This window comes from Parasteatoda tepidariorum, chromosome 5 (genome assembly GCF_982258835.1).
Source record: "Parasteatoda tepidariorum strain Cologne lab strain chromosome 5, Ptep-v5.0, whole genome shotgun sequence".
Classification (NCBI taxonomy): domain Eukaryota; kingdom Metazoa; phylum Arthropoda; class Arachnida; order Araneae; family Theridiidae; genus Parasteatoda; species Parasteatoda tepidariorum.
The window spans coordinates 15,869,677-15,941,765 of record NC_141759.1 but is presented as its reverse complement, the minus strand read 5'-3'; the positions used below and the strand labels follow the sequence as shown (position 1 = coordinate 15,941,765).

General features: G+C 32.0%; 4 protein-coding genes across 4 annotated transcripts; 1 reads left to right on the top strand and 3 right to left on the bottom strand.

Moving 5' to 3' along the window:
- Positions 1-44,443: 44,443 nt before the first annotated feature.
- On the bottom strand, positions 44,444-44,971 carry LOC147808602 (uncharacterized). Its single transcript, XM_087162634.1, has one exon. It carries the CDS (start codon positions 44,969-44,971, stop codon positions 44,444-44,446), a length of 528 nt encoding a protein of 175 aa, XP_087018760.1.
- A 21-nt stretch (positions 44,972-44,992) lies between these two features.
- Positions 44,993-45,817, bottom strand: LOC147808601 (uncharacterized). The gene has a single exon (XM_087162633.1). The coding sequence runs from the start codon at positions 45,815-45,817 to the stop codon at positions 44,993-44,995; it is 825 nt and encodes a 274-aa protein (XP_087018759.1).
- Positions 45,818-45,899: 82 nt separating this feature from the next.
- LOC147808600 (uncharacterized) lies at positions 45,900-50,160 on the bottom strand. Its single transcript, XM_087162632.1, has 3 exons — positions 49,812-50,160; positions 46,743-47,941; positions 45,900-46,691 (listed from the first exon to the last, which is right to left on the bottom strand). The coding sequence occupies exons 1-3, from the start codon at positions 50,158-50,160 to the stop codon at positions 45,900-45,902; spliced, it is 2,340 nt and encodes a 779-aa protein (XP_087018758.1).
- Positions 50,161-54,092: 3,932 nt separating this feature from the next.
- On the top strand, positions 54,093-64,072 carry LOC147808599 (uncharacterized). The gene is made up of 4 exons (XM_087162631.1): positions 54,093-54,192; positions 55,222-55,313; positions 56,265-56,870; positions 60,029-64,072. The coding sequence occupies exons 1-4, from the start codon at positions 54,093-54,095 to the stop codon at positions 64,070-64,072; spliced, it is 4,842 nt and encodes a 1,613-aa protein (XP_087018757.1).
- The last annotated feature ends 8,017 nt before the right edge of the window (positions 64,073-72,089 follow it).

Sequence of the window (72,089 nt, the reverse complement as noted above, 5' to 3'; positions counted from 1 at the left end):
TCTTAAAAATTGATAAGGGGTGCTGAGATTAGAAATTTTTTTTTCAAGTGGTAACACTACTGAAAATAAACGGACCACTCTGAGTAACTTTTGATCTAATGATCGGGTTTTCACGTTCTGGGACTCAATCTTAAAGATTCAAAAAAGGTAATTACAGATATGCTATTAATCATAATATTTAAGTTAAGTCAGACAATATTTAAGTTGCGAAATTAGATATAAAAACGTACTTTCTATAAATAATCATATATATTTTTCGACGAATTCGGATTTCTGACACCCAAAATATAGGGGATAGCCGCTATGTAGGAAATAAGGTCAAAATAACTTGATCAAGAGGGATCCAAAGTTTGAACTCCTTAATGTTAATTTTACTTTTTGCATATTTTGCCGTATCTCGAGAAATTTCTAAGCAAATTGAAACTTTTTTTGCACACAATTATGAAATTCGTTCATACAAAGATAATTCAATGTAAATATAAATATTTAGTAAATATTTATTTTTTAAAAATTATTTTATTCGATAATAGTCGAAAGAATTTTGAATTGAAAGGTACGTAGTTTTATACAAAATTTCAAAGAATGTAATTTTCCATGATAGAATACAAAATTTAAGTGAAATCGGTCGAATAGTTTCTAAGAAGTTGAATTGCAAATAAAAAAACTTCTTTAAAATTCTTTTATTGGGGTACTACTTTAGGGATTTTGTTCACATTTTGTAATTTCTTATGCAAAATTATACTTTTAAAAATGATGTAAAAAATAGTGTTCCTTATAATTTGAAAATTGCCTACTGTACATAAGAAATCCTAACCTTTACATAGATATTTAGATTGTTCATAACTATAAAATATCTCAATTTTAAGGAAATACGGCATACCTTAGGAATATTTTCGAAATAATTTTCATAAGAATCAAAATTACTCAAGTATAACACGAAAAATCGATAGTGATAAATTTTTGTGAAATTATTTCCTTAAAATAAGCGATCAGATGTTTAGTCAAGGGACATGATTTTCCATAGAAAATAAATTTCCCGTTAGTTGTAAGAGATCTAAACGTTTTGCATTTATTTATAAAGAAACTTATATCTAAAGAAATTGATAAAAAAAATTTAGTCGTTAACACGTTGAGTGCCACGCTAATTTTACATGGCTTGCCCGTCTGCCTGTACGGTAAATAACTACAGCCTAAATTTGCAAATATTAGACAGATTTTGCTAGGCTTTAAATGGTTTAGCAAAACTTATCTGTTCATTCGTTGTTGTAGAGCTGGGCATCTGAGGCCTAAATGGCCCTTTTCCCATTCATCCTGAAATTTCCCTTAAAGGATATACGTAGGAAAAATTGAATGGTGAAACGAGATAATATAAGGAAAGGAATCTTCGAGAGGTGAGATGTAGTCGGCTTGATGGTGCTCATGACTTACCTGTCTTTCTTTCTTTATTTAAACAAAACTGGGTGCCTAGGCTGCGCAGCGACCCCTACCCCATTCATCATGAAAATTATATACAGTGAATAAAACATTTTGAATTATGTAACAATGTGGTAACATTATAATAAAGTAATCATGATTAGAAGTATGTACCAACTTGATTGGAGATTGACATTAATTGCCATTGAAAAATGAATACAGCCATGATTAGATGGATATACATGAAATACGAGCTTAATCTGTGATATTTACATTAATTGCAGTAGAAATTTGAAATTGAGCATTAAAAATTGATGATAGCATATATACACAAAATCGTGATTCAAAAACATGAAATACATGCTTAATCTGTGATATTTACATTAATTACAGTAGAAATTTGGAATTGAGCATTAAAAATTGATGATAGCATATATACACAAAATCGTGATTCAAAAACATGAAATACATGCTTAATCTGTGATATTTACATTAATTACAGTAGAAATTTGGAATTGAGCATTAAAAATTGATGATAGCATATATACAGCTGGAGTTGCACGAGGGCCTCTCCTGGGGGGACGGATGCTGCATCCCGTGTAGTTGGCAGTGTGTGCCTCCCCACAGTTCCAGCACTTGGGTGGTGTATTTATGTCCTTGTGGCTCTCAAAAGAGCGATGGTCTGCGGCACATTTAAGATATCTTGGTAGTGAGTTGCAAATTCGCTGCGTGTGACCGTAATTTTGGCAGTTGTAGCATTGGATTGGGCTTCTCCCGCAGCGGAACCTTTCAATTTTCCCCGGAAGGTCACAAAAATTGGTAACTGAGAAGATTTGTTGATTTTGATCTGTTTCGATTAGTATTGTGAGAAAAAGTGGGAGGAGCCTCTAGGCCTCGCCCACTTTTCTCTTGAACTGTATAACTTTTTGTGTTTTAATGCCTGTCTAGGCCAATTCAAGGGAGATATGATCTGCATTGGTGCCAGCTGGAAGTCCACGGCCTAGAGCTTTAATGTGCTTGATTGGTAGTTCTGTTTCTGAAGTTGTGGGTGGAGCTGCAGTTGCATTATAATCCTCCTTGGGGTGGGCTAAGTCATGATCTACATTGGTTTCAGATAGTTGTAAGGAAGTGGCGACATCTAGCAGTGATGGAGGGCTGCTATTTGTAGTCATGGAGAAATTTTCTTCAGATTTCTCAGTGACTTCCGCTGATGTAGTCGGTATTTCGGTCCTTTTTGGAACAGGCATGAGAGACTGCTCCAAATTATTAAGTTTCTCAAGTAGTTCTTTATTTTTCCTTTCATCTTCTTTAATTCTCCTTCCCATGTCTGCTATCTTTTTTGCCATTTTGGTTTCAAAATCTGAGCATTCCTCATCCGTAATTGAACCACGTGCAGGTCTTTCGGTCAACCGCTTTCCACCACGACCGTGGTCAGGGGTGAAAGCGAGACGGAAAAGAGGAAAGGCTGGTAGTAAAACCATTTCAGTAATAGCTAGTTTTGGGGTGGAGTTTACTTATTCTTTTTTTAAATTTTTCAACAATATCTACTTTATCTTTGAAAAGAAGCAGTTTTATATATATGCCAGAATTATAAAAGAAATCTTGATAGTTACAGATATTTCATTTTTTTCGAAAAAAATGCTGGAATGAAATGTTTTACGTACCAGGTTTTTCTCTTTTCCGTCTTGCTATATAAGGGCTTTCACTCATGACCGCGGTGGTGATACGTAGCCATTGTTGCGTGATTGCAAATATTAACTTCAGCAGTGATGTTAACGTAAATTTAAAGCTACAATATCGGGCAGATTCGTTTAACTTAACTTGCATCTACTTATACTCTTAAGTTAATTCAGAATTAGAAAAACATACATAATTGCAAGAGTATGAAATAGGTAGTACTCACTCAAAAGACATCAATGAAAATCTGAAAAAATCAGCAGCATGCACGCGTAATCGTCGCATCCCCTATTTCGACCTTAAGTATCGTAAAGTGGTGAATGATATAAACCTACGAAATATTTAGAAATAGTGATGGATAAAAATCTACTAAATTGAATTTATTAAACTAAGAATCACAATTGATAAACTACCATTTTAAAATATATATTTGCCGTACGGAGTTGGCATCTCTGCATTCAACCTGTTAAATTGTCAATTAGCAATGTCCTTTCGAATATATCGTTTTCATTTTTTTTTATTTATGAAAAAGTTACAGAAAGTAATTTTATCATCAGTATAACAGCATTTTAAATACATAAATTTAAAATTTTACCACTATATATTTTAAGGAAAATTAATTATAATTTTTTTGTTTTGATAACTTTCTAATTGTACATTCTTATCTCAAAATAATACTAGAACACCTTTCAAATTAATATGATTGGTAGTTATGTTCCGAGTTCGGTAGAAAGTGCTTTTTAAATGATATAACTTAATCGATTTACCTACCAGACAACATTCACTCTTTTCCAGAATGAATTTTCCAAGTGGTAGTAAAACAAATACCGAAAAACTATCTTCCTCAAAAATATATCTATATTTTAATCAGGTTGAAATTCGCCATCGTAACTGTGGAAACTAATAATTGGTGCACCGGAGTACCTGGCCAAAAAGGCCACCTCCGTAATTTATATGATTGCAAACTGAATCAAAGGCCGTTGATATTAAAATTATTTGGGTAAGTAAACTTAATGTTAGTAGTTAAATAATAATGTGGCAAAGAAGATAGAACAGGGATAACACAGACAGATGATAACAGAAACAAATAAATAAAATTTTTTTTTTAATTATTCATAATAAATCATTATTTATTTTTTATTTATAATTATTGACAAATAAGCAGTTAGTGATTAGCATTGTTAGTAGTTGTATTAGTAAATTGAATCAGATCGCTATCGTAAGGACTGATATGCATTTATATATTTGGTGTAATTATTTATATGTAGTGTTGGTCATACTGATTTAAAATTATTATTATAATTCAAAAAGTTCAGTGAAATAACATGAGGCACTCTAAATACGAAAATAAAATCTTCCGGGAAAACCGGAAGAGTTGGCACCTATGGACTTATTAGCTTCGAAAAAATTTATGTTTAATCTAAAAAAGTACGTTTTTTTGTGTCTTTGATTCCGAAACTTAAAATATCTTCTGCCACTTATGGCATATTCGATTCCACCTCCTCAAACCATTAAGATTTAGTTCTAAAACAAGATCATTAACGTAAGGGCGGCAGAATTAAACCAAGCTAGACAAGGTTCGCATGGATCTTAAAATATTTCTAAAGGTGGTAGTAAATTTAAGTAAAAGCTAATTAATAGCAGGTTCTCATTTTAAGATGCCGTTTTTTACAAATTCTAATACTTACATTTTAGCGTTAAAACTCTTTGTAGTGGTAACGATGCAAGAAAAGTTTTATAATTGAGTTCAATCGTTTTAAATCCTTACATGTAGCCAGTTTGGTAACACCAGAAAGTCGTTCAAGGGATTATGTGATATGCCGCTTTGTTACAGTTGATCCTCTATAGTCAAACATTGGAAAAAGTTTGAGCAATATGCTTCTTATTTTCAAGAGCTTCTTCGAGTGATGTGCTCGAGCTTTTAATATGATCTACCAAAAGGTCAGCTGACCACCTAAATTTTTTGAAAAAAATACATAATTGTTGGGAAAAGGGAAGCTATTACTGAATGTGTTTTAAAGTCATACTTTGTAATGCACACGAGCCTGCATATGTATGTGTAACAGTAAATAAAATGAAATATTGGACGAGTATAGACGCCTCCTTAATCCTCCTTAATGGCCCGATCCACCAAACACTCTGTAGCGTGAAGGTAGCGGATTCAACTCCCATCATAATCCTTGAATGTGTGTTTGTGATGCCATTTTCCTGCTTGTGCTACCAGTTCTTCAACTTGCTTTTGACTTAACACACAAGCCTACACACGCATGGATAACAAACAATAAATAAATCTATAAATGGATGATCATGCAATCTCTTTCTAAGTATCGAAAACGTTTAAAAAATCATTTATCTATAGGGTGCTAATATTTTCGTTGTTTCCTCAAAATTACATTTTTAACATTTTTTGATTCACTCATTAGTGTGTCGAATTTGCTATCATCTTCATCAGTAAAGTATCACCTTATATGCCTTTTCTATGCCACTTGCTTTAACTATCAAAATGACCCTCATTTTAATGCTAAAACGGCAAGATTTTCAGTTGAAAGAAGAAAAAAATCAGAACGGTCATACAATGACCACTATTCTAATGGCTCATTATGACAAAAATTTTCTGTCCCGCAAATGGCGCAACAATTTTTTTAGCTCTTTTTCAAGTTATGTTCATTGTTCCTTTCGGGAACGACAAAATTACGAAAAAGCTTTTACTCCGACCGCATACTGCAAGAATATACGTACTAAAGTGTGTGTATACATACTAAAAAATTAGTATACGAACTAAGCAGAGACATAACAGGGTAGTATCATATTGAGCCGCGAGATGCCGCTAGAGTCAGAAAGTATCGTTTTATTTATGATACCGTGGGCCGTTAAAGGGAAAATCGCGTAATCACGTGTATTTGTTCACGTTTCTTTTGAGGATAAATATTTAACACATATTGAGCTTTCTTCATTTTTCCAAAAGCCCATATGTCTATTTTCTTAAACTCTTTGAGCAAAATTTTAACTAAACATGTTTTCCTCCTTATTTATTCTTTTGTATTAATTCAGGTCAAAATAAATGAGAAATATTATATTTAGCATTTTAATAATGGTTATGAAATACAGCATGAAACACCGATGTCTCTTTCTGCCTTACAGATAATCTTCTAAACACAGTTTTCTTCAAACAATAATTTTTCAAATTTGCACTTATTTTCCGTTATTCAGATTTAAGAGGAACAGTTATTTTTAATTTTTTTTAATTTACAAAATCAATAATTGATACATTTTAAAATAAAAATTAACGAAAACAAAATTCAAGCAACTTTTTTTATTTATTTATTTTTTTTTTACACATATAATTCCAATAATCTAACACATATTTTAGTAATTATTAGCCTGTTTTTTACAATTAAATAATGCCAAAATACATTCTTGATTGTAGTAAGAGGAGTCGGAGAAATATATATATAAAAGGGACACTGGTAACCCATTTGTGTCAAAGGGTTAAATAAATATTTTGAGCTATATTATTTTAGTCAAAAATATATTTATTTCTTTAAGGCTGTTTTTCGAAGGCTCCGTCTTAATATGAAATTAAGCTCTATTGTAAATAATATGACCTTCTTATAATTGCTGTGAGTTTGCAACTGTAAATCATAACTGTTCAGTCAAGGTAAGCCTATCGAAGGTCAGCGCTGCCTACGCTTATTTTGAAAATGGCGCAAAACGTCAAGTAAAGTCATAGTTTGTGAAAATGAAAAGCGTTTTTGGTCTAATTTTTTATATTTAAAAAATCAATCCAATGCTGCATTACCTAGGCTCAAAAAAAGTTTGGGAAAACTGAGAATAAGGCAGTGATTTTGATAATATTTAACTACTAATTCATGGTATAACATATATATTTAACATTATCAACTGTGAGACTGACTATTATTTGCATTTAAACTCGACGTAGTAGAAATTTTAAAAAAATATGCTGATTCATTAAGAACGACATTATTTTGTTTAAGGTAAATAATTATATTTACCAAGTGGCTTATTATGAATTCACAATAAACTCTTCTTCTTATTGCTACAAAATGTTAATGAAAAATCAAAACAGCTGGGTAGCTATTTATAGCACTCTCTGAGAAATTTAATTACTTTAACTTAAGATTTTCGGTATTATAAGTAACATCAGATTAACAATTGACTGCTTATAATAACTTTAACGACACAATAAACAACTGCGATACGATTTGCTGTTGAATAAAGATCAGCTTAAATTAATCCTCCATTTACTTCCGTTATGTACTACTTTACTTAAAAAATAACTATTATTGATAGATTATATTTTCTTACTTTTATTCATAAAAAAACTATTTATCCATTTCCTGTTGACGTTGCACTGCAGACGATGCACAGGGCGTAAAAAAATAAAGTGAAGGTGGTGTTTCGTTTCAGCCTCTGAACCGTTTAGAAGTAGTGGTGGCTAAAACTCTCATAAATCAAGTTTACTAAATAAAGAATCAAACATTAAAACATAACAAGTTACGACCCATAGAAATTATTTATCCGAATTCCGGAACAATTTTGCATCTTTGGAATATTACCTAAAAATGATTTAATACCTTTTAAGCTGAATGCTTATTACCAGTTATTATATTGCAGCAATTTCTTTATATAAATTAGTTTTTTACCTAAAGGTTTATTTGATGACTCGTTCTGCTTCTATCTAGAAAAGATCCCACGGATCTTTCAATCTATTAAAAGTTATATCCCGCTCATATTTATCGCTGTGAAATATTAAGATAATGGTACTGATTCATGCATTTTCACTCGAAAAAGAATTGTTAGTGGTGCACACGAAATTACTGAAATATCAATTTTTGTCTCATTTGTACCTTTTTCATAACATTTTTATAACAAAAGAGAATCTTGTTGATGCTGTTATATCCTCAATAACGACACTGTTCTTAACCCTTTGACGGTCAGGGAAATGAGCAGTTTTCGTTTCATTAATTCGCGCAGTATTACGAGCAAACAGTAGTCGAAAGTGGCAGCTATTTTTCACCGCTGTTCTACCGAAAATGTCACCCTTCTCTGGCGATGCCATCACCTCCTACATCAAAAAGCCTCCACACGGTCTTTTGTAAGTAGTCCGCGCAGACTGCTTAAAAAGTGAACCAGTTGTGCGCATGAACCCAAAACCTCTTATAAAAGTAATTGAGAGAAATTTATCATATATATTTGAGAATTGAATCTGTAGTGGTTGATAAGTGAATAAGGCAAACCAATAATATTCATAAGTAAAACAAATTTTTAGTCATATATTTGGTACCGCTTTCTTATTTTGATTAAATTTTGTATTAAATGACTCGTTCGGAAAGTGGATATCCTTCACAGTGGTCTGATCGGACTACCTATAAAAAACCGTGTGGAGGCTTTCAGTTATAGGAGGCGTTGGCGATGCCAACTGCTCCGCTTTCTGGAATTGCATACCTGCCAACTTTCACTCGGTCCGAGAATGGATTTTCAGAGTGGTTGTAAAACAATAAACGAAAAACAATCTGACTCAAAAATATATTTATATTTTGATCCCGTTGAAATTCGCTTGCGCAAGGATTATTATGCTTTCATATATTTATTGTAATTATTTATATGTAGTGGTGGTCAAACTCATTTATAATTATCATTATGATTTAAAAAGTTAATTGAAATAACCTGAGTATTGCTACCACTTTAAATATGAAAATAAAATCTTCCGGAAGGGTTGGCAGGTATGGAATTGTTATAATTTCGTTGAAGATGGACAGTTACGCTTACTTTCTAATAGAGTAACCAGTAGACTGTTGCTTTAACGTTGCGTTTTATATCATACTTATAGTTTTTGATATTTAGTGGTGAAAAAATTACTTAAAAGGAAAAATACTAAACTGAATGTAACTTGACTTTCGCTATCACTAGGAAATACTATTTTACAAAGCGGAGCAAGTTGGCTTCTCTGGATGCGGTATATATCTTTCCTCACGCTTTTAAAAATTTCTTAAAGTATTCGTAGTACATAAATAACAGTTTTTACGTACTTTTCGTTTTTAACATAGTCAATGCAGAATAATTATGGCGAACGAGCTCAGCTCGTCAGCGCGCATTGTGGAAAAATTTCATTACCCGAGTAGTGCTCGTTACTAACCATTACGGTAGAAATCTTGCTCCCGAGCGGAACTCGTTTGCGCGCATTATGAGCCACGATTCGATTGCGGGCTGAACACGTTCATAACCGTCAAAGGGTTAAAGGTAGAAATATTTTTAAATTAATGTTTAAATCTTGGTTCTGGTTATTAACGGATTACTACTTTCTTCTTATGGTTTTGTGTTAAACTAAGTGATAACTAAAACAAGAAACTATCGACCACAATTATCGCGAATTTTGTGAACAATTTTATCATTTAAGCTTCAGTTCTGTAGACTCATGTTTTATAGAGTTTGTGTTTTGATAAAATTTGACCAAGTTTCGTTTAACGTTACTTGAGTCACGGCGGCTCAGTGGGTAGAGCAGGTTCTAATCTCAACGGTGGCAGGTTGATACGAATTCCCCTCCCGACCTTAGTGCTGACGTAAGATATCGGTGACGGATCATGCGTTAGAATTTCCTTTGCCCTCTGGCTAACCGTGGGATGATATCGTGGTCTCCTTTTTTTCGGGTATTTTGATAATTTTTTTATGTATCAGGAAAAATGTCGTTAAGTTGGCTATATAAGAAAAAGTTTAACAACTTTTAAAATATTTAAGTTATTTGTTCTAAAGCCCATATTATACTTCACGGCAAGATTATATATGGTTCAAAATTATCGCGTTGCTTAAACTATGACTTTTTTTTATTTTCCTTGGCAGTTAAGAATGTAAGTTCATATCCTTAAAACAGGTCTGTAGATTTTCTTAACTTGCAACGTTCATTTTTTTAAAATAGCCACTAGACTTCCGCCAAATTTTAAGCGTTTAGTTCTAGCTAATATCTAAAATAAAAATTAAATAAAATTTTTCAAATTAATGCATAAAACTATTAAATTAGCGGACATTAGCATTTGCATTTTTTCTACTTAATGAAAATTTAAAAGTTTAAATTTTCTTTCTTTCTAATACATGATATAACATATATAATATTTAACATTATCAATTGTGAGACTGGGACTATTATTTGCATTTAAACTCGACGTTGTGGAAAATTTTGTGGCAATTTAAAAAAAAAATGTGCTTGTTCATTAAGAACGACCATTTTCTTTAAGGTAAATAATTATATTTACTAAGTGGCTTATCATAAACTCACAATAAACTCTTCCTCTTATTGCTACAAAATGTTAATGAAAAATCAAAACAGCTGGGTAGCTATTTATAACACTCTCTGAGAAATTTAATTACTTTAAATTAAGAGTTTCGGTATAATAAGTAACATCAGATTAACATTTTACTGCTCATAATACCTTTAACGACAGAATCAACAACTTCGAAAAGGTTTGTTTTTGATCAAAGATCCGTTTAAATTAATCCTTTATTTACTTCCGTTATGTACTACTTTACTTAAAAAATAACTATTATTGATAGATTTTATTTTCTTACATTTCTTCATAAAAAACACTATTTATCCATTTCCTGTTGACGTTGCATTGCAGACGATGCATAGTGTGTAAAAAAATAAACGGACCACGCTCACTGAATAAATTTTGATCTACTGATCGGATGTTCAACGGGTGTTTCGTTTCAGCCTTTGAACTCTTTAGAAATTGTGGTGGCCAAAACTCCCATAAATCAAATTTACTAAATAAAGAATCAAACATTAAAACCTATCAAGTTACGACCCATAGAAATTATTTATCCGAACTCCGGAGCAATTTTGCATCTCTGGAATGTTACCTAAAAATGATTTAATACTTTTTTAGCTGAATGCTTAATACCAGTTAATAAGTTGCAGCAATTTTTTTAAATAAATTAGTTTCATAAAGGAATTTGGAGTCGTTCTGCCCCTATCTAAAAAAGATCCCACGGATCTTGCAACCTAATAAAAGTGATATCCCGCTCATTTTTATCACAGTGAAAAAATAAGATTATGGTACTGATTCCTGCATTTCCATTCGAAAAAGAATTGTTAGTGGTGCACGCTAAATTATTGAAATATCAATTTTTATCTGAATTTTACCACCACATCTTTACATTTTTATAACGCAAGAGAACTTCGTTGATGCTGCTTCTTATGGATTTGTGTAAAACAAAGGGATGGCCAAGGAACTAAAGGGAAAACAAGAAACTATCCACCACAATTATCACGAATTTTGTGAACAATTTTATCATTTAAGCTTCAATTCTGCAGGCTAACATTTTATAGAATTAGTGTTTTGATAAAATTTGACGAAGTTTTGCTTAATGTTACTTAAGTCACCGCGGCTCAGTGGGTAGAGCACTCGCCCGCAACGGAGACAAGACTGGTTCGAATCTCAGCGGTGGATACGAATTCTGCTCCCTGTTTTTCCGACCACAGTGCTGACGTAAAATATTAATGGTAAACGGATCGTGTGTTAGAATTTCCGTGCACTCGGGCTAACCGTGGGTTTCCTTCACCTGCAACGTGAATGTGGGTTAGTTTTGTCAGAAAGTCTTCCACGAAGGCTAGTTTGTTGCAATAATGCTTCATCCACTTTGTTTCTCTGTTTTCTCGTTAGAGTTATGAATTACAAGAAAATGGAATTGAATATAGGAAGACGTTATCTCAGAATAGGGCCAGCTGTTTGACATTGGTTATAAAATAAAACTGGTTAATTACTGTGACTATAGATGATCCATAAATAAACTACATAGAAAACAGATAAGTAAAAATCTGAGTGGAAGAAGTAGGAAAGTGTATTTATTAAATAGGGGAAATAACATAAATGGTCGAATCAATATGATTATGTGAAATATGTAACTCAATTGCCTTTCACTTTTGTTTTTGGTTATCGGATTAGTTTTGAGTATGCTTGAGTGATTTTCAAATTTGGAAGTCATAAATAAAATAAGGTCTTTATAATATATTATTACAAGCAGCATTGTTTAATTGAAATTAAACAATAACTAACCCTATTATTGATATCAAAAACATAGATTAATTGCTAATAAGCAATAACTACTAACACTAGTTGCCAATTAATAATATCTAACACTGTTATTATCATAAACAACAATGTTTTATTGCTATAAATCTGCTAATCTACTAGTAACACTATCATTATATACACCAGGGATTTCCAACTTACATGAGGCCGGGGGCCACAATTAAAAACACAAATCAAAGGGGGGGGTGCAACTTTATTAAAATTTTATGCAGGACTCTTTTATGTTTGAAGGAACATTAAATATTACTGTCAGATTATTACCAAGTTGTACAAAGCAAAAGTATTGAATTACAAATTAAAATAAGAAGTAGATTTTAAAAAATATTTAATTGTTTATTAAAAAATTCAGGCTACAATAACTTTAATGTGCACCCATGTATTAAACAATTAATGTGCAACAGATATCTAAATGTTAAGATATAAAACTTTAAATAGGTTGGTATTAATACTTACATAGTAGCACACAAAATATTCAATGACAAAATTGAGGTTTGTCTGCTGCAACCACTAGAGATTAGATATTTAAATTTAAATTTAAAATTTACCAATTTGTGTGTAAATATTTTCGTCCAAAATGAGTGGTTTCAAAAAGTTAAATCGGAGAATTTCTTCGAGAAAATTTCTGATACACACATGCTAAATTACAAAAAAAATTATAATTCACAAAATACAAAAAGAAATAAAAAAAAAAGAGCAACATACACGATTATTTTTCTATTTGAATAAATATTTTCTTGGATGCAAAACCTGAGAAATTTTTTTTGCACCGTTGGTATGATAAATTTCACATAAACGATGAAATTAGGTTTTTATTAACGAGAAAAGTATTTTAAACCCATATAGATTTTTTACGAAAATTGTCCGCAAAAAATGGCAACTAATATATTATAGTTCGCGGGCCACAAAAAAAGGCTTCGAGGGCCTGGATGCGGCCCTCGGGCCTCCACTTGGAAACCACTGATATACACCATTGTTCAATTGCTGTTAAACAATAGTATGTATGGCATTGTTTCTATTGTATCTATTACCATGTATGGCATTGTTTATCTGCAATTAAACAATAACTTCCCTAAGTTTATCTATCGTCAATAACTTCCAAATATTAAAATTATAAACAGAGCTGTACAATCGTTATTAAGCAATAACTACCAATACTATTAATCTGCGCAGCATTGTTTAGTAGTAATTATTTAAATAATAACTACTAACACCATTATTAAAAATAACTTTGTTCAATTGTAATCCAAAATGAAAAACATATTAATATTACTATATTACCTGTTCGCACACGCTCAACTACCCCGTTGATTGCTTAGCAATAATTGTTGTTCCCAACAAAACAGTACAAATTATTCAACTAAGCATTACTAAACGTACTAAAAAGAGCACAAGTCCAAATATTTCCTTTTTGATACTACTGAGATTTATTATTCTATATAAATCATTTTTTGAAATCTAACTATTGTAATTAAAAGTATATTGATGTAATAAATTTGGTGTGTTCACCACAACTGGTATTTAATATTTTTGCTTACTTTGCAGACGGATATAGTTTAAATACAATGTTTGCACTCATCACTTTGTGCTGGAAGTTAAAAGTTAAGTTCTAAATTATTAAACGAATCGCTTTAACCGTAATTGATATCGGCACATTAATGTAATTTGCAGCAAAAATAATAATAGTAAAATGTTTAATAACATCAGAGGCCGATTTAAATAACTTTAAATTAAAATCCAACGTATAATTACTTTATTCTAATAATAATAGCAATCCTCTTAAACTCATAATTTGGAAAACAAACAAAATTAAAAACCTACTAATAACAGTACAGGTTGCAGTACACCTTTCAGTTAGGGATACAAAAATATTTATATGTAAACAATGCCTTTAATGACAGTCAAACCAATATGAAAATTAATAGGGGAAAACTGGATCCTACTATGTGCCAATAAAAATGCACCGTCAACAATGGAAAACTGCGTCGGCAACATAAGATTTTTACATATAGTTAGATATATGTAATTCTATAGTTTTTTTAAATTCTGTAATACATTGTTTAGTTTATCTGAAAATATTGTTTGCCTTTGCTGGAAAGCGTTCAAAAAAGCATTTCGGTGCTCAATTTAATAAGAATAATTAATACAATTTCGATATTTTAAAGTATGAGCTCTTAAAAATAAAAATAAAAGGTTTCTTTCTCGAATCAAAGATAATAAATCAGATACTTATTAATGAAGATAATTATTAATATTTGGAATAATTTATGTTTACCGATTTTAAATTATGAACTCTTAAAGATATGTGAAGACAATAGAAATTTTACAACTTGAATTACAACCAGATACTTACTATTATTATGAGGTTACTTAAGGTTTTCCATATGTCTAGTCATAAAATTTAACTGAATTTCACAGATCTTCTGTATTAAAATAATCATGGATTTCATGATGTCTTTCTAAGCGAGAAATAAATAGATAAAATCCATAATTATGTTATAAAAATCCATTACTCCCCCATTCATGATTATTTTCTGCATTAAGTTCCTTAATGGTATTGAGTATATTTTTCAAAGTAGAGCCGGAGTGTAGAACCATTTATTCAGTAATATTTTTTTGGTGCAATTAGAATATTTTTTTTATTCTATGATTTATAGGGAACGAAGTTCGTAAATTATTTTTCATTATTCAATTCTTGAACATAACAAACAATTGTGAAAACAATTGTGACAATGCAGAGTATAAACTAAGGGCTTATTATTAATTTTTTTTTTCCTCGAGAGCCAAATCTATAAATATATACGGGCCACACATTTCTGAACACAATTCCGGAACATAATTTTCGTTACTAAAGACGGAAATGCATAAAAATTTAGTATAAATCAATGTCTAAGAAAATTCTTCAGTAAGAAAAACAATTGAAAAAATGTGATGCATCAACTGAGGATATAATATTAAATTTTTTCCTTAAGAGCCAAATCTGTAAATAAAAGCGGGCCAAACATTTGAAAGGCAAAAATAACTAAAATAATAAATAAAATGAGAAGGAAGGATACAACAGTTAATCTTAGAGCAGTTAATTAAAGTTTATGACTTAAATATAGTTGTAAGAGCTGTGATGGCTCAGGCGATAGAGCACTTGCCTCTGAAAGAGATGGACCCTAGTTGCAATGGCTGATCGATTCTAATTCTGAACCTGCCTCAAACCGATGAGAATTGACGTAAAATATCCTCAGCGATTGACTGATCATGAGTTAGAGTACCTTAGCCATCAGTCTAATCCACAGTTTAGTTACTGGAACAGTCAACTAACATTGGATTGCAAGATATTAATTTCACTTTTTGCGTATTTCACTGCATTTGTAAACCGTTATAAAAATGTTTTTCCCAACATAATTTCATACAAAATATTTCTTTTTATATTTACACATTATTTTAATATTGAATTTAATATTTGCCAAAAAATACTTTAAATGGTATGGTATACATATTTTCAAATAATTTTAAATCATAACATTCAATTTAAATTTGCAGAGAATGGGCATTTTTATTATTATCTGACATAGGCATGATAGACTAAGCATACCACGGTGCAAAAAAAATCCAAATTGATGCACGCTTTTTGGATTTAATAAAGTATATCAATAATTATCTTGATGTAGGTAATAAATTAGTTAAAATTACTATTACTGTAATTAAGAGGATTTAAAGTTTTGATTTTAATGGTTTGTGTAATAATGTTTTTGTTTTAGCATATACATGACATATTATATGACATGATATATTTTCTCTTTGGCAATTTTATACAAGATAGAGATTTTACGAATAGTGTTTCTCGACATAATGTGAAATCTTGCAAGTGTGAAGCAATTATTATCATACTCGATCGAGGTTTGCCAATCAAACAGTTGACATTTTATTTTCAGCTTATCTTACCAGCATATTGTTTTGCTGATAATTTATTTACATATAGCCTTTTTTAGTAATATTGATGCTGAGAGTAGAGATAATAAAATACTATTACAATATATTTAGTTTCAAGACTGGTAGCTTTTAAATTTTTTTTTCTTCAGATATTTGAACAGTAACAGCGTTTCTACGGGAGACAAAAAAAAGAAAGAGTAGCAAATAATAAATCTCAAAATATTTTATTAAAAGATATTTATATTAGCAGCTTTTACAGTATTTTTCCACGCTTAACCCCTTGGGGACGGGTGATTCAGAAAAGCATTCGTACAAAATCAGAATCAAGTTGCAATTAAATAAAAAACGGTAACTTAAATATAGTCGTTACTAATTTGACAGACTTACTTTGCTTTTATTTTAATTATTGTTAGTTTAATCATATATATAATCAATGTTAATTCAAAGTATAACTAAATAGTTTTATTTTGAACAAAGTAGTGGTGAATTAAATAAATCAAAAAATTATAACTCCGCCCACAAATAAACTGCTAAAGAAATACTTTGATTACCAGTTTTATCTTCTTACCCTGATTGATACGGTTTTTTGCTGTCACGTATTTGTGACAGTCGGCGCGAAAGGGTTAATATTGAGAGCAAAATGCTTTAATGTAAATGTATTATGTGGTGTACCTGCTTTGCGGCACTTGCCTCTTCAGCGAAAGTATGTGCCTATAGGCAATGGAAGTATGATTTCGAGAAATGAAAGTAAACAATAAAATGAATAATATATACAAAAGAGGGGAATCCTATTAATAAATAACGTAACAGCAGGTACGATGACGAGAAGCCCGAATAATAGGCATACAGATAATTTCATTATTGAAAATGAAAGTAAAGAGAACTTGAACTAGTGTTTCTTACGTAGTGCCTTACCGCGAAGCGGACAATTGACACCCTCATATGAGCTTGAGCCCGTGGGCGCCTATAATGTTGACAATGGAGAAAAAGAAAGGGTTGTTTTTATTTTAAATATAAACAATTTCAAATGTAAATCATAGTGGCAGTTATGACTCAATAACTTAAGAGATAATAAATAATTTAGAATGAATTTAGTTTCTGCTACTTTTTACAATAATATTTTATTTTATAACCGCCGTTGAACAGCTGTTCCAATTTTTGAGTTAACGACTGTTAGTTTTCTTTTTCGTAGCCTCGTAATTTTGAACCCATTCCAGAAGACAAGGGAGCTCTTGGATCAAGTAGTGAGAGAAGTTTGCCTTTGTTGAGGACTTTTTGATGAAACTAACCATCACCTCCCACATCAGAAACCGTCTCCACACTGGATATTAAAAGTAGTCTGCGCAAATTATTTAAAAAGTGAACCAGGTGGGCTCATGAACCCAAATTCAATTTTCACAGTACTTGAGAGAAATTTATGATATATATTTGAGAATTGAATTTGTAGTGGTTGATAAGTAAATGAGACAAATCAATCAAGTTCATAAATTAAAAATTTTTTAGACCTATATCTTCTACCACTTCCTTATTTTAAAGATTTCGTATTAAATGGTTTTTTCTTATTCCCCTTGGGGACGGGTGAATCAGAAAAGCATTCGTACAAAATCAGAATCAAGTTGTAATTAAATAAAAAACGGTAACTTAAATGTAGTCGTTTCTAATTTCACAGACCTTACTTTAATTATTGTTGGCTTAATCATATATATAATCAATGCTTGCTTGCTTTATTTAAACAACTGGGAGCCTAGGCCACGCGGCGGCCCCTAACCCATTCATCTTAAAAATATTATTACAGTGAATATAACATTTTGATTCATGTAACTGTGTGGTAGCATAAAAATAACCATGATAAGAAATTTGTACAACTTGATCGATTATATAATCAATGTTAATTCAAAGTATAACTAAATAGTTTTATTTTGAACAAAGTAATGGTGAATTAAATAATTCAAATAATTATAACTCCGCCCAGAAATAAACTGCTAAAGAACTACTTTGATTACCAGTTTTATCTTTTTACCCTGATTGATACGGTTTTATGCTGTCACATATTTGTGACAGTCGGCGTGAAAGGGTTAATCTGGTTTGCCTTCATAGTGGTCTGATCGAATTACCTATAAACAACAGTGTGGAGGCTTTAGCTATAAGAGGCGTTGAACTAACCCGCATATGCGTTACACAGAGAGGAACACCACGTGACCCTAATACAATTCTTTCATGGACTCTAAACCATGGCTGAAAGCCCTTACATAGCAAGACGGAAAGTGCAAAAATTGGAACGAAAGACGTTTCATTTCAGCATTTTTTTTCTAGAAAAATAAAATATCTGTAACTATCAGGATTTCTTTTATAATTTTAGTCTATATATAAAACTACTTATTTTCATAGGATAAACCCTAAAATACCTAAGAAACAAAACAAAACTTGAGATTCTACATTAGTAGTAGTCTTCTAATCTAATCTTTAGTCTTCTTAGAAGCGGCACTAATTGGTGCTGTCTCTCCTATTGTGCTATCTAAGGCTCCTATACTATCAGAGCTAACCTATCAAGCAATATAGGAGCAAACAAGTTCTCAAGTTAACGTTATTTAAGTATTCGTTATGTTATTACAGAGATGCCAACTGCACCGGACCATCACCTCCTACATCAAGAAGCCTCCACACGGTTTTTTATAAGTAGTCCGCGCAGACTGTTTAAAAAGCGAACCAGTTGTGCGCCTGAATCCAAAACCTTTTATAAAAGTAATTGAGAGAAATTTATCTCATATATTTGAGAATTGAATCTGTAGTGCTTGACAAGTGAATAAGGCAAACCAATAATATTCATATTTGAAAAATATTTAGTCATATATTTGCGACCACTTTTTTATTTTAACTATATTCTGTATTAAATAACTCATTCGGTAATTAGATTTCCTTCCTAGTGGTCTGATCGGACTACGTATAAAAAAAACCGTGTGGAGGCTTTCAGTTATAGGAGACGTTGGTCGGACTCGCCAAAATAATTTAAAAAACGGTAAATAACTACGAAGTAAATTTTGCAAATAGTTGACAATATTTGCTAGCTTTTAGAAATGTAAAGCATGTAATAAGTACTCTAGTCCTAGTGTTTAGATTTTATTGGGCACCTGGGCCGCGAAGCGGCCCCTATCCTATTCATCTGGAATTTTAGAACAGTTTTGGTTGAGCAATGAGGTAAGCAGGCAATGGAGTTGCTTTTATGAATGTTTCAAGCTCTTTGCTTGAATAACTAAAAAGGAATCAAAAATAAATTGAGCAGCTTGCTCTAAACTGTGTTTGTTTGATTTTGGAGTTGTTCAGAATTGTATCAGCATGAGTAAACGTTATTTTCAGAAAGGTTGATGAAATTATTTGTTTTGATAGTTATGGTATGAGGCGTCGGAGGTGAAATGTGCAGCTATTGGTCTGTAGTTTTTATCTTTGATATAATTTTCAAATTTAAAGATTTCATTAAAAATTGCTGTTTTACATTCTATGGCTTTATCGAAAAAATCTGCGTTTAGCTTGTATATATGCTGTGATAGAGTTGATATTTTGAGGTCTGCATGCATATTGGTATTCCGGATGAACCATCTTGCACAGGTTATTTTTCTAAGGATCTTGTTTTGGCATTGGTTTAATTTCTTCAGTAGATGTTGAGGTATCGTTGTCCAGGCAGGTGAGGCATAGGTAAGTATTGGGCGGATCATTGCTGTATATAGTAGCTTCTTTAGTTCAAGTGACATATTCTGATTATATATTATTGGTTGTATTGTAAATTATTGTATTGTTGTACTCAAAAAGTGGTGAATTATATAAGCCTACGCATTGTTTAGAAATAGTGGTGGATTAAAATCTACTAAATCGAACTTATTAATCCAAGAATTACATTTAATAAACTACCACTTGAAAATATTTATTCGCTGTGCTTATGTTTGCTCTTTGCTCCAACAATAAATGATATGTCTGCCTGTCTAATTCAGGGGCTCTAGTGCTATCTATCCTCTCCTACTTGACGAAGGTTTATAAGCCTATTATGTGCACACAAGCCTGAAAATGTATGTAATTGCAATAAATAAAAACTAACCAACCTAGGATAAACCCCTTCTATGTCAAAAGTCTCAGTCGCCAGTCAGCACAACACAGATGAAGAAGTCGGGTGCCCGTTGACGCGGGCAGGTACTTCAACAAAATCCTTATCAAGCCAAGGATAAAGTAAATATTGTTCAATAGTTTTAAACAGAATTAGTTAGTTCCTCCCGAAAACTAGTTATAACTGAAATGGTTTTAGTACCAGCCTTTCCTCTTTTCCGTCTCGCTTTCACCCCTGCCCTAACTCATGATCTGTCTACCACTGAGGATATTTCACGTCAGCACTGTGGTCGGTGCAAGCCGGATGCGCATTCGTATAGACCAGCCCTCCCTAGGATTCAAACCCATTTCACCTCATTGAAAGGCGAACGCTCTATCCACTGAGCTGCTGTTTTACATTAATAGTCGCTTGTGGCATCCTTGGAGAAATATTAGAAGCTATCAAAACGCGCATTCGTTAGGAAGAACTTTACCAAGTTCTGGAGTGAAGACCGCTATATTTGTCATTATATTTCCCACTTATTTTCATTTTTTAAAAATTTTGATTATCACTTATTTGATGTTTAACCCATGAAGCGACAATCTCGGGTAACTCAATTATTTCGTTTTTGAAAATTATCTAAAAAATCAAGGTATTCTTGTTTTTCTCTTGTATTAATAGTCTACTACGCTTTTTACAAAATACTGCATAGAATGGTTGACAATTAAAAACTATAGATTCCAGATTTTTTGGTCGATTTAAAAGCATTGCCAGGAAAGAGGTAGAACAAAATGGCGTTTTATTTGAACTTTTGAATCATTTGCATGCAGTGGTGTGGAAAATAACTTTAAATCAAAGAATCAAACACTAAATCGTAAACTTAGCTACCACTATATGAAATTTACTTAAAAAGCGTAGAAAGTGGGCACCCGGCAAGCGGTAATAAACAAAAAAAGTAAAAAGAAAAAAAAAAACGAAATAAGGAAATTCTTATAACTGACAAGGGGTGCTGAGTTTTGAAAATAATTTTTTTCACGTGGAAATAGCTTAAGGAAATAGTTTCATTAAAAATTATCACTTTATATTTTTCCTCTTATACTTGAGAAATTTTGATTCTTATAAAAATTATTTTAAAAATATTCCTAAGCTATGTCGTATTTTCTTAAAATTGACATTTATTATAGTTATGAACAATCTAAATATCAATATAATATCTATGCAAAGGATAGATTTCTTATTTGCAGTATACAACTTTCAATTTATAATAATACTGAAAATAAACGGATCTCCCTGAGTAACTTTTGCTCTAATGGTCGGATCTTCACGCTCTAGGATTCAATCATAAGGGTTAAAAAAGGTGATTTCAAATATGCTGATTAGTTATAATATTTAAGTTAAGTCAGACAATATTTAAGATACGAAAATAGACATAAAAACATGCTTTCTATGAATAATCATATCTATTTTTCGACGAATTCGTATTTCTGGCACTCACAATATAGTGGGTACCCGCAATGTAGGAAATATGGTCAAAATTGGTTAGTCACCAAAGTTTGGACTCCTTAATGTTAATTTTACATTTTGCATATTTCGCCGTAATTCGAGAAATTTTTAATCCAATTGAAATTTTTTTGCACACAACTATAAAATTCGTTTATACAGAGATAATTCCATGCAAAAATAAACTTTTAGAAAATATTATTTTTTTTAAATTATTTTTTTTCCGATAATAGTCGAAAAATTGTAGGATTGTAAGGTACACAGTTTCATATAAAATTTCAAATTATGCAATTTTCTATGACAAAATACAAAATTTGAGAGAAATCGGTCGATTAGTTCCGAAGAAGTTGAATTGTAACTAAAAAACATCTTGAAAATTCGTTTTTTTTCGGTACAACTTCAGGGATTTTGCTCACATTTTGCAATTTATCATGTAAAATTATACTTTTAAAAATGATGTAAAAAATTTTATACCTTATAAATTGAAAGTTGTATAATGTACATAAGAAATCTATCCCTTACATAGATATTATATAGATATTTAGATTGTTCATAACTATAATAAATGTCAATTTTAAGAAAACACGACATAGCTTAAGAATATTTTTGAAATAATTTTTATAAGAATCAAAATTTCTCCAGTATAAGAGGAAAAATCTAAAGTGATAATTTTGAATGAAACTATTTCCTTAAAATAAGCTATCAGGTATTTAGTCACGGAGTATGATTTTCCATAGAAAATCAATTTCCCGTTAGTTGCTGGAAATTTAATCTTTTTGCATTTATTTCTTAAGAAACTTATATCTCAAGAATAGCTAAAGAAATTGATAAAATAAAATATAGTCATTATCACGTAGAGTGATATGCTAATTTTCAATGGCTTGCCCGTCTGGCCAAGCGGTAACTAACTACATACCAAATTTTTCAAATATTAGACTGATCTTGCTAGTTTCTTAAAAGGCTTAGCATGACATATCTGGTTACCATTTTAAAATATATATTTGCAGTCCGAAGTTGGCATCTCTGCATTCAACGTGCTAAATTGTCAATTAGCAATGTCCTTTCGAATATATCGTTTTCCTTTTTTTATTTATGAAAAAGTTTCATGAAATAATTATTTCATCGTTATAATAATCTTAGTATAACAGCATATTAAATATATAATTTAAAATTTTACCACTATATATTTTAAGGAAAATTAATCATTATCTTCTTGTATTTACCTTGCAATGTATTTCTTTTCAATTTTCAAAATGATATCAAATCACCTTTCAAATAAATATGATTGGTGGTTACGTTCCTAAATAGATAGAAAGGGTTTTTTAAATTATATAACTTGATCGACTTATTATTATCTTCGAAAAAATTTAGGTTTAATCAAAAAAAGTACGTTTTTTGTGACTGTGATTCCGAAACTTAAAACATCTTCTGCCACTTATTGAGATAAGCATATTCGATTCCAACTCCTCAAGCCATAAAGATTTTGTACTAGAACAAGATCATTAGTGTAAGGACGGCAGTATTAAACCAAACTAAACAAGGTTCGCATGGATCTTAAAATATATCTAAAGGTAGTAGAAATTTAAGTAAAAGCTAATTAATAGCAAGTTCTTATTTTAAGATGTCGTTTTTTACAAATTCTAATATTTACATTTTAGCGTTAAGACTCTTTGTAGTGGCAACGATGTAACAAAAGTTTTATATTTGAGTTCAATCATTTTAAATCCTTACATGTAGCGAGTTTGGCAACACTAGAAAGTCGTTCAAAGGGTTATGTAATATGCCACTTTGTTACAGTTGATCCTCTATAGTCAAACATTGGAAACATTTTGAGCAATATGCTTCTTTTTTTTTTCAAGAGCTTCTTCGAGTGATGTGCTCGAGCATTTAATATTAGCAACCAAGAGGTCAGCTGACCAGCTAAATTTTTTTTTTAAAAATACATGATTGTTGGAAAAAGGGAAGCTTCCCGGACCAGGTCAACGCCTCCTAACTGTCTTATAGGAAGTCTAATCAGACCACTATGAAGGCAAACCACATTTTCGAGAGTGCAATTTAAAAAAAATTCATTAAAAATAAACTAGCGGTAGCAAATATATGTCTAAAAATTTGTTTAATTCACTTGTCAACCACCACAGATTCAATTCTCAAATATATATGATAAATTTCTTTCAAATACGCTTAAAATAGAATTTGGGTTTATGCGCGCAACTGGTTTGCTTTTTAAATGATCTGCGCAGACTATTTATGAATTCCTGTATGGAGATTTTCTGACGTAGGAGATGACGGCTGGGGTGACCACATTGATTAGACTGCGAAGGGATAAAGGGTGCGTGATATCGGTCTTCGTTAAACAGTTTTACCACAAGTGCTTCACTTGACACGAAGGTCGTCGGGTTATCAAAGAAAGAGAGTCATCTCCTTTGCCGAGGATCAAAATTGTGATGGTATGTTCTCTTCAAGAATGCTTCCTAGACCGTCGCCAATAGCTCCAATGTGAGGTAAATAAACGACTACTATTACTGAATGTGTTTTAAAGTCATACTTTGTAATGCACACGAGCCTGCATATGTATGTGTAACAGTAAATAAAATGAAATATTGGACGAGTATAGACGCCTCCTTAATGGCCCAATCCGCCAAACACTCTGTAGCGTGAAGGTAGCGGATTCAACTCCCATCATAATCCTTGAATGTATGTCTGTGATGCCACTTTCTTGCTTGTGCTACCAGTTCTTCAACTTGCTTTTGTATTAACACACAAGCCTACACACGCATGGATAACAAACAATAATTAAATCTATAAATGGAGGATCATGCAATCTCTTTTTAAGTGTCGAAAACGTTTAAAAAATCAATTATCCATAGGGTGCTAATATTTTCTTTGTTTCCTCAAAATTACGTTTTTAACATTTTTTGATTCACTCATTTGTGTGTCGAATTTGCTATCATCTTTATCAGTAAAGTATCACCTTATATGCCTTTTTTATGCCATTTGCTTTCCAACAACCAAAATGACCCTCATTTTAACACTAAAGAGGCAAGATTCTCAGTTGAAAGAGGAAAAAAATCAGAACGGTCATACAACGACCACAATTCTAATGGCTCATTTTGACAAAAATGTTCCGTCCTGTAAATGGTTAATACGCACTTTAAGATGCACCGATTTTTTTTATCTCTCTTTTCAAGTTCTGTCCATTGTTTCTTTCGGGAACGACAAAATTATGAAAAAGCGTTTACTCCCACCGCATACTGCAAGAATTAACGTACTAAAGTGTGTGCATACATACTGAAAAATTAGTATACGAACTAAACGTAGACGTAACAGGGTATCATCATATTGAGTAGCGAAATGTCGCTAGAGTCAGAAAGTATCGTTTTATTTATGATACTGTGGACAGTAAAAGGGAAAATCTCGTAATCACGTGTAATTGTTCACGTTTCTTTTGAGGATAAATATTTAACACATATTGAGCTTTCTTCATTTTTCCAAAAGCCCATATGTCTATTTTCTTAAACTCTTTGAGCAAAATTTTAACTAAGCATGTTTTCCTCCTTATTTATTCTTTTGTATTAATTTAGGTCAAAATAAGTGAGAAATATTATATTTAGCATTTTAATAATGGTTATGAAATACAGCATGAAACACCAATGTTTCTTTCTGCCTTACAGATAATTTTCTAAACACAGTTTTCTTCAAACAATAATTTTTCAATTTTGCACTTATTTTCCTTTATTCAGATCTAAGAGGATTATTGATTTTGAAATTTTTTTAATTTACAAAATCACGTTACAAAATCAAAATTTACAAATGCACACGAGCCTACATATGTATGTGTAACAGTAAATAAAATAAAATATTGGACGAGTATAGATTCCTCTCTAATCGTCCTTAATGACCCGATCCACGAAACACTCTGTAGCGTGAAGGTAGTGGATTCAGATCCCATCATAATCCTTGAATGCATGTTTGCGATATTATTTTCCTGTTTGTGCCACCAGTTCTACAACTTGCTTTTGTATTAACACGTAAGCTTACACATGTATGGATAATAAACAATAAATAAATTTATAAATGGACGAGAATGTAATCTTTTTCCAAGTATCAAAAACGTTTAAAAAATCCCTTAATCAGTAAATATTTTCGTTGTTTCCTTAAAATTACATTTTTAATATTCCTTGATTCACTCATTTGTGTATGGAATTTTCCTATCATCTTTATCAGTAAAGTATCACCTTATATGTCTTTCCTACCTCATTTGCTTTCCAGCTACTAAAATGATCCTCATTTCAACGCTAAAAAAGCAATATTCCAAGTTGAAGGGAAAAAATCAAAGCTGTCATACAATGACCACAATTCTTATGGCTCATTATGACTAAAATTTTATGTCCCTTAAAATGGTTAGCTTTAAGGTGCATTTCCGATTTTTTTAGCTCTCTTTTCAAGTTATGTCCATTGTTCCTTTTAGGAACGACGATATTATGAAAAATTATATATGCGTTTACTCCGACCTGCATTCTGCAGGATTATACGTAATTAAAGAGTGTATATAGGTACTAAAAGAGGATAAATATTGAGCTTTAGAGGATAAATAATGAGCACATACTGAGCTTTGTTCATTTTGCGCAAAAGCCCTTATGTCCATTTTCTTAACCTCTTTATGCAAAATTTTAACTTTACATGTTTTTAATAAATGAGAAAAAATAAATGAGAAATATTATATTTATCACATTAATAATGGTTATGAAATACAGGATGAAACACCGATGTCTCTTTCTGCCTTACAGATAATCTTCTAAACACAGTTTTCTTCAAACAATAATTTTTCAATTTTGCACTTATTTTCCGTTATTCAGATCTAAGAGGAACAGTTATTTTGAAATTTTTTTGATTTACAAAATCAATAACTGATACATTTTAAAATAAAAATGAAAAAAAAAAAAAAAATTCGAGCAACTTTTTTTTCTTTGTAATTTAGTACAAATATAATTCCAATAATCTAACACATGTATTAGTAATTATTAGACTGTTTTTTTTTATAATTAAATAATACCAAAATATATTCTTGATTGTAATTAGTCAGAAAAAAAAGGGACACCGGTAACCAATTTGTGTCAAAGGATTAAATAAACATTTTGACCTACATTATATTTGTCAAAAATATATAGTTATTTCCTTAAGGCTGTTTCTCGAATGCTCCGTCGTAATATGAAATTAAGCTTTTTTGCAAATAGTATGACATTTTTATAACTGTTGTGAGTTTGCAACTGTTAATCATGACTGTTCAGTCAAGGTAAGCCTGTCAAGGTAAGCCTATCAAGGTAAGCACTGTCAAAGCTTATTTTGAAAATGGCGCAAAGCGTCAAGTAAACTCATAGCTTTGTGAAAATGAAAAGTGTTTATGGTCTAATTTTTTATATTTAAAAGCTCAATCCAATGCTGCTTTACCTGGGCTCATACAAATTTTGCAAAAACTGAGAATAAGGCAGTGATTTTGATAATTAATCATGCAGGCGGTTTTTTTTCACAAAATCTGTGAGTCAAGGGGTTAAAACATTACAAGTTATAACCGATAGAAATTATTTATCCGAATTCCGGAGCAATTTTTCTTCTCTGGAAAATTACCTAAAAATGACTAAATACTTTTTAAGCAGAGTGCTTATTACCAGTTAATTTATAGGAGCAATTTCAACAAATAAATAAGTTTCACTTAATACTATTATTGTGGAATACAGATGACTTTTTTTCTAGAAAGGATCCTATGGATCCTGCAATCTAATGTATGTGGTGGAGAATAAGATTATGATACTGATTTAAGCATTTTCATTCAAAAAGGAATAGTTAGTGGTTGGGAACGAAATCATTGAAATTTCAGTTTTTGTCTCAATTCTACTACCACATCTTTAAAATTTTATATCACAAGAGAACCTTGTTGATGCTTTAAATGACGACAATGTTCCTAGTGGTAGAAAAATTTAAAAATGAATGCATAAATCTTGGTTCTGGGCATTAACGGATTACTACTTTCTTCTTATGACTTAATAAAAAACAATTACCGTGAAAAACTCTTAGTGAACACAATTATCGGGAATTTTGTGAACAATTTTATCACTAAAGCTTCAATTCTGCTGGATCACATTTTATGGAAATTATGTTTTCATAAAATTTGACCATGTTTTATTTAATGTTACTTGAGTCACAGTGGATTGAGCACACGCAAGCAATGAGGCAAGCCAGGTTCGAATCTCAGCGGTGGCTGGTTGATACGAATTCTGTTCCCTGTCTTCCCGATCACAGTGCTGACGTAAAATATTCTCAGTGGTAAACGGATCGTGTGTTAGAATATCCTTGCCCTCTGGTTAATCGTGGGAGGATATCGTGGTTTTCCTTTCTTTATCTAGGGGTTATCGTGGTCTCCTTTTTGTCTGCGATTTTGATAATTTTTTTATCTAGGTGGAAAAATGTAGTCAAATTAAAATAAAACAATTCTGAGATTTTGTTACCTCTTTTTTCAAAGGAATGCATTAAACTATTAAATTAGCAGGCTCTTCATTCACATTTCATCTAATTAACGAAAATTTAAAGATTTAAATTTTCTTTCTTTCTAATTCATGATATAACTATATAGTGATTTAATAATATAAATTGTGAGACTGTGACTATTATTTGCATTTAAACTCGACGTAATGGAAAATTTTGTGGCAATTAAAAAAAAGAATGCTGGTTCATTAAGAACGACATAATTTTGTTTAAGGTAAATAATTATATTTACTACGTGGCTTATCATAAACTCACAATGAACTCTTCCTCTTACTGCTGCAAAACGTCAACAGATTTTCCAACTGCTCCGGACACGCCGAAATAATTTAAAAAACGGTAAATAACCACAAAGTAAATTTTGCATATATTTGATTATTTTTGCTTTTTTTAAAAAGGTATAGCATGACATAATTACTATAAAGTGATGAATGATACAAAGCTTACGAATTATTTAGAAATAGTTGTGGATTAAAGTCTACTAAATTGAATTTATTAAACCAAGAATCACAATTGATAAACTAACAACTTTAAAATATATATTTGCTGTCCGGAGCAAGTTGGCATCTCTGTGTCTATGAAAAATCAGAACAGCTGAGTAGCTATTTATAACACACTCTGAGAAATTTAATTTCTTTAAATTAAGAGTTTTGGTATAATAAGTAACATCAGATTAACATTTTACTGCAAAAAAAGTTAACGACAGAATAAACAACTTCGAAAAGGTTTGTTTATGATCAAAGATCCGTTTATATTAATCCTTTATTTACTTCCGTTATGTACCACTTTACTTAAAAAATAACTATTATTGATAGATTTTAATTTCTTATATTTATTCATAGAAAACACTATCCATATTCTGTTGACGTTGCATAGCAGACAATGCACACAGCGTGTAAAAATATTAACGGACCACGCACCCTGAATATATGTTGATCTAATGAACGGTTTTTTTAACCCTTACGCGCCGACTGTCACAGATACGTGTCAGCATAAAACCGTATCAATCAGGGTAAAAAGATAAAACTGGTAATCAAAGTATTTCTTTAGCATTTTATTTGTGGACGGAGTTATAATTGTTTGATTTATTTAATTCACCATAACTTTGTTCAAAATAAAACTATTTAGTTATACTTTGAATTAGCACTGATTACATATATGATTAAACTAACAATAATTAAAATAAAAGCATAGTAAGTCTGTTAAATTAGCAACGACTACATTTAAGTTACCGTTTTTTATTTAATTACAACTTGATTCTGATTTTGTACGAATGCTGTTCTGAATCACCCGTCCCCAAGGGGTTAAGGCATACCTGCCAACTCTTCCGGATTTTCCGGAAGATTTTATTTTTATATTTAAAGTGGTAACAATACTCAGGATATTCCAATTAACTTTTTAAATTATAATGATAATTATAAACGAGTTTGACCACCACTACATATAAATAATTACAATAAATATATGAGAGTATAATAATCCTTGCCCAAGCGAATTTCAACGGGATCAAAACAGAGATGCCGACTTGCTCCGGACAGCAACTATATATTTTAAAGTGGTAGTTTATCAATTGTGATTCTTGATTTAATAAATTAAATTTAGTAGATTTTGATCCACCACTATTTCTAAATAATTCGTAGGCTTATATAATTCACCTCTTTATAGTACCTATGTCATGCTATACCTTTCAAAAAGTAAGCCTAAATAGTCAAATATTTACTTTGTAGTTATTTATCGTTATTTTAATTATTTTAGCGTGTCCGGAGCAGTTGGCATCTCTGTCAAAATATAAATTCGTTTATTGTTTAACAACCACTCTGAAAATCCATTATCGGAAAGAGTGAAAGTTGGCAGGTATGGGTTAAGGGGTGTTTCGTTTGAGTCTTTGAACTGTTTAGAAGTAGAGGAGGCTAAAACTCCCATAAATCAAATTTACTAAATAAAGAATCAAACATTAAAACATAAAAAGTTACGTCCCATAGAAACTATTTATCCGAATTCCGGAGCAATTTTTCATCTCTGGAATATTACCTAAAAAAGATTTAATACCTTTTAAGCTGAATGCTTATTACCAGTTAATATATTGCAGCAATTTCATTATAAAAATTAGTTGCTCTTTATTTAGCAATAGCACGACAGATGGCGAAGAGGAGGGACCAGCTCAAGCCTTGCTAGAGACAAGACGTGTTTTTCTCTGCTCCGCAATTATGCCGTATCACCGAACTGCCCGCGGCGGAAAAGTTTTCCCTTCCGGCCGCATGCCAGCATCAGACTTATATGAGACATCTTCGATCGTCAAGAGGTTTTTACCGGCCAGATCTATGAACTACGCACTTTACTCAAAGTTTCTTCTAGAACAAACTATTGATATCGTGGAACTTCGTAAGCTGCGAGATTCCATTGGAGAGATTTCTACCTCAACACCAAGTAGATATTACAACGAACTCTTTAACGCAGCGGTGTCCGCAATTCAAACTGTTGAGTCGAGTCAAAAGAAGCCAACTGCCTCAACTACAATGGAGACAACTATTACTGAGACAGCGGAAATCCCTGTGATCCCAGAAAGTAGTGTTACTAATGAAATAGAGACTGAGCCCGTTTCCGAGCACAGTGTTCCGAATAATATCACAACTCCTTCCAGTAAAGATTTGAATATGGATATAGACGAAGAGACATCAGCCTCTGAACCTGAGATCCAAAATAGAAACAACAAAGAGCCACCAGCTAAAAAGAGAAAGAAGAGGAAGAAAAAGTCTGCCGCAGCTACAGAAAATGTTGACCCATCCATGACCCAGAAAAGCTGCACTCCTCCGGAATCTCTTTTCATGCCGGAGCCCACCCCTATTACTGCATCAGAACCTACGGAGGAGACTACCAACAAAGCCACAGAGCTTTCCACTTCAGTAGAAAAAGCTCAGCCAGTTAAAAATGCTAAAGTCCTCATCCGTGGCCTTCCTGATGATTTTAGTACAGATGAAATATCCCTTGAATTAGGGAAGCGGAACATTGAAATCCTGAAAATAGTCCAGTTTAAGAAGAAAGTGGGTGAAGCCTTTAGGCCCCTCCCCCTGTACCTCATCGTTATGCCAATGCTAGCCAATCACGAGATGATCTACCATATTGAGAGCATCAAGCAGATCCCGATCAGCATAGAGAAATACCACGGCCGCCGGCGGCCGCTGCAGTGTTTTCGATGTCAGAGTTTCGGCCATACCCAACGTTCCTGCTCCTCCAGCCCAAGATGCATGAAATGTGCCGAAGGGCACTATTCATTCCAGTGCAGAAAGAGCCGAGACTCCCCAGCTAAATGCTGCAACTGCATGCAAAACCACACCTCAAATTTCACTGGGTGCGAGGCCCGTCCCAGTCGAAAGAGAAAAACGACCAAGGACACGCCTACTTCTACAGCCCACAGACTTGTTAGCCTCATCAGTGAACTTAAAGACTTGCTGAAGCACCAAGACGTACTGCATCTTCTCACAACTTTAATCCAGGGGAATTCCCCATACAACCGATGTACTACTGAATCAACTCATGCCTCACCTCATCATGGACTTATTATCTGATCCTAACTTAGAACTGTATATGACCTCTGGACTAAATGCCAAAACAGTATAGATGAATCGGTTAGAAGCGCTTCGCGCTTAACACCGAGATTCCACTCATATCAATCAATCAATATTTAGCAATACAATTGCACGGAACACGGATATTTAGCAAGATCCCATGTGGATCTTGCAATATAAGAAAAGTGGTACCCCGTTCATTTTTATCATTGTCAACAAATAAGATAATGATACTGACTCATGCATTTTCATTCAAAAAAGAATAGTTAGTGCTTGATAGGAAATTATTGAAATATCAATTTGTTCTCATTTTTATCACCACATCTTTAAATTTTTATAACACAAGAGAACCTTGTTGATGCTATTATTGATCAACTGTTCCTCGTCGAAGAAACATTTATAGACGAATGTATAAATATTGACGGATTACTACTTTCTTCTTAAGACTTAGTGATAACTAAAACAAGAAACTATCTACCACAATTATCGCGAATTTTGTGAACAATTTTATCATTTAAGCTTCATATCTGCAGGCTCACATTTTATAGAAATTATGTTTTGATAAAATTTGACCAAGTTTTGTTTAATGTTATATGAGTAACAATGGCTCAGTGGATTGAGCACTCGCCCGCAAACGAGGCAAGACAGGTTCGAATCTCAATGGTGTCTGGTTGATATGAATTCTGCTCCCTGCCTTCTCGACCACAGTGCTGACGTAAAATATTCTCAGTGGTAAACGGATCATGTGTTAGAAAGTCCTTGCGCTCTGGCTAACCGTGGGAGGATATCGTGGATTTCCTTTTTTTTATCTAGTGGTTATCAAGGTCTCCTTATTTACTGGGATTTTGATAATTTTTTTAACTATGTGGAAAAAAGTCGTCAAGTTGGCTATTTAAAAAAAAAAGGAGTAATAACTTTTAAAACATTTAAGTTATTTGTTCTAAAGTCCATATAATTCTTTACGGAAAGATTATATATAGCTTAAAATCATCGCATTGCTTAAACTATGACTTTTTTGTTATCCTTGGCTACAGAGCTTCGAAAAACACCGTTGAACAGATAAGTCCCAGCAGCTTAGGGAGGTAAGTTCATATCCTTTAAACATATCCTTGTTCATATCCTTTGTCGATTTTCTAAACTTGCCAAGTCCATTTTTTTAAAATAACTATGCCCTTAGCCAATTTCTAAGTGTTTAGTTCGTGCTAATATTTAAAATAAAATAAAACAATTCTGAGATTTTCTTATCTCTTTTTTCAAAGGAATGCATAAAACTATTAAATTAGCAGGCTCTTCATTTACATTTAATCTACGTAACGATACTTTAAAGGTTTAAATTTTCTTTCTTTCTAATTCATGATATAACTCATACCTGCCAACTTTTAATCCCTTCCATTATTATTTTTCCCAGTGGTATTAAAATGGAATTAATACTACAATTTTAAGCAAGGAAATACGTTGTATTTGAGAAAACTTAAGTTGACAACCATGACAGTAACGCATATTAATATATGTGCTTAAATTTTGTAAGAATCGTGGTGATCAATATCATTTTAAAATTAAGATTATAAAAGAAAAAATAGTATATAATTACTACCACTTTAAATATAAAAATAAAATCTTCCGCAAAATCCGGAAAAGTTGGCAGGTATGAAACTATATAGTGATTTAATAACATATATTGTGAGACTGTGACTATTATTGGCATTTTAACTCGACGTAATGGATAATTTTGGGGCAATTAGTACGACGTAATTTTGTTTAAGACAAAAAATTATATTTACCATGTGGCTTATCATGAACTTACAAATTTACTCTTCCTCTCATTTCGACAAAATGTTTACGAAAAATCAGAACAGCTGGGTAACTATTTATTAACGATAGAATGAACAATTTCGATAAGGTTTGTTGTTGAATAAAAGTCCGTTTAAATTAATCCTCCATTTACTTCCGTTATGTACTACTTTACTTAAGAAATAACCATAACTGATTAATTTTATTTTCTAATATTTATTCAAGTAAAAAAGAACTATTTAAGTGTGTAAAAAAATAAACTGACCCCGCACCCTGATTAAATTTTAATTTACTGATCGGATGTTCAACGGGTGTTACGTTTCAGCCTTTGAACTATTTAGAAGTTGTGGGTGCCAAAACTCCCATAAATCAAATTTACTAAATAAAAAATCAAACATTAAAACATAAAAAGTTACGTCCCATGGAAATTATTTATCCGAATTCCGGAGCAATTTTGCATCTCTGGAATATTACCTAAAAATGATTTAATAATTTTTTAGCTGAATGTTTAATACCAGTTAATATATTGCAGCGATTTCTAAAAAAAAATTAGTATCACGCTTAATAGTTTATTTCCTGAGTCTTTACGCTTCTATCTAAAAAGATCCCATGAATCTTGTAATCTAATAAGAGTGATATCCCGCTCATTTTTATCACTGTGAAAAAATAAGATTATGGTACTGATTCATGCATTTCCATTCGAAAAAGAATTGTTAGTGGTGCACACGAAATTATTGAAATATCAATTTTTGTCTGAATTTTACCACCATATCTTTACATTTTTATAACGCAAGAGAACTTTGTTGATACTGTTATATGCTTATTAACGACACTGTTCTTAAAGGTAGAAACATTTTAGAATTAATGTATAAATCTCGGATCTGGACATTAACAGATTACTACTTTCTTCTTATGACATTGTGAGAAATTAAGTGATAACTAATACAAGAAACTATTCACCAAAATTATCGCGAATTTTGTGAACAATTTTATAATTTAAGCTTTATATCTGCAGGCTCACATTTTATAGAAATTATGTTTTGATAAAATTTGACCAAGTTTTGTTTAATGTTGCTTGAGTCACAGTGGATTGAGCTCACGCCCGCAATGAGGCAAGCCAGGTTCGAATCTCAAAGGTCGCTGGTTGATACGAATTCTGATCCCTGCCCTTCCGACCATAGTGCTGATGTAAAATATTCTCAGTGGTAAACGGATCATTAGCTGGAATTTCTCTGCGCTCTGGCTAACCGTGGGAGGATATCGTGGATTTCCTTTTTTTTATCTAGTGGTTATCGTGGTCTCATTTTTTTTCTGGGATTTTGATAATTTTTTTATCTATTAGGAAATATGTCGTCAAGTTGGCCATTTAAAAAAAAGTTTTATAACTTTTGAAATATTTAAGTTATTTTTTCTAAAGCCCATATAATTCTTTAAGAAAGGATTATATATTGTTTAACATCATCGCATTGCTTAAACTGTGACTTTTTTGTTTTTCTTGGCTACAGATCTTCGAAAAACACCGTTGAACAGATAAGTCCCAGCAGCATAAGGAGGTAAGTTCATATCCTTAAACAGCTTTGTCGATTTTCTTAACTTGTTAATTCTATTTTTTTGAAATAGCTATGCCATGTGTTTAGTTCGCTCTAATATCTGAAATAAATATAGAACATTTTGAGATTTTGTTACCTTTTTTTTCAAAGGAATACACAAAACTATTAAATTGACAGGCTCTTCATTTGTATTTATTCTACTTAATGAAAATTTAAAAGTTTAAATTTTCTTTCCTTCTAATTCATGATATAACATAGATAATATTTAACATTATCAACTGTGAGACTGTGACGATTATTTGCATTTAAACTCGACGTAGTGGAAATTTAAAAAAAATATGTCGGTTGTTTAAAAAAAAGAAAATTTTGTAATAATTATAATTGTAATAATTATAATTTTGTAATAAGTTAAATAATTATATTTACTACGCGGCTTATCATAAACTCACAATAAACTCTTTCTCTTATTGCTACAAAATTTTAATGAAAAATCACAACAGTTGGGTAGCTATTTATAACACTCTCTGAGAAATTTAATTACTTTAACTTAAGAGTTTCGGTATTTTATTTTCATATTTAAAATGGTAGCAATACTCAGGTTATTCCAATTCACTTTTTTAATTATAATGATAATTATAAATGAGTTTGACTAACACTACATATAAATAATTACAAATTAATAATTAATAAACCTTGCGCAAGCGAAGTTCAACTGGATCAAAATATAAATATATTTTTGAGTCAGATTGTTTTTCGTTTATTGTATTACAACCACTCTGAAAATCCATTCTCGGAAAGAGTGAAAGTTGGCAGGTATGTGATCCATAAATAAGCAACATAGAAATGAGATAGGTGAAGAGTTGAGTGGAGGAATTAGAAAAGCGTTATTTTCTGGTTTATTTATTAAAGAGGAAAAATAACATAAAGTGGTAGCATCAATATGAGTATGTTAAATACGTAACACAACTGTCTTTCCTTTTACTTCAGTTTTTGGTTTTCTGATTAGTTTTGAGTATACTTGAGAGATTTTCGAATTTGGTAGTTATAAATAAAATAAAGACTTAATAATATATTATTATATGCTAATCTATTAGTAACACTATCATTATATGCACAATTGTTCAAATGCTATTAAACAATAATTAACACCATTAATATATAAGCCATTGTTTAACTGCAATTAAACAATAACTTCAAATGTTATTAATAACAGCGCTGTACAATAGTTACTAAGCAATAACTACCAACGCTATTGATTTGCGCAGCATTGTTTAGTAGTAATTTAATAATAACTACTAACATCATTATTAACAATAGCTTTGTTCATACAAAGCAGAAATGAAAAATATATTATAAATACTCTATTATGTACTAGGGGACTAAGCACCCTGTTCGCTCACGCTTATCAACCCCGATGATTTCTTCACAATAATTGTTGTTCCTTGGTTCAAAACAGCTGAAATCATTCAACTAAACATTATTAAACGTACTAAAAAGAACACACGCCACTACATCCCACGTCCAGATATTTCCCTGATGATCATACTATTAAGATCTATTATAGGATATAAATCATTTTTTAAAAATCTAATTATACATATAACATGTATAATTAAAAGTATATTGTTGTAATAAATTTGGTGTGTTCACCACTACTGTAATTTAATATTTTTGCTTCATTAACGGACAAATATATTTCAAACACAATGTTTGCATTAATCACTTTGTGTTTTAAGTTAAAAGTTAAAGTCTAATTCATAAAACGAATCTTTTAAGCGTAATTCATATCGGCACATTAATGTAGTTTGTATATAAAAAAATAATAATTGTAAAATGGTTAATACGATCAGACGCCAATTTAAATAACTTTATCATAAAATGTAACGCAGAATTACGTTATTCTAATAATGAAAATAACAATCCTCTAAAACTCATAATTTAGAAAACAAACAAAATTTAAAACATAATAATAACAGTATAGGTATACGGGAAAACTGGATCCTACCATATGCTAATAAAAATGCACCGTCAACATTAGAAAACTGTGGCACCATCATAAGATTTTTATACATAGTTAATAATTAAAAAAAACTGTGGAATTACATATATCTAACTATTAGGTAAATATATGTAATTCCACAGTTTTTTCTAATTATATAATATATTGTTAAGTTTATCTGAAAATATTGTTTGCGTTTGCTGGAAAGCATTAAAAAAAACATTTTAAAAGCATTTCGGAGCTCAATTTGATAAGAATAATTAATATTTCGGTATTTTGAATTATTCGCTCTTAAAAAGAGCAATAAAAAGTTTCTTTCTCGAATTAAATATAATAATCAGATACTTATTAATATTTACAATAATTTATGTTTGCTGATTTTAAATTATGATCTCTTAAAGATAAGTGAAGTCAAAAATAAACATTTTACAACTTGAATAACAATCAGATACTCACTATTATTGTTACTTAAAGTCTTCCATATGCCTATGCATAAAATTTAACTGACTTTCACAGATCTTCTGTATTAAAATAATCATGAATTTCATATCTTCTTAAGCAAGAAATAAATAGATAAAATCAGTACAATATGATAATTTTCTTCATTAAGTTCCTTTAGGGTATTGAGTATAGAACCATTTATTCAGTAATATTTTTTGGTGCAATTAGCATTTTTTTTAATTCTTTGATTTATAGGGAACGAAGTTCGCAAATTAGTTTTCATTATTCAATTCCTGAAGATAATTTTTTTAGTAAAGATGGAAATGCATCCAAACTTACTATAAAATCAATTTACAAAGAAATTAAGTGAGAAAAACATTTGTGAAAATGCAAAGTATAAACTAAGGGCATATTATTAAATTTTTTTTTCTATAACCTAATCTATAAATACAGAGGGCTACACATTTCTGAACATAATTTTCTTTACTGAAGATGGAAATGCATCCAAATTTACTATAAAATCAATGTTAAGGAAATTCTTAAGTGAGAAAGACAATGGAGAAAATGTGCAGTATAAACTAAGGGTATAATATTGAATTTAATATTCGCCAAAAATACTTTTAATTTTTATGATACACAAATTTTGAAATAATTTTAAACTATTTAATTTTAAATGATAAAATTCAATGAAAATTAGTAGCGAAAGGGCATTTTTGTTATTATCTTACATAAGCCTGATATACTTAACATACTAAGATGCAAAAAAGGACGGAAAAATCCAAATTGATGCACGCGTTTTCGAGTTAATTGAGTATATCAATACACATGCCAACTTTCTCAGCTCTTCTAAAAAATATTTTCTAGGGGTAGATAAGTTTATATGTGATTCTTTATTTTGCAAATTTGTTTTAAAAGTGTCTCTCAAAACCGCTACATGTAAATGATTTAAATGACCAAAAATTTTAAAAGCTTTAACCTACCACTTAGTAAAATATTTAGAAAAAAGCGTTACAGCCCAGCATACTAGACTTTTGCTTTTTTACATAATTATCTTAAAGAAGGAAATAAAATAATCTGCTGAAGTTACAATTAATGTAATTAAGTGAATTTAAAGTATGGTTTGTATAATAACCATACCTGCCAACTTTTACGCGAAATTTGGCGAAAAATGTTATTTCTATATTTAAAGTGGTAGTAAAATATATACTTTCTATATATTCCTTGCATTTATAAACTTAATTATTAAGTTTATAAATGCATTTTGGCCATCACTATCTTAAAAAAATTAAGCATGTATATTTTAAAATGTAATACTGTTGTGGAGGACAGCTTAAGCTTTTGTTTCATCACAGTCTTATGTTTCTGCCTAAAATTGTAATTGAAATTCCAACATACTACCACTGGGGAAAATGTATGCAGGTATGTGATAACGATGTTTTTCTTCTTGCATTTCAATATGCAACCACATAGAACCAATTCAAAATAGAAAAATACATGATGTATAGAGGGCCCAACTTTCAATTCAAGACCATTTCAATAGTGTCACAAAAGCTATCAAGTTATGCTTTATTTTCAACTTTATCATACCAACACATTATATTGCTGACAATTGATTTACATAAATCCCAATTTGTCGTTTTTAAATATTACTAGACTAGATTTATAGTTGTATAAAGTGCCTGCCCGCAAAGCGGGCATCTGACTCTTTCATCGCATAATGTGTGCCCTTGGGCGACTAAGACTTTTGGCTGGAGAGAATGGAGTACGGGGGAAGTCCCCTTGAGACAAGGTAGAATTAAAGATGATGAGAGTTATAATGCACAAAGTTATGTACAGATCTGATAGAGTTTTTCAATTTAATAAGAAATTGTAAAGATAATATATTAAAAAAATATTTAATTTCAAGACTGGTAACATTGAATTCTTTTTCTTTCAATATTTTGTCCGTGACAGGGTTTCCACGGAAGACTAAATTTGCAATAAGTGTTAATTAATAAAACTCAAAATTTAATTAAAGGATATATAAGCATGGATATATAATTCGAAGATCATATAGGCAAATTTTATATTATTTTTTCTGGTTTACTATTAACCTGTTGCACTAGAAGTACTTTTGAAAGTTTTTGATCTAACATGCCCTTAGCCAATTTCTAAGTGTTTCTTTCGCTTTTATATCTGAAATAAATATGAAACATTTTGAGATTTTGTTACCTCTTTTTTCAAAGGAATACATAAAACTATTAAATTAGCAGGCTCCTCATTTGTACTTATTCTACTTAATGAAAATTTAAAGGTTTAAATTTCCTTTCCTTCTTGTTCGTCATATAACTAAATAATGATTTAATATTATCAATTGTGAGACTGGGACTATTATTTGCATTTAAGCACGACGCAGTGGAAAATTTTGTGGCAATTTAAAAAAAATAATGCTGATTCATGAAGAACAACAATTTTCTTTAAGGTAAATAATTATATTTACTAAGTGGCTTATCATAAACTCACAATAAACTCTTCCTCTTATTGCTACAAAATGTTAATGAAAAATCAAAACAGCTGGGTAGCTATATATAACACTCTCTGAGAAATTTAATTACTTTAACTTAAGATTTTCGGTATAATAAGTAACATTAGATTAACATTTGACTGCTCATAATACCTTTAACGACAGAATCAACAACTTCGAAAAGGTTTGTTTTTGAAAAAAATATCAGTTTAAATTAATCCTCCATTTACTTCCGTTATGTACTACTTTACTTAAAAAATAACTATAATGATAGATTTTATTTTCTTGCATTTATTCATAAAAAACACTATTTATCCATTTCCTGTTGACGTTGCATTGCAGACGATGCATAGTGTGTAAAAAAATAAACGGACTACGCTCACTGAATAAATTTAAATTAGAAAATTAGAAAATTAATGAAATTAGGTTTTTATTAACTAGAAAAGTATTTTAAACCCATATAGATTTTTTACGAAAATTGTCTGCAAAAAAATGACAGCTAATATATTTTAGTTCGCGGGCCACAAAAAAAGGCTTCGAGGGCCGGGATGCGGTCCTCGGGCCTCCACTTGGAAACCACTGATATACACCATTGTTCAATTGCTGTTAAACAATAATATGTATGGCATTGTTTCTATAGTATCTATTACTATGTATGGCATTGTTTATCTGCAATTAAACACTAACTTCCCTAAGTTTATCTGTCGTCAAAAACTTCCAAAAATCAAAATTATAAACAGAGCTGTACAATCGTTATTAAGCAATAACAACCAATACTATTGATCTGCGCAACATTGTTTAGTAGTAATTAAATTATAACTACTAAAACCATTATTAACAATAACTTTGTTCAATTGTTATCCAAAATGAAAAACATATTAATATTACTATATTACCTGTTCGCTCATCCTCACCTACCCCGATGATTGCTTCGCAATAATTGTTGTTCCCAACAAAACAGTAGAAATTATTCAACTAAGCATTATTAAACGTACTAAAAAGACAGTACGTACTAAACACAACGTACTAAACACTGGTCCAAATATTTCCTATATGATACTACTGAGATTTATTATTCTATATAAATCATTTTTTGAAATCTAACTATTGTAATTAAAAGTATATCGTAGTAATAAATTTGGTGTTTTCACCACAACTGTAATTTAATATTTTTGCTTACTTTGCGGACGGATATAGTTTAAATACAATGTTTGCACTCATCTCTTTGTGCTTGAAGTTAAAAGTTAAGTTCTAAATTATTAAACGAATCGCTTTAACCGTAATTGATATCGGCGCATTAATGTAATTTGCATCAAAAAATAATAATTGTAAAATGTTTAATAACATCAGAGGCCGATTTAAATAACTTTAAATTAAGATCTAAAGTAAAATTACTTTATTCTAATAATAATAACAATCCTATTAAACTCATAATTTGGAAAACAAACAAAATTAAAAACATATTAATAACAGTACAGGTTGCAGTACACCTTTCAATTAGGGATACAAAAATATTTATAGGTAAACAATGCCTTTAATGACAGCCAAACCAATATGAAAATTAATAGGGGAAAACTGGATACTACTATGTGCCAATAAAAATGCACCGTCAACGATGGAAAACTGCGTCGGCAACATAAGATTTTTACATATAGTTAGATGTATGTAATTTTACAGTTTTTTTTAAATTCTGCAATATATTGTTTAGTTTATCTGAAAATATTGTTTGCCTTTGCTGGAAACCATTCAAAATAGCATTTCGGTGCTCAATTTAATAAGAATAATTAATACAATTTCGATATTTTAAAGTATGAGCTCTTAAAAATAAAAGGTTTCTTTCTCGAATCAAAGATAGTAAATCAGATACTTATTAATGAAGATAATTATTAATATTTGGAATAATTTATGCTTACCGATTTTAAATTATGAACTCTTAAAGATAAGTGAAGACAATAAAAATTTTACAACTTGAATTACAACCAGATACTAACTATTATTATTAGGTTACTTAAGGTTTTCCATATGTCTAGTCATAAAATTTAACTGAATTTCACAGATCTTCTGTATTAAAATAATCATGGATTTCATATCTTTTTAAGCGAGAAATAAATAGATAAAATCCATAAAATATGATTATTTGACGTAAAATATCCTCAGCGATTGACGGATCATGGGTTAGAGTACCTTAGCCATCAGTCTAATCCACAGTTTAGTTACTAGAACAGTCAACTAACATTGGATTGCCAGATATTAATTTCACTTTTTACGTATTTCACTGTATTTGTAAACCGTTATAAAAATGTTTTTCCCAACATAATTTCATACAAAATATTTTTTTTTATATTTACACATTATTTTAATATTGAATTTAATATTTGCCAAAAAATACTTTAAATGGTATGGTATACATATTTTCAAATAATTTTAAATCATAAAATTCAATTTAAATTAGCAGAGAATGGGCATTTTTGTTATTATCTGACATAGGCATGATAGACTAAGCATACCACGGCAAAAAAAAATCCAGATTGATGCACGCTTTTAGGATTTAATAAAGTATATCAATAATTATCTTAAAGAAGGTAATAAATTAATTTGTTAAAATTACAATTAATGTAACTTAGTGGATTTAAAGTTTTGTTTTTGGTGGTTTGTGTAATAATGTTTTTGTTTTAGAATATACATGACATATATTTTCTCTTTGGCAGTTTTATACAAGATAGAGATTTTACGAATAGTGTTTCGCGACATAATCTGAAATCTTACAAGTGTGAAGCAATTATTATCATACTCGATCCAGGTTTGCCGATCAAACAGTTGACATTTTATTTTCAGCTTATCTTACCAGCATATTGTATTGCTGATAATTTATTTACATATAGCCTTTTTTAGTAATATTGATACTGAGTGTAGAGATAATAAAATACTATTACAATATATTTAGTTTCAAGACTGGTAGTTTTAAATTTTTTTCTTCTTCAAATACTTGAACAGTAACAGGGTTTCCACGGGAGACAAAAAAAAAGAAAGAGTAGCAAATAATAAAACTCAAATTATTTTGTTAAAAGATATTTATGTTAGCAGCTTTTATAGTATTTTTCTACGTTTAATATTGAGAGCAAAATGCTTTAATGTAAATGTATTATGTGATGTACCTGCTTTGCGGCACTTGCCTCTTCTGCGAAAGTATTTGCCTATAGGCAATGGAAGAATGATTTCGAGAAATGAAAGTAAACAATAAAATGAATAATCTATACAAAAGAGAGGAATCCTATTAATAAATAACGTAACAGCAGGTACGATGACGAGAAGCCCGAATAAAAAGCATACACAGAGATGCCAACTGCTCCGGACATGCCAAAATAATTAAATAAAACGGCAAATAACTACAAAGTAAATTTTGCAAATATTTGACTATTTTTGCATGCTTTTTTAGGGGTATAGCATGACATAAGTACTATATAAGCGTACGAAATATAAGCCACGGCGAATTATATAAACCTAAGAATTACTTAGAAATGATGGTGGATAAAAATCTACTAACTTGAATTTATTAAACCAAGAATCACAATTGATATTCTACCACTTTAAAATATATATTTGCTGTCCGGAGCAATTCGGCATCTCTGCATATAGATAATTTCATTATTGAAAGTGAAAGGAAAAAGACTAGACTAGACTAGACTAGATATATAGTTGTACAAAGTGCCTGTTCGCAAAGCGGGCATCTGACTTCCTCATCGCATAATGATGCCCTTGGTTGATCATAATGATTTTCTCAACATGTCACCTTCTTTTTCCAAGTTGGATTTGTCATAAATATTTTAGTGCCAATTATACATAGTATACAAATTTTTTCTTCTACAAAGAAGTATGTCAAAGTTGTACATCTCTTGAACACAATATCTCTATATCACTTCCAATTACCAAATTCGATCGAAGTTGACTGTCAAACATTTTACGCTTAACTTTCTACTTATCATACCAGCACATTGAAAATGTTCAATCTAAATGAATTCCTGTTTTCAATAATAATAGTGGAAAATGTTCCACTTACCTTTAGACCGCCAATTTGATAATTCATAAACCTTTATTGGTTTTAATTACAAATAGATGAAGATGAATTTACATGAAATGGTAAATGATGATTATAGAGTGATCAAAACATTGAGTTAGGTATTAGCGCTGCATGGCGCGTCTCTAGTTACATTACTTCTTCTGTTTTTTAAGTTTTTGAGAAAATAAAAAGTTATTACTTCTGTTGCGCCAGCGGCGCCATCTGGGGATAGTTTTCTGGGATGAGTGGGATGAGGGCTCGTTACATCCTCCCACCTTGAGTTTTGGACGACGAATGTCATGACGAAACTCAATTAGTCACTTCAAGTCTATAAAGTTTTCGACATGGTCGTAAGTATGATCCATTCCGAGTTTTTACGCGCACCACTCTTGTTTTTCCATCTTTGCCGGGGTAAAGAGCTTCTATTTTGCCCAAAAGCCAATTGATGCGTTTGTTGTTATCGTCCCCTATGAGAACGATTTCTCCTTCTTTAACTTGAGAGTCTTTCTTTTTACGGGCAAAATCCTTAAGTTGTCCTAAATATTCAATTCGGAAACGTTTTCTTAAGTCCTCTCGAATTTTTTGACGATAGGCAAATTGTTTTTTCATCCTTGTGGCATCAATCAGATCAATATCTGGTACTCCAGATTCTTTAAGTTCGTGCAAAAACATGGCAGGTGTTAATGGTATCAGGTCCTCTAGATCTTCTGAGATGTACGTAAGTGGTCTGGAATTTATGATGCTTTCAACATCACAAATTACTGTGTATAGCTCTTCATAGAGAAGGTTTGCTCTTCCCAGGACTCTTCGTAAAATTGATTTTAGCATTCCAATCATTCTTTCAAAAAATCCACCCCACTAGGGTGCAGAGGGAGGATTGAACTTCCAGTGAATCTTTCTCGAAGCAGTAAACTCTTTTAGTTTTTCGAAGTCTACTGATTTCAGATCTGCAGCTGCTCGAGTTAGATTTGTGCCGTTGTCAGAGAAAACCGTTGCGGGTCTTCCTCGTCGTGCTATAAACCTTCTAAATGCCAACAGAAAGCTATCCCTGGAAAGTGAAGTAACTAATTCAACATGAATGGCTCGGAAAACCGCACAGGTGAATAGCACGATCCAACTCTTGCTTCCATCCTTTAAAAAGAGTGGTCCGCACAAATCCACTCCAATGACCTCGAAAATCAATGCTTCTCGTACACGATCTTCAGGTAGAGGACCACTTAGGACTTCTGTAGGACGAGCGCTGAACCTTTTACAAATGACACATTTTTTAATCACTCGTTGAACAGTTTTTCTGCATCTGAGGATCCAATATTGTTCTCTTAGAACTGACATCACAATTTGAGTTCCGGCATGTTTTAGTTCTTTGTGTTTATCAAGTATAAGGCAGTGAGTGACATTATGGTCAGATGGCAGAACAATAGGATACTTAAATGTTCTCAAATCCTTCCGCGTGGCTATTCTTGTTCTAACTCGTATAAGGCCTTCATCATCCGTTATAGTTTGTAATGAAGTATAGCAAGGCTTGGTTTCTTCTGCTAGGCATCTGCTCTGCACGTACTTCATAATAACCATTTCAGCGTCTTTCATTTCTTCAATAGTCAGCTGTTTTTCGAGGTTTCGTTCATCCGCAGCACTCTTGATGTTTCGATAAAATCTGTAAATCCAAGCAGTTACTCTTATCATTTTTCGATATGATGTTAAAGTATCATATAACGGAATTTGTCCTTTGAATAAATTTGTTGAAGTCACTACCGTTTTTCTTCTTTCAGCGTTGATAATGTCCAAATCTGGATCGACAATATCTTTTGGCCAGAGCTGTGGTGGATCTTTCAGCCGCATCTTTCAGCCCCTCCCACCATTTAGATTGCTTAAGATGCTCTGCAGAACATCCTCGTGAGGGAAGATCAGCTGGATTAAGAGTTCCGGGAACATAATTCCATTCTTCTGGCAAACTGAGAGATCTGATTTCTTGGACTCTGTTGTAAACAAAAGGGGCCCAATTTTCATTCCTTTTTATCCAAAAGAGGGCATTTACTGAATCTGACCAGAAAAATGTTGGAATATTTTCAAGTCTTAAGTCTGATTTAGCTCCATGCGCCAGTTTAGCTCCAATTGTACAGGATAAAAGTTCAAGTCTGGGTATTGTGACGGGTTTTAGAGGAGCTACTCGAGATCGAGCTTTAATGAGCTGACATGATGTCGTGCCTTCGTTTTGGCTTCTCAGGAATATGCATGTAGCATAAGCTACCTTGCTCGCATCACAAAAAATATGTAAACTTAAATTTCTCGAACCTTCAGGATTGTCCAAGAGACACCTCGGAATGGTTATATCTTTCAATTGACTTAGTTGTTTTTGCCATTTTTCAAACGTTTTTCTAATAGAAGATGGTAATTCTGCATCCCAAGTGCATTTTAGCTTCCAGCACTCCTGAAGCACGATCTTCGGTCTTAATGTTACTGGACACGTGTAACCAATGGGGTCGAATACTTTGTGAACTTCAGACAGGATTTTTCTTTTGGTTAAAGTCTCAGAGGCCTGTGGTGTTTCCTTTAAGTCCTAAGTCAATGAATCAGTACTAAATTTCCAAATCAGTCCCAAAACTGGTACTTTTCTTTCTTCTTTAGGGATGGCTACTTCTTGTGAATTTAGGATACTATGCTCCCACCCTCTTAGATCGAATTGAGCTCTCTTCAATATATACTGCGATTCAGTCATAAATTTGTGCAAATGTTCTCTATCTTCAACACTGGTTAAGCAATTATCTGCATAAAATGATTCTTCTAATTTAACTGCAGTATCCAACATTGATTCTGGCGCTTTCTTCAAATGGTACCGTAGAGTGGCTCCCAACAAATATGGACTGCAAGTCAAGCCAAACACCACTCTTCTATGTTGGTAAATTTTGATCTTTGAAAGGTCTCCATTTTCACACCATAGAAATCTTAGGAAAGGTCTATCAGCTTCACTCAGTTGAATTTGTAAGAAAGCTTTTCGAATATCTGCAATGACTCCAATCTTATTTAATCTAAATCTGTTGATCACTGAAGGAATGAGCTCCACAAGATTAGGTCCTTTTTCAAGACAATTATTGATAGAGGGGAAATTTTTTATTTTTGTCGATCCATCAAAAACAGGTCTGATCTTGGTAGTAGAATTTTCTTTTATCACTGCTCGGTAGGGCAAAAAATGTTCATTGGCGGCTGTATCGTCTGGGTAAACCTCTTCGATAATTCCCTCTAGTAGCCATTCTTTAAATACCGCTTCATAATCTTCTAATATTTCTGATTTCTTTAAGGCCTCAACGCAGTTCTTCAATCTTCTTTCAGCAACACTTCTATAATGAGGCAAAGTAGGGTGATTTAAGATCCATGGAAGGCTCACTTCATATCTCCCATCTTCAAGTACCTTTATGTTGCGATTAAAATAACCTTCGGTAGCTTTTGAAATTTCTTCTCTTGATTCTTTTTCACCTGGGTCTAATATTCCTAACGTATCTAGTTTCCAGAGATCCGAAATTTTAGCCTGAGCCACATGAAGGGACAAAACTGTGTTGGTACTGTTACCGTTTTCAGGATCACGAGTTTTACCCATAAGTGTCCAACCTAATCGCGTTTCGAAAGCAACTAAATTTTCTGAAACCGATTTAATAATACCTGTGAAAAGTTTACCGCAAACGTCGGCTCCGATAAGTAAATCAATTTCTTTAGTTTCCGAATTCACCCCTCCTATGTTTTTATAATCGCAAAATTTAATTCCTAACTTATTCGCTTCTTTCATCCACGAGTCGTCTCTTATTTTAGGAATTTCTGTACAAATTTTTTCCTGATCATAAACTTCAAAGTTACAAAAATAATCCCGATTTAAATCGCTCAAAAAAATTCTGTATTTATTATGCTGATTAGTTCTTTGTAATCCACCAAAAAGACTATGATTTAAGTTTTCTTGCCCTATTGGTTTGTAACCTATTTTATTTATTATTTCTTTTAACCCTTTCGCGACGCAAAGCGCGAAAGCGCGCTTACCGCTGAGGCCGGCAGTTTCTCTAGCGTGTGTCTCCCCAGGGCCGGAGGGTTTTTTGATGTTAAGCCTAATTCCATGAAATTACCGAAATATCAGCGCGTTGTTTAATATTGTTCCGTAGAGTATTTAAGTGACATACGCTTTATATATATTTCTATGGATACTTTATTTACTTAAGTTATTTCTTGTTTAAATGTAATATAAATATTAATAAGCTTAAATATTTTGCATAATTTCCTCTATTTCCAGCTCAGTTAAAAATTTTCGACGCTTCGACATTCTAACGGTAAAAAGAAAAAAAATTCAAGCCTACAAGATCTAATTATCCACTAAAAACTAATCCGAAAATCGAAAGTAGCGAGAGATAAAAAAAAACTCCCTTACTTACTGTAAATAAATATCACGTGCTAATTTAAAGAGCCCTCATAAAACATTCCCCCCCTCCACTCCTTCCCCTAAAAACCACGTGAATGTACTTTCATCTTGAGTAGAAGGTCAAATCTACATGTATCTGAAACCATATGGACATACAATGCCATCTTTTGGAAGAAATTTCATTTTTTAAAACGTTCCGAAACGCTGGCACAAATAAGTGACGGTCGGGGGTGAACGAGAAAACTCTCTGACACGCGGGTGTGTCGGCCGGGAAGTGAGCGCGTTTCTTGCTGTCACATATATGTGACAGTCGGCTCGAAAGGGTTAAAAGATACGACTTTTGGGACCCCGTGTCTATCAATCCGCGTATAATTATTTCTTTTTTTCCGTTTATTAAGCGAATTGTTAACGTTTGCATTAATACTTCCGGATTACAAGTTTCATTCGACAAAATCGTACTTTCCACTTTACTATCTGTTTTCTTTTCCGGACACATAAATGTATAATGACGTCTAAAACAAATATCGCATTTTACAAAACTCCTGCATTTTTTAGCCGTATGGCCAAAGCGAAAACAAATAAAGCAACAACCGCTTCTCTTTAAAATATCCCTTTTCTCATTCATTTCTTTCATTTTAAATTCATCACAATCCCATAAATTATGTCTATCGTTACCGCAAGAAATACATTTATTTTTCCTATTACTCGATTCATTCAATAAACCTGACGCCGTTGATGTGCGATTCTTATTTTGTTTATTCGAATTCTCGCCTCCACTGCTACGCTTTGAGGAGGGGAAGGGGGAACATTCTGAAACTCGTGTTATAGACGAACTCAAGGCCGTGGCTTTTTCTCGGCTAATTACTTCTGTTTTTAAAATATCGAGGATCTCTGATATTTTCCACTCATCATCATTGCTATATTTTTTAGTTATTTCTAACACTATATCTGAGGGAAGTAATTTAATAAGTATAGGACAGAGTAAAGCCCCGTAATTTTCCTGATTAATTCCCAAAGATTCTAAATTCCTTATTTCAGTTTGACAAGAATCAAAAAGTTTTCTTAATGAAAAAATATCTGTTGATTTTTCTACTGGGGATAAACTCAATAATTTATTCAAATGAGAGTTAATTATCAACGTTTTCTTGCCAAAGCGTTCTTTTAATGTTTCAATTGCTGATACATAATTATTATTTGTTAAACTGAATCCTTTAATAGCATCTGAAGCCGATCCCACTAAATAGGTTTTCAAGTAATTAAACTTTTCAACATTCGACAAACCAGTGTTTTTATCTATGGCAGATTCGAACTGATCGTAAAATCTTTGCCAGTCTGCAGGATCGCCAGAAAATTTCTCTATAGTTAAAAGAGGCAGTTTCACAGAAGAAGTTTCATTTATTCTTATATTAGTGTTTATCTTCGGTTCAGAAATGTTCGAATTTAACTCAGGAGACACTACCGACAGTTTTTCTATTTTTCTGTTTAATCTGCTTTTACTTCGTACAATATTTGTCAAATATTCATCACACTTTATAATTTCTGTATCGATTTCATTTACATCCGTAATACCCTGCTGAATTTCGAGATCAATTTCTTTCAATTGTTCTTGTTTTAATATTAATTCAGACATTAACTCATCCAATTCATCTATTGTAACCTTATCGTCTCGATAAATGTTTTCGATTTTGGTTAATAACTTAGTTGTTAATGACCTTATCGTAGTACGCTTTTGTTTGGATTTCTCCTTCTTAATTTATAAGGATCTTAACGTTACAGTAATGCTGATAATTGATTAACATAAAACCCATTTGAAGATTATTGAACGATGTTAAAATTATATGAACGATGTTATAATATATATATATATATATATATATATATATATATATATATATATATATATATATATATATATATATATATATATGTAAAATTATGCAGTCGGATCGAGCAGGGAAACAGACACAGGATTTTAATGAAATCAGATGTATTTTATTTAGATCATGTTCTTATGGAAGACCAGCAAAAAGTGATGTAAACTCCATTCAGGATCAGTCTTTCTGGTAGGGAAAATCTTGCAAAAATCCCAAAATGTCTCTATTTAGGGAAATCTTAGAAATTACTATTGGTTAATGAGCTTGCTCGAGTGAATCCCACAGCTTAAAAGGGAAAAAAGATCTTTATTTAAATTTATGCATAGTTGGGCCAAAAAGAGAATTAGAAACAGGATGTAGCTATTAAAAGTGTGAGAAAGCAATTCGATTTGAATAGTTAATTAGTAATAAAAGTAGGAGTTGTTTTATAGCGAAGAAACTAACATAAAAAGATTAATAGAAGCTTTTTATGTTACATCCCCCCTCGCCGAAAAATTTTAACTAATATCTAAAAATTTTAAAAATTATCCCTTTGCAAAACTTTCTCTATGATGACACGATTAAAATAAAAAGAATTAAATTGCAATTTTAACAAGTTATAAAGTAACATGAATTATAAAAAATACACATTAGTACACAATAAATTTTTTTTTTAAAGTGTTTTTGGAAGAAAATTTATTTATTTATTTTTTTTTGAAGTAGCACTACCATCAATTTGAAGTGTTAGATCTTCATTTTCAATAGTTTCTGTGATTCAATTTTTTTCAGTCCCTTGAAAATCACAATAAATAAAGTTATTTCTCCTACAAACACAATTTAAGCAAACTTTTCACTTAGATAAGAAAATCTATAAAAATTTTCTAATAATGCGAATATTAAAAAACAAGAAAATATAAGTGATATGAGATATGAAAAGACAAATTGACACTTTTTTTCAAAAAAATTTCAATTTGAAATTTGTATTCAGAAATTGTACATTATGAAAATAAAATGTAAAAAAAAATTTGACACTGGTAAGTCTGATGTTACTCTTACCTTTTGGGGTTCAATTCTTGTTGTCTCCATATCATATTTATTTTTAGCAAAAATATCTGGAAAATTGTCTAAAATTTTCCTGAAGTTGGGAATTTTTTTCATCATCTTGAATTTGCATAATACCATCAACATGGTATTGACAATGTTGCGCACCATTATCACATTTAGTCTCAAGAACATTTGAAAACTCAAGATTATTTCCAGTTTTGCTAATTAAATCTTTAGTTTAAAGTCTACTTTTTGTTTTATTTTTCTTTAAATTATCTTTGTTTACATTTTTGTTTATTTTCATGTCCAAAATTTTATTTTCCATAACAATTTCATTTTGTTTATTATTTGATTTAACATTCTTTCCTTTATTTCTACTTTCTTTATTTTTATTCTTAGCTTTATTTTCTTTATTAGTATTTTTATTGCAATCATTAACCTGGTTTTCAGGAAAAATGTGTAAAGACAAGTTGTTTTTATAATCCGAAAAAGTGATCAGTTTTCTCTGATTTTGCATTACAACTCGTTTAACACAATCTATCACAAATCTAAACCCATTACATTCCTTTAAACCCAATATGGCATAAGGTAGATAAGTATTTAAAATATAAAATTCCACTGACCTAGCTATATTTCCAATTTTTAAATTTAAAGTACAAGTTTGGTTAAGTTGCAAAATACCTTTTGTTTGCTTTACATTAATAAAGTTTTTCTTTCTTTTTGGACATTAAGTTTTTCAAAAAGCTTAGTTGGAATAATATTTAAAGTACTATCTGCATCAATGTTTAACAGGATAGTTTTATTTGTCACTTTTATAGTTTTCATCTTTATTTTGTACATATCCAGTTACTATTAATTGACAATTTTGTTGTTGGTCACTTTCTTGTTTAGGCTGAGTTTGATTCTCAGCCACAAAAGAATTAGGTTTGTTCATACAATTTTGGCCCCAATGATAAGCATTGGTTATACCCCGCTTATCACAGTATTTACATGGCTTAGGAAGCAACTCCTGGGAAGCCTGGGCGAAATGACTAGTTTGTTGTTTATTTTTATGAAACTTTTCATTTTGAATTCTATGTCTAACTTGGGATTGTTGGTTATAACGTAGACTTGGCAGGGAAAAATTTTGATTTTGTCGAGGATTATAATTTGGATTGCCTGAGTTGTTAAAGAATGGCCGCCTTGGTATCCAGCCTTGATATTGTGGCATATACCCATTAAATTTGGATTCTGGTAATTTTTGTTTTGTTTCAGTTTGGGGTAAGACCGTAGGTACATCATGTATTATTTTGGAAACAATTGTGAGCCATTCAATTGGGTTTTGGGTTCTTTTAAAACCAAAAGTGTTTTAATTTGGGGAGGCAAACCTATAGATAGACCCTCAATTATATGATCATTACTTAAATTTATTTTTCTACCTGACTCTACCTTCTCAGTAAAATATGAATTTAGGTCTTTAGCTTGGCCAGAAAATTTTACATTTTGAAAATCGTTTAAGCCAAGGGGAGGTAAAAAATAATGTTCTTGAAAAATTTCAACAATTTCCTGATATGAATTACAATTAAGGCAGTTATTAATATACAATTTCAAAGCTGAACCTTTAATGAATTTTTGAAAATTTCTAACTTTCCATTCGTCATTTAATTTAGCATCTAAAGTCTGTTTTTCGAAATGTTTGAGCCAGGATGTGAATAGAACACCAATGTCAGGCTCAAAGATTTGTATGTCTGGTTTATCCTGTACATTTTGATCCATACTTAATTTTTGTAAATTATCATTCAATTCATTTACAGAATTTTCTGTATTGCTTTTAGCGTTTTCATCCATGTTAAAATTGTAGTTTTTGCCACTCCGTAAGGGCATTCAAATTATCAAATTTCAATAATTAAATATAACATTTAGAAGGAAAAAAAATTAAATATATGAATAGCACATATTTTGCGCATAATAAAATAAAAATTTCACTTCTACAATTAATATAATATGCACTGTGATATATAATGCAATAAAAAGAGTGATTCTAAAATTATAATCATACTGAATCAAAAGTGAGAAAAAAATATATGATGGTAACACTAAATTTTAATATTATTTAATTTATACAAATAATATGGTAAACCATTGAATAATAATATCAATAAATGGAAATATTATCAAAATATAAATATCAATAGCCATAAATTTATTAATTCAAATTTCGAGATATGAGCGTGAATGATTAGAATGCATTCACGTTTAAAAATTTCACCTGGAGAATACCATTAAAAAATATCAGAGCACGATTTGTCAAATAAGTATAATTGATATAAAATGTGTAAAATATTAATCCCCCCAAAGAAGCCTTCAATAGCACTCATCCATTTTTGTTCACAAGATTTCACCAATAAGCACGATCCACTAAAGTTCACACTCTGTGAACACAGCTCGCTTTGCCCAACATTAAGTGCCACCAAGATGAACTTCTGGAAATGTAGAATCGCTGTCACTTTGAAATCGGCATGAAATCAAAAATATGGAACAGGTCTTTAGAGGTATGGAATTCTCGAAAAGGTGAAGCAAACGAAACATCTTTTTTTTTTCTTAATGTTTTCTCCATAGTCGCTCCATTCCAAGAGTAAACACGACAATTAGTTAAAGGGGGAATAAACCAATTTTCTTCGTTAAGATGAGTCACAGATTAAAGCCGAAAGTGAAACTAGAAATTGTGGCAGATTATGATTTCGATTTCTGGGTAGAAGGGGAAAGTGTCGCCAGCCATGGTCAAGGTTCATCCAAATCCAATTAATTTCGCAGCATTGGCAATAAACTGCTCAGCATTCTCTTCTAGTTTGAAGTTATAACATTTCGCTGTGAAGTCCAATTCCGATCCGTTCGTTAATAGGCCTAAATCTTCCAACATAGTAGAAGTGTGTTCTTTCAGTTAATTTTTTTTTTGTTTATGTTTTGAAGAAGCAGCCCGTTTCATCAGTTTATATAATCCTGCTCGGCTTGTAAAATGATGCAGTCGGACCAAGCAGGGAAACAGACACATGATTTTAATGGAATCAGATGTATTTTATTTAGATCACGTTCTTATGGAAGACCAGCAAAAAGTGATGTTAACTCCATTCAGGATCAGTCTTTCTGGTAGGGAAAATCTTGCAAAAGTCCCAAAATGTCTCTATTTAGGGAAATCTTAGAAATTACTATTGGTTAATGAGCTTGCTCGAGTGATTCCCACGGCTTAAAAGGGAAATAAGAACTTTATTTAAATTTATGCATTAATAGAATAGGGCCAAAAATAGAATTAGAAACAGGATGTAGCTATTAAAAGCGTGAGAAAGCATTTCGATTTGTATAATTAATTAGTAATAAAAGTAGGAGCTGTTTTATAGCGAAGAAACTAACATAAAAAGATTAATAAAAGGCTTACAACGAATATATATATATAATTGTATTAAAATATATTTAATTTCGAGACTGGTATATTTTAATTTTTCTTCTTCTAATATTTGGGCCGTAACGGGATTTCCACGGAAGACTAAATATGCAAAAAGTGTAAATTATTAAAACTCGAAATTTAATTAAAAGATTTATAAGCAAAGATATATAATTAAACGATTATATAAGCAACCTTTATAGTATTTTTCTAGTTTACTACCCTTTGTACTCTCGGAGTACTTTTAAATGCTATTTGATCTAATATCAGCACTCTAGCATTTAAAATGCACACTATAGTAATATTGTTCAAATTCAAAACTAATTAAATAATGTGGTTAGTAGTTATTATGCTATAATATTTCTTAATTTTAAAGCGGTGACTGTTGATGGTGCCTCCGTGGGCACATCGGAGTGCCAGAGGTTAAAAGAGAAAGCAAAATGCTTAAAGGCAAATGTATTCAGCGAGGTATCTGTCTTACCGCACTTGCCTATTAAATTAGCAGCTTTTCATTAGCCTTTCATTTACCTAATAAATATTTAAATTTTCTTTTCTTCTAATTCACGATATAACTAAATATTATCAATTATGAGACTGTGACTATTATTTGCATTGGAAAATTTTGCGGAAATTTTAAAAAAAAAATATGCCGGTTGTTTAAGATAGAGAAAATTTTTTATAAGATAAATAATTATATTTACTACGTGGCTTATCATAAACTCACAATAAACTCTTCCTCTCATTTCGACATAATGGTAATGAAAAATCAGAACAATTGGAAAGCTATTTATAACACTCTCTGAGAGATTTAATTACTTTAACTTAATAGTTTCGGTATAAGCAACATCATATTAACATATAAGTAACATCATATTAACATTTGACTGCTCATAATGCCATTAACGACAGAATAAACAACTTCGATAAGGTTTGCTGGTGAATAAAGGTCCGTTTAAATTAATATACAATTCACTTCCGTTATGTACTACTTTACTTTGAGTGACCGCAGACTTTTACTCATGGAAATAACCACAGCAACAGGAAGGACGAAGGACAGGGAAGATAATATATACAGATATAAACCTGTTCGAATTTATTATAAAAATCAAGGAGCTAATCTGGAACACGGGGCAGAAAATCGGACATATTCAAACAACAGAACAACTGAATAACTGTATACAGACAACCACTGATCAGAAAAGAGAAATTCGCTTGACCTCGAAAAAGAGGAAAAGAAAATCATACCCTAAGAGTCCTAAATGGTGGAAACTGGAACTTGCAATACATAGAAAGCGTTTAAGGTCAAAGCGTAGAAAATATCAAAAAGAAATAGAGCAGACAGCAAGACAGATTAAGAAGATGGAATACAAAAGAGAGAGATAAGTCAATACTAATAAAATAAGAAAACAGAAAAAACAGGCACTGAGAGATCATCTGACCAACATCACGAATCAAGAATGCTTCGAATCAGAATATTTAATAGCAAAGGAAAAATTCCTAGGAGGAGGTTTGCTGAAACCTAAAAAAAGAAATGACGGGAGCTATAGCGGAGACATCTATGAAACGATTGGTGAAATTTTAAACTACCATTTTTCCAGAATTATAGACCATTCACCACCTGAAATAACAAATAAAAATTTGGAACAACCTTTCACAAGTACAGAAATAGCATCGACAATTAACAATATCAAAAACAATAAGGTACCTGGACTCGATGGCGCCCCATCCGAGATTTTCAAGGCGATTTGGGCGCTGCAACCGACCTGGTTTAGAAACGTAATGAACAAATGCATGGAACTGAGCTTCTTCCCCACTGTTTGGAAGAAGGCTAGGATAATTTTAATACCAAAGCCGGGAATCGATCCGCACTCACCGGATGGATACCGCCCAGTTTCTCTACTCTCAACATGGGGAAAGATTCTAGACAAGCTACTGACAAATCAATTATTTTTCTTCTTGGAGTCGAATAACATAATCCATACAGATCATTACGGCTTTTGGACGAAAAGATCGACCACATCAGCTGTAAAAGCTTTGCTGGATATAATAGATCAAGCCTACAAGAGAAAACACTACACATTGGGGTTATCACTAAGACATAAAAGGAGCCTTCGATAGCGTGACTTGGAGTGGTATAATTGCTCAATTAGTAAGAATAAATTGCTCCTTTACATTAGCCAAGATCATTAAAAGCTTTCTAACAGACAGAGTCATAGTTTACCAGTCCAAACATTTGCTAGTGGCGAATGAAATCACAAAGGGAGTGCCACTGGGTTCGAGTCTGGGACCGATCCTGCGGCTAATAATCGCTAACGAGAACCTTGAAAAGGATAGACTTAGGAAGGAATCAGCGCTGGCTTTGAGGATGATTTCTTGGTAACAATTACAGGCACAATACTGGATAGACTGGGCTCTCTCATGACGGAGATCCCGAGCCAATACCAAGAATGGGCAGATAAATATGGTCTCAAATTCATTACGGGAAGATCACAAGCGATTATTTTCCCCAAAATAAGCAAATTGCGAGGAAACCCACGATAAAACTCAACAGGCAAAATATTAAGGTTCATTACACAATAGTATATCTTGGCTTCTGCTTGAGCAATTAACTTTCGTGGCTCCCACGCCTTGAGAACATATATAGCAAAATCTCAAAATTTCAGAACAAGATAAACAGGCTGTCGGGAACAGGATGGGATCTTAGCCCGAAAATTAGAAAATATATCTATTTACAGTGCACTCAAAAAATCATAACATACGGTGCGGAGAAGTGGTTCAATGAGCACGTCATGAGGCTGATCAAGATAAAAAAAATTGAAAGAATTTTATTATTAAGCCTGACGAAGGTATACAGAACAACATTAACAGCCGCCCTACAGATTTTGGCAGGTACCATACCTTTAGACCTTATTATAAAAACAGAAGCACAGATCTCCAACGAATATTTGCATGAAATGAAAATAAATAACCAAGTCGAGATACCGACAAAACATCCGGCGGAATATATCGAAATCCCATACAAACTTGATTCACCTACAGACAAGGGAATAGAAATATTTACCGACGGATCACGATTAATATACGAGAATGAGTTCAGAGTGGGTTGTGCGTTCGTCGTTTTTGTAGACGGCCACCCCATGGACGAATACACATACAGATTATGCAATAACTCCACAGTATATAAAGCAGAACTATGGGCCATATTACAAGCTATCTTCTGGACCAACGCCAATGGACTATATGTAACAATTAAAATATATTCGGATTCATTCTCAGGATTACAAGCTTTAAACAGACCAATAGACTCCGACTATATGATCAGTATGATTAAAGACAACTACAGACCCAATATAAATTTGTTTTGAATCAAAGCTGATGCAGGAAATCGAGGAAATGAGGAGGCCGACAAGCTTGCAAAATCAACATACCAGAAACCGAAGATCGATATTTTTAATATACCATCAAAAGAATTAATCAGATTAGAACATCGAAACAAGAACATAGAGATATGGCAGGTAGATGGGATGAACCAACAACACAGAGCTGACATACACATAAATTGATTCCCAGAGCCGAACACAATGTACAATATTGCAATTTTTACCTAAACCAGTTTCTGACTAATCATGGCACACAAGGAAACTACCAAGAAAAATTTAACAATAAATCCTCAAACTGTGAAACCTGCAATAAGCATGACGATCTCGAGCATATGCTTTTGGAATGCCCTGTTTTCAGCTATAAAAGACACCTATACATTCCAAAAAATCTTAACTACGAAAATTTGTAGAACTGGCAACAAAAGAAAATTCAAGAAGGGATAAAAGAAATTATAAAAGTACAATTCGAGAGAAATATACCAGAAGGACCGTAACGATTCAAGAGATCTAACTATTTTTTCATATAGGATATAACATAATTGGAAAAAGGAATTAAAACAAGCGTAACTTAGTGTGGGGTTTCACTGGCTTACAAGGTGCATCTTCTCGAAGGAACAAAACTTTAACTATAACTATAAGATTTAAATTAATCGCTTTCATGGAACTTAGAAAACTATATTAGAATTTAACATATAAACTGTAAGTGAAAATTTTTCATGTCCACTATCTGATTGTGATTCCCAGGGATCGTCTTTCCATCTGTCAGATTTTTATAACTTTTAATTATCTAGTAAATTGCAAATTTTGGAACTCACCTTTACATCTGTAAAAATTTGATCACCTGTAAAATAAGAATTCATCTCTACATCTGTAAATGTCTTTTTTCTAACCACAGCAGTTGCTGATGGCTATTTGCTATGTTTGCTGTATATAATATTAATTTTTGATGAAATAAAATTTTTCGAGCCTGCCAGGACTGGGCGGGCGGCAGATCGCAGGGCAACCCTGCAAGTGCAGCACCCAGGTAAAGTACGAAAACTAAAATGATTATAAGTATATGTTGATATAAATTCGATCTTCCCTTGCATAAACTTCTCGAGTGCCGCCGAAATCACTGGCCAATCTCAGCTGTGGCTGGTCGATAGGAATTCTGATCCCTGCCCTCTCGATCACAGTGCTGCCATAAAATTATCTCAGTGGTAAACGGATCGTGGGTTAGAAATTCCTTGCCCTCTGGCTTACCGTGGAAGGATATTATGTGGGTTTCCTATCCCTGCAACGTGAATGTGGGTTAGTTTCATTAAAAAGTCTTCCAGGAAGGCTAGTTTATCGCAATGCTTGATCCATTTTATTAGAATTTATTTCCTTCCAGATCATGGGTTAGAATTTCCTTGCTCTCGGGCTAACCATGGGAGAATATTACGAGGGTTTCCTATCCCTGCAACGTGAATGTGGGTTAGTTTCATCAAAAAGTCATCCAGGAAGGCTAGTTTATCGCAATGCTTGATCCATTTTATTAGAATTTATTTCCTTCCAGATCATGGGTTAGAATTTCCTTGCTCTCGGGCTAACCATGGGAGAATATTACGAGGGTTTCCTATCCCTGCAACGTGAATGTGGGTTAGTTTCATCAAAAAGTCATCCAGGAAGGCTAGTTTATCGCAATGCTTGATCCATTTTATTAGAATTTGTTTCCTTCCAGATCATGGGTTAGAATTTCCTTGCTCTCGGGCTAACCATGGGAGAAAAAACGGCACGCTTTATAATACGCGGATTAAAACGGCACGCTTTTGCCGTTTTAAGGTTGTGTGCAGTAGATGCCAAGGTAAACATCAAACTGTCTTGTGCTTTTCTAAGTTTGACCATGATATTAAAGGTAAAAATAGTCCTAATTCTGAAGATAACGTACTAACGAATCAAACATCATCTGAAACTGTATATTTGCAAACATTGATTGTTCGTATACACAATGAAGGTAAAGAACACTTTATCCGGGGAATTTATGATTCAGGCAGTCAAAAAAGTTACATTAGTAAATTTGTAGCTGAAAGAATGGGATTAGAAAAATTGGGTGAAGAAGAAATTACTCATGGACTTTTTGGAGGATCTCAATCAACAGAATTGCATAATCGATTCGCTTTGCAGTTAAGTAGTATCGATAGAAAATATAGTTGTGAGTTAGTTGCCATGGATCAAAAGAAAATCTGTACGAATATTCCCAGGTCTAATAATTTTGAGTTGCTAAAAGATCTAGAGTCAAAGGGTATATTTTTAAGTGATATTTCCCCAAAAAGTAAGGAATGTTTACATGAAAGGAATTTGAACGAAATACATTTACTATTGGGGGCCGACGTTGCAAGAAAGCTTATAACAGATCGTATAGAACATCTCTCTTGTGGATTAGTGGCAGTAAAGACCAATCTAGGGTGGACTGTAATGGGAAAGTCAACCAATCATGATAAATTTGATAGTTCGCTTTTGGTTCTATCCCTTCATGTTAATGATGCAAAAATCACAGATTTATGGGATTTAGATACATTGGGAATTGTTGATCCTTGTGAAAAACGATCTAGAGAAGAATTACAGGATCTTGCCCTAAAACACTTTAAAGAAACTGTAACGATGGATCATGACGGGAGGTATAAAGTTTGCCTTCCATGGTTAGATGGACACATACCTCTTGCCGATAATAAATCCTTGACAGAAAAAAGATTAAAGAACACGATAAGATCTTTAAAATCAATTGACAAACTTAAAGATTATGAAAGGGTTTTTGATGAATGGGAATCTGAAGGGATTATTGAGAGAGTTGGCGAACCTGAAGCCTCTTCAACATTGAATGTTAGTTATTTACCACATAGGGCTGTATTTAAAGAACAATCTACTACGAAATGTAGACCCGTTTTTGACGGCTCTGCTCACACTCGAAACTCTGTTTCCATTAATGACTGTATTGAAAAAGGCCCTAATTTAATTGAATTAATTCCCTCAGTTTTGAATCGCTTTAGGGTTGGAAAAATAGGAGTCATCGCTGATATTCGGAAAGCATTTTTGCAAATATCATTAGATGAGCGGGACAGAGACTATTTGCGTTTCATATGGTGGAAAGAAGGAGATCATAGAAAAGAGATCATTTATCGTCATTGCAGGGTTGTTTTTGGGATAAACTGTAGCCCGTTTCTTTTAGCTGCAACTCTAGACCATCACTTAGAACAAGCCCCTGCGCATCTTAAAGATCTAGCCACTAAACTTAAGAACTCGATGTATGTGGACAACTGCGTCACCAGTGTCGATTCTCCTCAAGAACTGGACTATTTTCGAAATGAATCTTGTAAACTACTCGCATCAGCCAAATTTGATCTTAGAGGATGGTGCAACAACAGCTATTCCACTAGCATTGCAGAAAAAGACGAATTTCCGTTTGAAACTTTGAATATAAAAGAAGTACCTGTGCTAGGATTGCTATGGAATACAGAAGAAGATACTTTAACTTGTGATTTAAGAAGATTGGAATTTAAGGATGAACCTGTAACGAAAAGAAGTATTCTCTCATTAGCTCACAAGCTTTTTGATCCAATTGGATTTACTGCACCATTAACCTTGATTCCGAAGATAATTTTACAAGAATGCTGGAAAATCAAAGTTTCATGGGACTGTAAGTTGCCTGATAATATTGTTAAAGAGTTTCATAAGTGGAAAAATCAACTTTTTGAACTGCAAAACGTGAAAATACCTCGAAGATTGAGTGAGTTCATACTCCATTCAGGAAGTTTATCTTTGCATGTTTTCTGCGATGCTTGCAAAAAATCCTATGCCACCTGTGTTTTCCTTAGAGTTAAAGTTGAGAGCGATGTAACCTGCCAGTTAGTCCAGGCTCGATCCCGAGTAGCTCCGTTAAAGAACATAACTATCCCTCGTCTAGAGCTTTTGGCATGTTGCATTGGAGGAAGGTTAGCAGAATCCATCAAAAAGGATCTGAAACTCGAAGATGTAGAAACTCACTACTGGACCGACTCCATGGATACCTTATATTGGATTAGAACTGACGTACCATGGGGTACATTTGTGGAAAATAGAGTCAGAGAAATCCGAAGATTATCTTGCCCTAATTCATGGAAATTTGTTCCTGGAAATAAAAACATCGCTGACTTACCATCACGTGGTTGCTTAGCAAAAACTCTTCTGCAGTCTGAATGGTGGAATGGTCCTGATTTTCTAAAAGAACCTGAAGAAAAGTGGCCGAAGAGCGAAATATTTCCAAATATCGATACAATCAATGCAGAAAAAAGAAAGACTATAGTTACTGCTACTAACGTAAAGGAGAGTGAAAAATTTTACAACAAGTACTCATCTTATTTGAAATTGTTGAGAATAACCGGATGGATTTTTCGATTCACTGAAAATTCAAAGAAAAGAGAAAATGACAGAACCACTGGAGAACTCAACAATAAAGAATTGAAAAATGCTGAGAAAATAATTCTGAAGTGTGTCCAAAAGGATGCTTTTGCCATCGATGGAAATAAGAGACTGAATTCTTTGAAAACAATTATTGATGATGAAGGACTGATCAGAATTAAAACTAAGGTATTTATGAGAGAAGATGATTTTAATTTCCGTCTTCCAATAGTTCTTCCCTCAGATTATCCTGTGGTTAAAAACCTGATTTATTGGAAACATAAGATATTAGGACATTGTGGAATTCAATTACTGATGTCCACATTACGTGAGGATTTTTGGATCTTGAAAAGTCGAAAAACTATAAGAAATGCCATAAAATCTTGTGTCATCTGCAAACGTTTTCATTCTAAACCTCCCAATGTACCAGATGGTCTTTTGCCAGCAGATAGAGTGAAGGATGCAGCCATCTTTGAAATTGTAGGTGCTGACCTGGCTGGTCCCCTCATTCTGAAAGATGGTCAAAAAACTTGGATCTTGATGGTGACTTGTGCTATATTTCGGGCTGTTCACTTAGAACTCTTATCATCCCTCTCTACTGAAAACTTAATTTTGGGACTTCGAAGATTTATCTCACGAAGGGGAAGACCGTCAGTTGTCTACACAGATAATGGAACTAATTTCGTTGGAACACAGAACCTTCTAAAAAGCATTGATTGGGAAAAGCTAAAGACTGAATCCAATCTGCCATCAATTACCTGGAATTTCATTCCCCCGTCTGCCCCTTGGTATGGGGGATTTTGGGAACGTTTAATTGGCATGATGAAGAAAATCCTAAGAAAGGTTCTGGGTAGAACATCATTGAATTACGAGGAAATGGTAACAGTTCTCTGTGACTGTGAAAGTGTAATGAATTCACGCCCCCTGACTTATGTGTCCGATGATGCGGAGGAGCTATCACCAATAACACCTATGATGTTCCTACAAGAAATAAGACAAGTGGGTGTTGCAGATTTCGATATTTTAGATCAAGAAAAATTCAAAAAGCGACTTGCTTACAGAAATGAAATCTGTCAAAATCTTCGAAAGAGATTCAGAACGGAATATCTTGGTCAACTTCGAGAAACTTCTTCAAAGACCAAAACTTCAGAAGCTCTGCAAGTTGGGGACATTGTGATAATTTGGAATGACAATGTAAGCAGAATTCAGTGGCCTCTCGGGCGTATTTTAAAGATTTTGCCAAGTAAAGATGGACATGCCCGAACTGCTAAGTTGCAAACCAAATCCGGAATCATAATCCGTCCTTTGAAAAAACTTTGTCCTCTTGAAGTCAACAGAACAACTGAAGAAAAATTGACGGAACAACTAAAGAAGCAAGCTCCACCTCATTGTGCGCCTCTGCAAACTCGTGCTGGAAGGCAAGTGCGTGTTCCTGATCGATTTGAACCCTGATGCTGTGACTTTTTTTTTTTGAGTTCAGCTAGTCACTCTACTGAACTCAAAGAGGGGAGTGTTGAGAATGCCTCGATCCCCCCCCTAGCGGACAAATACAGAAACATTCAATTACGAACTTTTTCTCCACGAGCGTGGTATAGCTTAGAATTTGTCATGCAACGTACAACTCTTTTCATCTGTATATAGCTTTCCCTTTTTTATCATGCTTAATTATTAAATTTAATTCTTAAACGTTTTGTGCGAAGTATTTTTCAGCCTAAGTGTAATTAGTTATCTACAGCCCAAGACCTTGGAAGAGAATACTAAGTGAAGGAACCACAAGAAGCCGAAACAAGGTAAGATTCCTTGTTGATATATATTGAATCATTAGAAGTCTTTGTTTAGTATTTCGTTATAGTGGGTTAGTTTCATTAAAACGTCTTCCACGAAGGATAGTTTGTAGCAATAATGCTTGATCCATTTTGTTCCTTTGTTTTTTCGTTTGAGTTCAAATTCGCAAGACAATGGAATTGAACATTGGAAGCCGTTATCTCAGAATAGGGCCAGCTGCTCGACATTGGTTTTAAAATAAAACTGGTTATTTACTGTGACAAAAGAGGATCTATAAATAAGCTACATGGAAAACAGATAGGTAAAGAGCTGAGTGGAAGAAGTAGGAAAGTGTATTTATTAAATAGGGGAAATAACATAAATGAGTCGAGTCAATATGATTATGTTTAATATGTAATACAATTGTCTTTGCTTTCACTTTAATTTTTGACTTTCAGATTAGTTCTGAGTATGCTTGCGTGATTTTCAAATTTGGTAGTCATAAATGAAATAAGGTCCTTATAATATATTATTATAAGCAGCATTGTTTAAGTGAAGTTGAAACTAACACTATTATTGACAATAAAACCATAGTGTAATTGCTAATGAGCTATAACTACAAACACTAGTTGCCACAAAAACAATATTGTTTTATTGCTATAAATCTGTTAATAGACTAGTAACACTATCATTATACGCAACATTGTTCAATTGCTATTAAACACTAATTAAAAATATTATTATATATGACATTATTTATCTGAAATTAAACAATAGCTTCCAAAATTAAAATTATCAACAGCGCTGTACAATCGTCATTAAACAATAACTACTAGTACTTTTGATCTGAGCAGCATTGTTTAGTAGTAATAAAATAATAAGTACTAACACCATTATTAACAATAGCTTTGATCAATTGTAATCCAAAATGAAAAATATATTAATATCACCTACTTATTAATATTACTATATTACCTACCTATTAAAATTACTATATTATCTATTTATTACTATAATACCTATTTATTACTATATTACCTATTTATTACTATATCTATTACTATATTATCTGTTCGCTCACGCTCACCAACCCCGATGATTGCTTTGCAATAATTGTTGTTCCTTGGCACAAAACAGTTGAAATTATTCAACTAAACATTATTAAGCGTACTAAAAAGAACACACGCCACCACATCTCATTTCCAAATATTTCTCTTATGATAATACTAAGATCTATTAATGGATATAAATCATTTTTTAAATCTAACAATTATAATTAAAAGTACATTGTTGTAAGAAATTTTGGTGTGTTCACCACAACTAAATATTTTTGCTAACTGAATATTATGTAACTAAATATTTTTGCTTACTGAACGGACGGATATACTATAAGTACAATGTTTGCATTCATCACTTTGTGCATGAAGTTAAAAGTTAAGTTCTAAATCAAAAATAGTGCGTGGAGTCCCTCCGCGCGGAAGAAGTTAAACTTCGCAACCTGCGACGTTAATTGTAGAAGAATCAGCAATCGTAGAAGGATCACTAGTTCTATTCAACGTCTCTTTTTCCTGCTCCGCTCACTTCCGTGTTGTGTAATCACGGTAATATTGTGCATTTTTCCCTCGTGGACCTCTTGAACCAGTGGAAGTGCTTGTGGTTGCCTCATCGTCTCACCCTGGAAAATGTATTTGTTTTAATAATGTATGTGAAAGCGTCATAATGTAATTTCAGAAGTGAAAACCTAACAATCAATTGATATTCACTAGAGACGTACCTTGACGTAACCTTAAATCCGTCGCATTGTCCGTGGGATTGTTTTCACTCATTTTTTACAATTGTTATCCACTAAATTTTAAAATAAAAAATACTACCCTATTAAATTATATGTGTATCAAAACAAACTAAAAAATATTTATGGAAAAATAATACTCTTATGACTTTTACTATTTTTATGCTAGTGAGAACCAAAACAATATGGAAATGAATGAGGGAAAACTGGATCCTACCACGTGCGTGGAAAACTGGATCCTAAGTGAATAGACGGATATACTATAAGTACAATGTTTGCATTCATCACTTTGTGCATGAAGTTAAAAGTTAAGTTCTAAATCAAAAATAGTGCGTGGAGTCCCTCCGCGCGGAAGAAGTTAAACTTCGCAACCTGCGACGTTAATTGTAGAAGAATCAGCAATCGTAGAAGGATCACTAGTTCTATTCAACGTCTCTTTTTCCTGCTCCGCTCACTTCCGTGTTGTGTAATCACGGTAATATTGTGCATTTTTCCCTCGTGGACCTCTTGAACCAGTGGAAGTGCTTGTGGTTGCCTCATCGTCTCACCCTGGAAAATGTATTTGTTTTAATAATGTATGTGAAAGCGTCATAATGTAATTTCAGAAGTGAAAACCTAACAATCAATTGATATTCACTAGAGACGTACCTTGACGTAACCTTAAATCCGTCGCATTGTCCGTGGGATTGTTTTCACTCATTTTTTACAATTGTTATCCACTAAATTTTAAAATAAAAAATACTACCCTATTAAATTATATGTGTATCAAAACAAACTAAAAAATATTTATGGAAAAATAATACTTTTATGACTTTTACTATTTTTATGCTAGTGAGAACCAAAACAATATGGAAATGAATGAGGGAAAACTGGATCCTACCACGTGATTTCTAAACTAAACTCAGCGGCGCGACAGCCCTAGAGGGCCAATGCCTACTGTGCCCATTTCAGTTTTCTTGACCTTGGGCTCTGGGGTGCAGATGCAGAAGTTCCGGTCAGGTGGTCAGCCGAACGCGGAACCCCCAGTGTTTAGTTCCCAAGCATGCTTGGTACTCATTTATCGACCCACTGAAGGGATGAAAGGCTGAGTCAACCTTGCCCGGCCCTAGGATCGAACCAGGGACCTGTAGCACGACAGCGCGAAGCGCTACAGCTCAGCCACCGGGCGTCACCACGTGTTTTCCCGGCCAATAACAATGTAGCGTTAAACGCTTAACGCAACCTTGTTGGAAGTCGCATAAAAAGTATAACTTCAATAAAGGAATCGCTTTAACCGTAATTCATATCAGCACATTAATGTAATTTGCATCAAAAAATAATACTAATTGCAAAATGGTTAATAAGATCAGAAGAAGATTTAAAATAACTCTATCTTAGAATGTAACGTAGAATTACTTTATAGTAATAATAATAACAATCCTATTAAACTCATAATTTGGAAAACAAACAAAATTAAAAACATGATAATAACAATTCAGGTTACAGTACACCTTTCAATTAGGGATAAAAAAATATTTATAGGTAAACAATACCTTTATGACTTATATCAATTTTCATGCTGATGACTAATTAACCAATTTGAAAATTAATAGGGGAACGCTTGATCCTACCATGTGCCAACAAAACTGCACCGTTAACAATGCAAAACTGAGACACCATCATAAGATTTTTATACATAGTAATATGTAATTACACATTTTTTTTAAAAATTATATATTATTAATTTTATCTGAAAATATTGCTTGCATTTGCAGGAAAGTATTCAAAAAAGCATTTTAACGTCATTTCGGTGCTCAATTTAATAAAAATAATTAATATTTCGATATTTTAAATTATGAGCTCTTAAAAAGAAAAAGTTTCTTCCTCGAAGCGAAGATAATAATCAGATACTTATTAGGGATAATTATTAATATTTAGAATGATTCATGTTCACAGATTTTAATTATGAGATCTTAAAGAGGAATGAAAGCAAAAATAAAAATTTTACAACTTTAATCAAAGATAACAATCAGATACTTACAATTATTATTAGGGTTATTAAGGTTTTCCATATGCCTAGTTATAAAGTTTAACTCAATTTCGCAGATCTTCTGTATTAAAATAATTATGGATTTGATTATATCTTTTTAACCGAAAAATAAGTAGATAGAATCAATAAAATATGATTATTGTCTGTATTAAGTTCCTTAATGGTATTGAGTATATTTTCCAAAGTAGTGCCGGAGTACAGAACCTATTCAGTAATATTTTGTTTTTCGTTGTAATTAGTATTTTTTTAAATTCTATTCTTTAATGGAAACGAAGCCTGTAAATTATTTTTTATTATTCAATTCTTAAACATACTTTTCTTTAGTAATAATGTAAATGCATCCAAATCTACTATGAAATCAATTTATAAGAAAATTAAGTGAGAAAAACAATTGTGAAAATGCAGAGTATAAGCTAAGGGAAATACTATAAAAAAATTTTCTCGAGAGCCAAATCTATAAATACAAATGGGCCTTACATTTCTGAACAGAATTTTCGTTTCTAAACACGGAAATGCACCCAAATTTACTATAAATTCAATGTCTAAGAAAATTCTTAACTAAGAAAAACAATTGTGAAAATGTGCAGTATAAACTAAGGGACAATTATTAAATTTTTTTCCTCAAGAACCAAATCTGTAAATAAAAGAGGGCCACACATTTGCGAAGCATAATATATAAATAAATAAATGATTAAATAAATAAATAAATAAATAATTAAATAAATAATTAAATAAATAATTAAATAAATAATTAAATAAGTAATTAAATAAATAATTAAATAAATAAATAAATAAGTAATTAAATAAATAAATGAAAAGCAATTATACTAAGCAGGAAGGATACAACAGTTAATTTTAGAGCAGAGTATTAGTCTCCCAAAGAGATGGATCCTAGTTCTCCCAAACTGATCGTTGCATTGGCTAATCGGCTCAAATTCTGAACCTGTCTCAAACCGACGACAGAGCTGACGTAAAATATCCTCAGCGATTGACGGATCATGAGTTCGAGTACCTTTGCCGTCAGGCTAACCCACAGTTTAATTACGATAACAGTCGACTAACATTCGATTTGCCTAATATTAATTTCACTTCTTCTCCGCATTTGTAAGCAGTTATAAAAGTCTTTTTCCAAACATAATTCCATCCAGAAAATAGTTTCTTGTATTAACATATTATTTTATTCTTGAACTTAATATTCTCCAAAAATACTTTTAAATAGTTTGCAAATGGTATACCATTTTTCTAATAATTTAATTTTAAATGATAAAATTCAATGAAAATAAGCAAAGAATGGTCATTTTTGTAATTATCTAGCATGAGCATGATATACTAAACATACCACAGTGCAAAAAAGGAGAAAAAAACATCCAAATTTATGCACCCGTTTTCGAGTTAATATAGTATATCAATAGGGGAGAGTGGGGTCAATTGTAACATTTTTTACTTAACTATTTTTAACTAACAAAAAATCCAATATATTATTAGTATTTATTGACAGACGTGTAAAGTAGACTATCCTCTACTAGAAGAAAAATAAATACCTGATTTTAAATATTATTATATTAGTTATTAACAATTTTTGACAGTCGTGCACTTGTTACAATTATCCCCACTTACGGGGTCAATTGTAACAGTTCATAAATTCAACTAAAACATAGTTAATTATACATATTATCATAGTTGTAATATATTTTTTTATTGATCAAAATAGTAGTGATATTTTAGGAGTAAAAATAATAATGAACAGAGACCTAAAGGGTTAAACTTTTAACTTTAAGGGGTTAAAAATTTTAATTTATGCTGTGAAAGGTGACAAATAAAATAATGCACATGCAATATGATATAAATGCTATAGGAAACTATTGGTGGTTCTTAAAGAGTTAAGTAATGGTTTGTAAACATAAGATTATTTATTTTCAACTGTTACAATCGTCCCTTTACTTATTGTTACAATTGTCCCCAGGACGCCATTTCAGCTTCATTTGTTAAAAACAATGCTAATTAATTAGCAAAACTAATCTTTTTTTTATTGAAATGTTAATTAAGGTGTCCACTTACATATTCGGTTACTAATTTTTATTTGTTTAAACAAAATTACTTTGTTATAATATAGTATTCTAATACCAAAAAAAGTACTTGCGTGGCGTGAAAATATCTTTTGCGTTGTAACTCTTTCAAAAGTACATAAAAATGGTTGCCATCAGGGGTGTACATGTAGATTTGTTAAATGCACCTTGTGCGCCACCTAGGAACCAAATCTAGAACCCGACACTCGAAATTTTTGCTCTGTTACAATCGTACCCTGTTACAATTGACCCCACTCTCCCCTACACATACCAACTTTCTTAGCTCTTTGGAAATATATCTTCTAAGGGTATATAAGTTTATGTGTGATTCCTTATTTTGCAAATTTGTTTTAAAAGTGTTTCTCAAGACAGCTACATGTAAATGATTCAAATGTTTATGCAAAACTTCTTGTTTACCGGTTTAAAGAGTTGCCAAAATTTTGAAAGCTTTAACCTTTAATTGTCTATCACTTAGTAAAATATTTCGAAAAAAGCGTAATAGTTGTCAGCCCTGCATATTGGACTTTCGCTTTTATACATATTAGACCAAGAATCATGATTAATAAACTACTAGTTGATAATATTTATTCGCTGTCCGGAGCAAGTTGCCATCTCTTTGTATGTGAATAAAACTATTTTTGTGCGTTCTATATTGAACTAATTTCTTCAAACTATTTTAGTAACGATAATAATATAAAAAAATTTTAAAATTTATTCGAATTTTGTGTTTCTAATAATCTTGACTTCGCCAGTGACCCCCGTGGTGCATCGCTCAGTGCCGTTCAGCGGTGATGCCCATGGCATTCACAGAAATGTCAACTGCTCCGGAAGCGCCAAAATAATTAAAAAAACTGTAAATAACTACACAGTAAATTTTGCAAATATTTGACTATTTTTGCTTGCTTTTTAAGAGGTATAGCATGACACAAGTACTTTAAAGTGTTGAATGATATAAGCCTATTAATTATTTAGAAGTAGTGGTGAATGATATAAGCCTATTAATTATTTAGAAGTAGTGGTGGATAAACATCTACAATATTGAATTTATCAATTCAAGAATCACAATTGATAAACTACCACTTTAAAATTGATATTTGGTGTACGGAGCAAGTTGGCATCTCTTCTTCTCTTTATTTAACTAAAACTGGGTGCCTGGGCCGCGCAGCGGCCCCTAACCCATTCATCATGAAGTATTTACAAGTTGAATTAAAAAACATTTTGAATTATGCAGCATTTAGGTAGCATTACAGAAGATCAAGAATATTTGCTTGATAAATTAAACATGATTTGATATTTAATATAAGTCATGATTTATGCAATAATCAGAAATTTTCGTGAATATAAAAAGCACAATTGATATTTAAGCATTAATTGGTATTAAATTCGATGCAATCATAGGTTGTGATTAAAATATGAATTAAATTAATATATAAACAATTACAAATGATATATTAGCATTGAATGGAATTTAAATTTGATGCATTCATAAGTTGTTATAAATTATGAGTAAAATTAGAATATATGCAAATGCGATTGACAATTTAGCATTGAATAAAGTTAGAATTGTGTAATTTTAAGTTGTAAAACAAATATAACATGATATATGATAAATTTACAGAAGTTTTGTTTAATATTGGTGTCGTCATCTATCGGATACAGTTTGCAATTTAATTGAGCTGTTTTACTTTTTTCATTGAAGAAGAGTTTGATAATCTACATAAAGTTGGCATCTCTGAAAGTGGCGAATGATATAAACCTACGAATTATTTAGAAATAGTGATGGATAAAAATCTACTAAATTGAATTTATTAAACTAAGAAT

Excerpts from the sequence above, each read along its gene's own strand:
- LOC147808600 (XM_087162632.1), bottom strand. The coding sequence starts at position 50,160 with ATGTCTGAATTAATATTAAAACAAGAACAATTGAAAGAAATTGATCTC. Across the intron at positions 47,942-49,811 it reads TGCCATAGATAAAAACACTG|AAATTCCTAAAATAAGAGAC; the intron begins GTTTGTCGAATG and ends AAATTTGTACAG. Across the intron at positions 46,692-46,742 it reads TCCCTAAAGAAGAAAGAAAA|GACTTAAAGGAAACACCACA; the intron begins GTACCAGTTTTG and ends TCATTGACTTAG.
- LOC147808599 (XM_087162631.1), top strand. The coding sequence starts at position 54,093 with ATGAGTCACAGATTAAAGCCGAAAGTGAAACTAGAAATTGTGGCAGAT. Across the intron at positions 54,193-55,221 it reads TGTCGCCAGCCATGGTCAAG|CGGTGACTGTTGATGGTGCC; the intron begins GTTCATCCAAAT and ends TTAATTTTAAAG. Across the intron at positions 56,871-60,028 it reads AAAGATCGACCACATCAGCT|GTTGTGTGCAGTAGATGCCA; the intron begins GTAAAAGCTTTG and ends TGCCGTTTTAAG.
- LOC147808602 (XM_087162634.1), bottom strand. The coding sequence starts at position 44,971 with ATGATTGGAATGCTAAAATCAATTTTACGAAGAGTCCTGGGAAGAGCA.
- LOC147808601 (XM_087162633.1), bottom strand. The coding sequence starts at position 45,817 with ATGATAAGAGTAACTGCTTGGATTTACAGATTTTATCGAAACATCAAG.